Raw genomic sequence first — 70440 nt, 5'->3', positions numbered from 1 at the left:
CCCTCTGCTTTAGTTTTCTGGAAGAGTTTATAGAGAATGGGTATCACTTCTTCCTTATATGTTTGATAGTTTACCAGTGGAACTCTCTGGGCCTGGTGCTTTCTCTTTTGGAGTCATTCAATTTCTCAAGAGAGCTATAGAACAGGCCTATTTTTCAGCCTTGCTGAGATCTAATTGACAAATAAGATGAGGCCTAATTAGATGATATTAATCTCCTTATGTGAATTTTTACAGATGTGTCTTTCAAGGAATTGGTCCATTTCATCTAATTTAATAAATTTATAAGCCTATTTTTAAAAAATCATGAATGAGTACTGGACTTTGCCAAATGCTCTTCACAGTATTTTCATAGCATTACTTTATTATCGTATCCTTTTAATGTTTGTGGGATCAGTTATGATCAACTCTCTTTCATTTCTGATGTTAGTAGTTTGTGTCTTATCCTTTTCTTGGTTAGCTTTGCTAGAGTTTATCAGTTTCTTTTTATTGTTTAAGTATGAGGTTTATCAGTTTTATTGATCTTTCCAAAGAACAAACTTTTGGTTTCACCACTTTTAAAAAAATCCTCACTCCATGATATGTTTTTACTGAGGAGAGGGAGAGAGAGAAACATTGATGGGAGAGAGAAACACTAATTGGTTGCCTCCCATATGTGTCCTAACCAGGGATCGAACCCGCCACCTTTCAGTGTACAGGACAATGCTCCAACCAAGCCACCCAGCCAGGATTGTTTTGCCGATTTTCTATACTGTTTTCCTGTTTTTGATTCCACTGATTTCTGCTCTAATCTCTTATTTTCTTGTGCTTTCTTAAAGCTTAAGTTACTCTTCTTTCTCAGGTTTCCTAAGATGGATGCTTAGATGATTGAATTTTAGATATTCTTTCTAATACCTTTACTTAATGCTATACATTTCCCTCTAAACACTGCTTTCACTGCATACCACAAATGTTGAGAGTTGTATTTTTCTTTGAATGTATTTAAAAATGTTTTTGAAACTTACTTGTCCCATGTGTTATTTAGACAGGTGTTGTTTAATCTCCAACTATTCTTTGATCTTTCTGTTTTTGACTTCTTATTTAATTCCATTATGGCCTGAGACGAGAATTAGTATGGCTCCTTTCAAAGGTTGTTTAAGTGTGTTTTATAGTCCACATTGTGGTCTGTCTTGGTGAATGTGACCTTGAGGAAAGTCTGAATTCTGCTGTTGTTGGATGGAATCTTATAAAAATGTCAATTAGATGAAGTTGATCGATAGTGCTGCGCGGGTCAACTGTGTCCTTACTGATTTTCTGCCTACTTCCTCTGTCAATTACTGAGAGAGGGGTGTTGACGTTTCCAACTATAATCATGGATTTGTCTGTTTCTCCGTGTGGTTTCATCAGTTTCTGCTTCGTGTATTTTGAAGCCCTGTTGTTAGGTGCACACACAGGAAGGATTATTATGTCTTCTTGAAGAATTGATCCCTTTATAATTGCGTAACGTCCCTCTCTATGCCTGATAATTTTCCTTGCTCTGAAGTCGGCCTTGTTTGAAACGAATAAAGTGACTTCCACTTTCTTGTGATTTGTGTTAGCATTGTATGTGTCATATTTAAAGTGAGTTTCTTGTTGCTGCCATATAGTTGGGTTGTTTCCTTAACCTACTCTTCACTGGAGTATTTAGAGCACTTGCATTTAGAGTGATTATTGCTCTAATCGGTTTGGCTCAGTGGATAGAGCGTTGGCCTGCAGACCAAAGGATCCCGGGTTCGATTCCAGTCAAGGGCACATACATCGGTTGCAGGCTCTTCCCCGGCCAAAGCCCTGGTCAAGGCGCCTGCAGGAGGCAACCAATTGATGAGTTTCTCTCACATTGATATTTCTCTCTTTCTCTCTCTATTCCACTCTCTCTAAAAAAATCAATGGAAAAATATCTTCAGGTGAGGATTAAAAAACACACACACACACAAATAAAAATAAAGTGATTATTGACAGAGTTGGGTTGAGAAAATTTTTTCTATGTATTGCACTTGTTCTTTGTTTCTCGTTTCCTCCCTCATTTTTATGCCTTTTCTGGTTTTAATTGAGCATTTTTTTTTTTATGATTTCATCTCCTCTACTCTCCTAGGCCTATCAACTATACTTAAAAAATTTTTAGTGGTTGACCTGGAGTTTGCAATATACATTTATAACTAATTTACATCCACCTTCAAATGACACCATAGTGTCTCACATGCAGTGCAAGTACGTTATAACACAATCTTCCCCTCGTCTTTATCCATATCTTAAGTTGCTGTCATTAATTTCCCTTATCCACTTCCTATCAGCACAAAATACATTATTACTAGTATTAGTTTAAATAAACCTTCATTTAATAGATTAATTAAGAATAGGAAAAAGAAAAGATTTTATTTTACCTTAAGTTTGTTTCCCTGATAAGAAATATCAAGTGTTGGCACGGATGTGGAGAAAAAGGAACCCTCATTCACTGCTGGTGAGAATGTAAACTGGTACAGCCACTATGGAAAACAGCATGGAGACTCCTTAAAAATGGAGCTACCATGTGACCCAGCAATCTTTCTTGTGGGTATCTACCACAAACATTTGAAAACACTTATTTATAAAGATATATGTACCCCTATCTTCATTACAGCATTAGTCACGGTGGCCAAGACATGGAAGCAACCTAAGTGTCCTTTGATGGGTGATTGAAATAGTGCCATTTATGGATCCAACATGGATGGATCTTGAGAGTATCATGCTATGCAATATAAATCAGATGGAAAAAGTCAAGATTATATGATTTTACTCATATGTAGAATATAAAACTGAAAGCAACAAATGAACAAACAAGACAAGCATACAAACAAACAAACAAAAACTCATAGACACAGACAACAGAATGGTAGTCCAGAATGAAGAAGGGTGGGGGAAGCATGAAGAAGGTAAAGGGAGTCAAATATATGGTGGCAGAAGGAGGCTAGACTTTGGTAGTGAGCATACAATACACTATACAGATGGTGTATTATAGAAACATATAATGTTATAAACCAATCTCACCCCAATAGAGTCAATAAAAAATTTCTATGATACTTTTCTTTTCAAAATGTGGTTTGTTTGTTTTTTAATCCTCACACTGAGGACATGCCTAGAGAGAGAGAGGGAGAGAGAAACATCAATCAGTTGCTTCTGTACACACCTGGAACAGGGTTCAAACCCACAATCTGGGTATGTGCCCTGTCCAGAAATCAAACAGGCAACCTTTTGGTACACAGGACAATGCTCAACCAACAGAGCCACTCTGGCTGGGCATCAGGTTTTTGCCCTATATGTATTTTTCCTTCTCCCTGAAGAACTTCTTTTTGACATTTCTTGCAAGGCAGGTCTAATGGTGATGAATTCCTTCAATTTTTATTTTTCTGAGAAAGCTTTTATTTCTCATTCATCTTTTTTTTTGGATCCTATATGAGCATTTATTCTGTTAATCCTCACATTTCAATTGATTTCAGAGAGGAAGGGAGAGGGAGAGAGGAGAGAGAGAGAGAGAGATAGAAACATCAATAATGAGAGAGAATCATTGACCAATTTCCTCCTGCAAGCCCCCTACTGGGGACTGAGCCTGCAACCTGGGCATGTGCCCTGACAGGAAATTGAACTGTGACCTCCTGGTTCATAGGTCAACACTCAACTACTGAACCACACTGGCCAGGCACTCCCTTTCATGTTTTAAAGATAATTTTTCTGGATATGGAATGATAGGTTGGTGGGTTTTTCTATAAACTCTAAATTATTTCTTTTGACTTGCTTTGTGAAGAGAAGTCCAATGTAATTCAAACCCTTTCCCCTCTTTAGGTGTAACGCGTCTTTTTCTTCTTGTTTCTTTCAACATTTCTCTTTTTCTCCAGTTTGAATATGATAAGCCTCGGTAAGGATTTTTTTATCTTTTATTTTCCTGCTTCGTGTTTTCTGAGCTTCCTGTGGTATTACAATTATGTGTATGGTACACCTTTTGAAACCTTTCCACAGTTCTAGTATGTTCCATTCTCTCTCTCATTTTTAATTCTCTTTCCTCTTGCATTTCAATTTGGGAAGTTCTATTGACATATTTTCAAACTAACTCACTAATTCTTTCCTTGGCCACATGTAGTTTATTGATGAGCCCATTGTAGGCATTCTTTTTTAAAATATATTTTATTGATTTTTTACAGAGAGGAAGGGAGAAGGATAGAGAGCCAGAAACATCGATGAGAGAGAAACATCGATCAGCTGCCTCCTGCACACCACCTACTGGGGATGTGCCCGCAACCAAAGTACGTGTCCTTGACCGGTATCGAACCTGGGACCTTTCAGTCCGCAGGCCAACGCTCTATCCACTGAGCCAAACCGGTTTCGGCAGGCATTCTTTTTTAACCCTCACCTGAGGATTTTTTCCATTGATTTTTAGTGACAGTAGAAGGGAGAGGGAGAGACAGAGAGAAACATCTATGTAAGAGAGACACCTCTGTTGGTTGCCTCCTGCAGGCACCCTGACTAGGCCCGGGTAACCTTAATGTACGTGCCCTTGACCGGAATCCAACCTGGGACCCTTCAATCCTCAGGCCGAAGCTCTATCTGCTGAGCAAAACTGGCTAGGGCACATTATAGGCATTCTTCATTTCTGCGACAGTGCTTTCCATTTCTAGCATTTCTATCTCTCTGCTTACATTTTAAAAATCTATTCTTGAATGTTGTCTACTTTTTCCATTAGAACTCTTAGCTATGGATCATCGTTATTTTAAATTTCTGACCTGATAATTTCAAAATCTGTCACAGGCAATGTAACAGGATGTGACTGAAAGATGAAGACAGGACACTTGCACCATCTAAAACTCACCGGGTATTCATGTCTTGAATATACAAAAAGCTACAAGAGAAACCCTGGAAACCCACTGGGAAAATTAGTGACCAGTCACAGCTACCATTTATATAGTGGTCACTATGTTGTATGCACTTACCCACATGTCAGACCAGAATGCAGTGAGATGTGTGAGGATCTTCGGGAGGGAGGCACCACATCCAAGTTTAGGTGGCTCGAGAAAGGCTGTCAGAACGTGATGGGTTCTGAGGGATCAATAGGAGTTCCCTGAGGAAGGGGTGGTGGTAAAGCCATTCTCAGCTGTGGGAACAACCTGAGCCAATGTGGGGAGAGAGTAATGTGCAAGTCAAGTTTGCTGGAAAGACGTGAGAGGCAGAAGCAAGAGAGATACAGGAGCCACAGAGAGACCTTCGCTGGGAGTGATTTTAAGTACGGTTTTGGCAGCTGCACCACTGAAGAATTTCTGGTAGAGATCAACGAGGGAGGTTGGAAAGGTTAGAAATGGTTACACCTTCAGGGACAGGCTGATCCGACATGTTCTCTGTGGCCCCTGGGGACAGAGACAGGGCTGGAGTGAGGGTGGAGAGCTGTGGAACACATCCAGGTTAGCCAAAGGAAAACTATGTGCCTGTGAAGAATGAGTCAGAAGGTCATGTGCCTCCAGGCCCGTGGAGTTCTGAGGAGTGAATGGTGGGATGGCCTCCCTTACACCTCAGGTGGGTGTGGTGGGCAGCAGGGCCCCCGCAGCTGCAACTTGTGATTTGCAGTTCCCATAGGCTGGCCCCAGGGCCTTGGATCTCAGAGTCTGGGGACGGGGCCTCCTGGGAGGATCATGGTACTGCCCCTGATCTACCAGCACTCCTCCCCACAGCAAATCAAGAGTCCCAAACATCCTTCATCACAGTGTTTTCCCTCCCCCTTGACCTCCCAAAAGAAATCCTAGCTGGAAGCCCGTAGTGCAGGTAAGGCATGGTGCTTCCTGGTGGCTGGGAGAGAGGGATTTCTTACATTGCTTTTTCACAGACCGCCACCTCCTGTCTGGGCCCCGTGGCTAAAGAGCTCTTCTGTCCCCAGCCTCCCCTATGCCCAGCCTTATCCCCCAGCCGGACCAAACACGCCCTTGCTTTTCTCTCACACTTTTCTACTTCAAATGTCCCATCCCATTCTGCCAACCGGGTGAACTCCTACACATCCTCCGAGGCCCAGGCTGGTCTCTCCCTCTCTGGGGAGCCGATCCTGGCTCCTATGCATTGTTTTTGGGTCTTTCTCTGAGGCCCCCCTACACTGGACACACAGCTCTCCTACAGCAGGCATAGCCCTGTGTTACCTCAATCTGCCAATGTGGCAAAGGACCATGGGAATCCTTTCCTGTGTGTCCCCGGTGCCCTGAAGCTGCCGGGGGCAGGAGGATCTGGCCAGAGCAGGTGCTTAGAGAATGTTATTGATTCAACACATGGATGATGGATGGATAAATGGATGGATGGATGGATGGATGGATGGATAATGAATGGCTGATCTCAGGCAGTGGGCCCAGAATGGTGAGTTCTAAGAGCGCAGATTTCTGCCCCCTGCCACCCCAGGGGCATGGCCAGGTAGAGGGCACTGCTGAAACTCACCTCAGCAACCTGGGGTTGGGGTCTGGGGATATGTCAGGGGGCGGGGCACTCACCAGGCCCCGAATCACCCACTCTGGTTAATAGGGAACCTCCTGCGCTCTAGGAGTGAAGAGAAGGGGCAAGGCCTTTCCAGAGAGTAGTTAAAAGCTGCCCAGCACCCAGGCGAGCCCCCTCGTCCAGGGAAGGGAGGACCCAGGAAGCTCTGGGTGTGAGGACAAAGCTCACAGAGTTTTGGGGGGTCTCTCCAGGGCAGGTCCCAGGGGCGAGGGTCTGCTCTGGGCCTAGCCCTCTGGCTGCTCTCTAAGGGCCCTCGGATTGGGATGGGCTCGCAACTCCCACCCATCCTCTCCTCTTCCTCTCTCTTCTGCCTCCTCCCGCCCCTCTTCCTCCACCCTCCTCCCCCTTCTTCCTCTGTCCCTCATACTCTCTCTGCCAGGGGCCCTTCCATGAGGTCAGCTGCCTGGTGTTCAGTCTGAGCCTGCAGACCGCAGACCAGGCTGGAGGATCCCCTGCCGGAGCATCAGCCCCAAGGCAGGTCACAGGCGGTGGGAGGGCTGCACAGCCGCTCTCAAATGGCCTCGGTTCCCTCTCAGGGCTCACAGTCCATTCCATGTGGCAAGGAGGCCGCGGGTGGACACCTGTGCTGGAAGATCCATAGTCACCTGGTCCTTGGGTGGCCCTGCTGGGCCAACGGCCTGAGTAAGGGGAAGAGCCCCTCTCTCCCGCCTCTCCCTGCTCCACTCCCTCTCAGGCCCTGCGTCTGGCACCTGGGATTGAGCCCCAGGGCTGCTCTGCTGAGGCCTACAGACCCCACGCATGGTCCTGAGGGATGGCTGGGGGGGTGACAGCCCCACTGCACAGAGGAGGAAGGGCCTCCTGGGAGCGCATCCCTCAAACAAGCTGCAGAACTGGGATTCCATCCCCAGCGGGGAGGGGAAGGGCCCACTGCTCCCATGTTACAGCTGGGAAAACTGAGGTCCTGCGGGGTAGGGGCTCCAGGTCTCTGAGCCCTGGGGAGCTGCTGGGAGGTGGTAGGGTCTGGGCCTCCTCCCCAGGCAGAGGCCCTTTGCATAGGCCCTCCTGTCTAGGCCTTTCTGCCACCTCCTGCCCACACTTGCTCCCAGGACTCACAGGGGTGCGGGTACCCAGAGCTCCTGGCCAGGAGGGCGAGGAGGGCATGCCCATTGTGTTTGAGCATAACGCCCTGGGGCCACTGCAAGTCCGAGCAGGAGCCCTGCCCAGAGAGGGGCATTTTCGGGGTTAGAGGCTTTGTGGGGAGCGCTTGATGCTGGGTGGGAGCTGCCAGGCCCCGCAGGGCCTTTGCACACGGAGAACCTCCTCCTCCAGAGGCGGGAGTCGGGGAAAGAGCGGAACAGGAGAGGCTGCATGCGCTCTGCAGGCCCTGCCCAGGCAGGTGCCTTCCACCTCCTTGGACCTCACAGCGATTGCGGGACAGGTGGGGAAACGCAGGCTCCGGGGCAGCCGACAGGACTCACCCAGGTTTCTGCTGGAGGAGGGGTCGGCCTGAGCTTGTCACGTGCAGACCCACAGGAGGCTGGGCTCAGGCCACTGCTGAATAAACCAAGGGCAGAGGCAAAAGCGGCCCAGCACGGTATCCTGGCTCCTCACGTCCACCCTCCTGGGTGCTCCCCAGCTGTGCACCTCACCGCTCTGAGTCCTCTGCGCCCTGTAATGTGACTGAAGTGCTCCCACCTCCCTGCCCACCACACAAGTGGCTGCAGTCCCTGAGGACAGGGGTCCTGCTCAGGCCTTGCTGCCTCCCGAGTCAGATAACATGGGAAGTGAATAGATGCGAAAGATGAACAGCCAGGATTCAAGTCCCAGCTCAAGGGACCTCTGACTGGGGTCCCATGTTGAGTCACCTAATCACGGGAACCTGTCTTCTCCCAGTAAAATGGGGGTGGCAGCCCCACCCCCAGTGGTGTTCGGCCCTTGGTGTCTGGCATGAGGCCCAGCACAGGGCTAAACTCATGGTGGGAAGTGGGGGTCAGGGTAGCTGTGGGTGGGCGGGTCTGCACCAGGCCACGGGGGGGCCTTAAACCTCGTGGTGAGGTGTTTGCCTTTGCCCTCAGGCAATGGGGAGCCAGGGCAGGCTCAAGCAGGGTTGTGATGCCCCCAGATTGCCCTTGAATGTCACTCTGCCCAAGGTGTGCAAGCTGCATTGCTGGTGTGGGGGTTCAGAACAAGTCACCTCAAGATGCCTCTGTGGTAGGTGCATTATTTCTCTGAGGTTCATGCAAGTGGGGTTCCTGTGTGTACAAACTGAAATTTGATTTTCTCTTGCTAGTCTGAGTATTCAATCAGCCAAAAGAACCAGAGGAGGGAAGGGGAATTGCCCCCTTTGCCCACGCTGGGATGGGAGAGGAGGCCGTGCGAGGGGAGGGGCCCATGGTGGGCAGGCTCAGTGGTGGCTGGGGAATGGAGAAGAGGGAGTAGCTTTGAGGGCCATGCAGAAGGGGTGACAGTCTGGTGATCTCTGAATGGCGGCTTTGTCAGCCATTAGCTATGTGAGCTCAGCAAGCTGCTTAATCTCTGAGTCTTAGCTTTTCTCAACTCTAAGTCTGGAGTCATGATGCCTTTTTTGTGGGTTGTCATAAGATGTCCATGAAGAAACATATGCATAGACCTCAGTGTGTGCAACAAACACCCAGAAATTGGCAGGTATGGGTATTTTTAACAGATGGGGCTTAACTATGGAGATCTCCCAGATTTCTGACCTGGGAGATGAGGGGACAGAGTGGCCATTAATTGAGATGGTTTCTTAGTTGGGACATACCGTAAGTTGCATGCAACAAACTCAAAATAACTGTTGCTGAAACGGGGGAGACATTGATTTCCCTCCCACAGAAGCCCAGTGCAGGGCCAGCTGAGCTCCATGAGGCTGTCATGGCCCCTGACATCCTTGGTATCTCGTCCTCATTTGCATGGTCCAAGGTGGCTCCCACCAGGTCTGCATTCCCAGGAGTCAGGAATGATGGGAGGAGGAGAGAAAAGGAGCAGACTCACTGCCCGTTTAAGAACATGACCCGGAAGAGGAACATGGAGTTCACTCTACTCACATCCTATTGGCCAGAATTTAGTCACATGGCCACACTTGGCTGCAAAGGAACACTGGGAAATGTAGTCTTTCTTGTGGGTGGCCATGTGTCCAGCAAAACCAGGGGTTCTATTAGGTAGGAAAAAAGAGAACTGGAAGTCTGTGCCAGAGATGGGGACTGTGGAAAGAGGAACATATTGGGGCGGAAAGGTCAGGGCTGGGATCAGTTTGGGGAGGACAGTCTTTACTCCCGAAGTCTCTGGGGCTGCACATTGTGCCCCCAGCCCCGTGTTGCCCTCGCCTCTTGACTTTCTCCCACATAGAAACTCCTAAATCACAGAGCACATGTCAAGTTCGTGGCTGCATAGCACATCCCTGTGGCCACGGTCATCTGCTCCAGCAAGGACACCACCTCTGCGCAGCCACGGCTACTCCTGGGGGAGCTCTGGGGGTTTCCATGTCCTCCAGGATCCCGTAGGTTTCTGGTGAACTAACCAGAGACAAGATGCAGACCGACACCTGCACCTTCTGTCTCCTCAGAGGTGCCTCTGTCCTCCCTTTCCGGGGATGTGATATTGTTTCTGGCTTGTTGGTCAAGGAAGGGCTGGTTTTGAAGGCTTCCCTTTGCCCCCTTTCCCCTCCCCTCCCCCGCCTCCTGACAGCTCTTACCCACAGGCCAACGTGGGAAGGACACCAATTGCTAAGTATGGAAATTCCAACTATCCATTTGGGGATCCGATAATCACTTGCAGGTGGGTCTGTGGGCCCCAAGGCTTCAGGCTAACGTGGACCTTGGATAGGACTCTGCTTATTACCTGGCGTCCCCTCCCCCAGTGCATTAACAGCCGAGTAAGTGGCCGTGGGTCCCTTTGGAGGAAAAATCAGGGGAAAGATGACCACGTGTACTTGCTATGATATTGTGGGGAGCCCCTCTGCCTCGGGACTCAGTCACCTCTCCAGGCAATGAGTTCTGCATCCAAAGGCTGACTCAGGAATGGAAACGGGGCAAGGGACTGTGCCCATTATTGCTGGGAACTCCCTCAGCCTCTGGGTCACCTGTACTTGACTTCTATTGGCACAAACTAAGGAATGTCCTTGTCTGTTCCGTCCAGTCCTTGGGTCATAGCTCTCTGTGGGCAGGGCTTCAGAGGTTGCCCTCCAACCTGGCCAGCCATTGCCGCCCCGCTCCCATCGCCTGGTGGGTGAATGCTGTCACCTGGCTTTATTGCTTGGTTCCTCCCTCCCACTGCATCAGCAGCTGGGCTCGGACACAGTCTTTCCTGCCACGGGCCCTGGCTTCCTTTCAGAAGACAGCCACCACCGGCTGGCTCAGTGACGCTACTACCCCTCCGGTCTCGGAGATGACGTGTCCTCCAGGCCTGTCCCTGGAACACAATCACAGGGTCCCTCTGGCCGGACACAGGGCGTCCCCACCAGGTGCCCACGTCCCCGAGCCTGAGTCCCTTCCGCCCTGTCTGCCTTGGCAGTCCTGGCATTTCAGCCCCAATCAGAGTGGCCAGCACTGGCTCAGGCTCTGGGAGCCCATAGTGCACCCCTCTGCTCCAGCTCCTGGGGGAGGGAGGGGCGGTCTTTTGGAATCCATCCAATCTCAGGCGAGTGCTGCTGAGTTAACATGCGCCCCTGACACAGGGGGCTCCAGTCTCTGCTCAGGCCTTCGGGGTACAGTCCCGCTCCTCCCTTGTCAGGCCCGGCATGTCACTAACCCTAGTCAGTGGCCTCGCGGTGCAGGAGGGAGCCGATCCCAAGGGTGCAGGTGTTGCCTGGAGGGGGACAGCCCTCTGCATGTCCCCTCCTGCGTTGTTGTGGCTGCTAGGCCGCCAGGGGCAGTGGCTACCTCCTCAAGCTCTGAGGGTCCCACGGAGCTGCTCCATCCCCCAAGCCAGGGGAGAACCGCTGGCCTTGGCTGGTGTCTAGCCTTCCTTGAACTTCAGCCTCTCACTGGCGGGTCCTGGGCTGGGTCTGCACTTTCTCAGTCTCGCTCTTGCAAGAGACAAATGCCTCGGCGAGGCCCTTTGGGTAACTCACCAGCAGCTGTTCTCACCTTTCCACGGAGCACCCTGGTGCTTAGCAACAGCCACCATTCCTGGTGTCCTCATGTGTTCTGTGTCCTCCACGCGGCTCAGCGGCGTGATCCAGGACACACTCAGAGCTCCCCTCACGCCGCTGCCCCTCCCGAAGATTCTGCCCCTCCCTCGTCCTTGGGTGTCGCCCCTCCCGGACAGCTTAGCACCTGGACCGTCATGGCCCGGCCACTGGCCCTGAGGCCTCGGTGCTGGCTGGTGCCCAAGGGGCCCAGCTCCCTGTCCTCTGGGCCAGGCCTGGTGCCACCTGTCCCAGGTGGGCTGATCTGGAAGTAGATGTTAGGGTCCGTGGGGTGCAGGGTGGTGTCAGGGCTGACCCCCATGAGGAGGAGGGGGGACAGAGGAAGAATGAAGCTGGGAGCCGCCCGACAGCCTCCACCATGTCCTCGAGCTGCCCCTGGGCTGGGCTGGGGGACAGTGCGGCCTGGCCAGGGGGGCAGAGGAGCAGCAGCTGGGGGCTCCGGCTGACCGAGCTACCTACAGGAGGGTGTCCTTCCCAGAAAGGCCTGGGGACAGCGCGTCCCAGAGGTCCTGCCTGGGGCCCGGGACCCAGCACCACGGAGCTCCCCCTCAGCCTCCCCGTGACCTTTCTGCCTCCCTGTGACATATTTCAATACCAGCCTCTTCTCTCCTGCCCCTGGCCCTGGTCACACTCTCCCCTCTGCACACATCTGGCCCCCACGTCAGCTGGCCAACACTTCACCTTCCAGTCTCACCCTCCTGGCCCCACGCAGCCGACGGCTCTGGCTCCTCGTGGGCGTGCAGTCTGGGACAGCCATTCTGCAGAGACATGGGGCGGGGACCCCTGTGCCCACTCTGCGGGCAGGGAGCCACCCCCAGAAATATCCCAACAGTGATTCAAGCTACCCTGACAGGGGCAGGCCAGGGCACCCATCTCAGAGGTGTTGGTGGCAGTGGGGTGGGTGGGTAAGATGTGCCCCGTGGACGCTGAGCAACAGCTCAGACCAAATAGACAGCAACCCAGATGGATCTTAAAGACACGAGCCAAGAGGAAAAAGTAGGAGAAAGCACGTGAGCCACCACACAGCGCTGTTTATGTAAATCGAACCGGATGCAGACCAAACACAGGGAGCCAGTCTGCGGAGAGCCTGCAGCCAGACTGGGCCCAGCAAACTGGGCTGGTGGGCGGGAGAGGGACTTAGAACACAGCCGAGGCTGGGCACCCGCCAGCTGGGCACCCACCAGCCACGACCTGAACTGGGACAGAGGATGAACCCAACCTTCTGCACCCGAGCTTTCCCTTCATGGCCCGTCTCTGGGGACAGGGACTTTTATTGGGAAGGCTGCTCCCATTTTACAGAAGAGGAAGCTGAGGCAGGGTGGGGGAGGGGGGCGGCGGTGACCTAAGGTTACCCATCACTGAAGTAGGAGGGGAAGGAGCCCTCACCCAGCACTGAGTCAGAAACGAAGGGCTGGCCCTGGCCGCAGAGCTGGCAAGACCTGAACTCTCAGCTCCGCCTGCCTCTCAGCTCCGCTGCCTCCACATGCTGCCCGGCCCCTGGGAGCCCTGAGCGTTTGTAGAATCTAAGCAACCAGCACGCCCAACAAAACCCCACAATCCACGCATGGTTTTCTCGGCAGCTCACTACACAGGTACATGGGTACTTAACAGCTCCCTGAGCCCAGCGAGCCCCAAGGCCTTTGCATGAGCTGAGCTCCGCAGGGAGAAAGTTTCAGCAGCCAGAGCAATTACCTTACTAGGTTACCTTACTAGCGTTCTTGGAAATGGCAAATCCCCGTCACCCACAGCAGCCCCACTCGGGCCCAGCAACCCGGCTGCAAATTGGATAATTCCCGTGGTTCTTCTGAACTCCACCAGTGCCCCCGGCTCGGCCTCCAACCCCTCCGGGCCTGTTTTTGAATCCCTTGTTGCCTGTAAGAGAACGTCCAAGGTCTTCTATGGAAGTCCCTGTAAGAGTCTCCCCTCGAGACAGGAAAAGGGTGGCGATTGTTTAGATGGGACAAAGTGGGTCTCACTCATCGCCCTGTCACAGTGCCCGGCATGGGCTGTGGCATACAGCAGGCTACAATGTGTCACGCGATTGCAAACAGCAGAAACACCATTCAGTCTAGTTTAAACAAAAAATGGCTTCCACACCTGGGAAGCCCTTGTGCGGCTGCAGGTACAGCTGAATCCAGGAGCTCAACCTGTGCCATCGCACTCACTCTGTCCCTCTTCCTTCTGACTGCGTGCCTCTGTCTTGGCTCTCTGTCCAGAGGGACAAGAACGCCTTGACACTGTATTTTTATTATAGTTTCTGATCATAGCCAAGATCAGAGACCTCTCAATGGCCCATGCAGCAAATCTCCAGGGAGTGTGAACGCCAGGTCCTGTGGGCAGCTAGGGCCAGCCTGGTGAGCCTCGCTGGATGCTTTTCCTACAGGAAAGGGGGTTCATCATGAAGCGGGGAGAAGGATGCTGGGCAAAACGAAGAACATGCCCATTTCCTATGCCGTCAATGGAAATGTGGACACATTACTGGGAAGGGGCAGCAATGGTTTTCTCTGAGGCATCTATAACAGTGACCCCCAAATTCATCCTTCCCTCCAGGGTGTGAGTCATCACCACCCAGCATCCTGCCAGCAGGTGATGGGTTCTGGAAAGTCACGTGACTCAGTTCTTCTGGGGGCTTCTGGGAAATTTTCGCCCCCCTGAGAGTATCTGGGGAAGAGATGCCTCCTCTTCGTGGGTTTCTAGCTTGGGTGTTGCCAGGGCTGGGTGTGACACCTGGTCACCAGCTCTGAGGGTGAGAGTGCAGGGAGAGGGAAAGCACCTGGGTCCTCGGGGACCCCCGCGCTGGGGGTGCTCCCATGGTGCCTGGAGTCCCCCTGCTCCTGGCTAACTGTCAGGAAACCCTTTTGAATCGGAGTCAGCCATGACTCGAGGCAGAAACAACCCTAATTGATAACAGCTGTCATGTTTTCTGTGGCACCGAGCGGAGCTGAGACTTTTGTTTCACAATTTACTAGCTGAGTTCATAATCTTTTGACAGCTCTCTCTCTCATTTCCGGAACTTATAAAAATGTTCCTCATCTGGGAATGGGGGCTGCGCACGAGCTCCACCCCACAACCTGTGTGAAGAAGGGGTTTTGCTGCACAGATGGGGTCCCCGGGACGTGTGAATAATATTTATGCGAAAGGGATCCTGTTTCCTTGTCGAATCTTTTAGAATTTCGCAGATGCTGAAATCAGCAGACCTGACAGAATGGCAGTCCCCACCTTCTCCAGGAGAGACCAAGAGGCCCAGTGGCATCTGGAGGCTTGAATAAGGGCAGTTACCACGTTGGTCTTGTTAATTATTGGAGCCCCGGAGCCCAGCCCAGAGCAAGAGGGTCCTTGAAATATTTATTGAGTTGATGGTCTTCCCCATTGCACCCAACTGGATAGTTGAACTGGGTGGATGGTTGGATGAATGGATAGACGAGTGGATGGATGGATGGAGGAGTAGATAGGTGGGTGGATGAGTGGATGGGTGGATGGATGAATGGATGAATGAGGGGATGGGTGAATGAATGGATGGGTGGGTGGATGGATGGATGAGTAGATTGGTGGATGGATGGGGAGATGGGTGAGTGGGTGGATAGATGGATAGATGGGTGAGTGTGTTGGTGAATGGACGAGTGGTTGAATGGTAGATTTTGGATGGGTGGGTAGATGGGTGTAACTTCCTTAGTCAAGCCATCTGATTTGGGAAGCAGGTATCCAGACCTGGGCTCTGACTCTTCTAGGGAAGTCCAACATTTCTCTCTCTAGGCAAAAAAGGCATGTCCTCTCACCCACACCCCAAGCTCTGGCAACTCTCAGAGAGGGGCAGGTGAGTATTCAGTTTGCTAGTTCAGGGCCCGATAACTTTGCCCAGATACTCCCCAGGCTCTGTACTGGAAGGCTGGGGAGGAGGGAGAGAAGACGAGGGGAGGGTGAGGGACAGGGATGCAATGTCGGGGCAGATTCCCCCAGCCCATTCAGGCCCATTCAGGCCCCTTCAGGCCCAAGCTTGCAACCCCAGCAGTACGTTCCAGGATAGGGGACAGAAATCGGAGTTGTTCATGAGGCTAGGATTAAAAATCAGAGGTAGACTTGGACACAGCAGGGAAAAACCCTGGGCAGGACATTTGGAGTGAGAAATCGGCCTCCGTGTGGCTATGACATCAGGAAATCCAGGGGTCCCAGGATCTCAGCATCACACAACTCGTGGGAGCGCCCTTCATAGATTGTCCAGCACATCACCTGGTGGTACCTGTTGGAGGGGACCTTCCAGGCCTGTCACCCTTGGAGGACACTGCGCGTGAGAGTCTGCAGCTGGCCTGTGGGTAGGTGCCTGTGTGTGCACCAGCGTGTATGTGTGCACGCATGTGTCTGGGTCTCTGTGTCGATTCTCCCGTTCACGCTCTTCAGCAGGGTCTGCTCTATACTGAACGGAAACTCTCTTTAGGGCTTTGAACTCCATATGTCTCAGATCCACTTACATCTAAATAACCATGGTTCTCTGCATGCCGCAGGCAGCCTGGAGCTGTTTCTGAACTTCTTGAAAACAAGAAGCCACGCTGTACACAGCCAGAAGCCTCCCAGGCCACAGATGGGGGCTGTTTGGGGATAGAGGGTGGGGGTGGGGCTGAGGAGTCCAGGTTTGTGGAGGGGGTGGTAGCCTTTGCCATTGGCTGCAGCACTGTCAGCTCCGGCAGAGCCCAGGTCTCCTACCCCGCTGAGGGGTCAGTCCAGGGCTTCTGACTGGTCCCCCACTTTGGTCCGGGGGATCTATGTCTTCATGGACCCTGTAAATCTCTCCCTATTTCCCATGGTTCTATTGGAGTCCTGGCACTCCCTGACTCAGTCTCCCCTAGACTCTGGCCATGGCTAAGCACCTCTGCAACTGCCCCCACCCTTCACCTGCCTTCACCTGCCCCCACCCTCCACCTGCCTCCACCTGCCCCCACCTGCACCCAGCATGAATCTCCTCACAGGTTTTGCTAAAAACCCATTTAGATGCCTGGAGACCAAGCTAAGAGGCCAAGGCAGGCCCTCCACCAGGGCAGGGCAGGTTACACTTAATGAGCATCTGCTGGGTCCTGCCATTCTCTCTCATCAAACACTCACAACCGCCTTAGCAGCCTGGTGCCTCTTTCAACCCCATTTCCCAGGGAAGAAATCAAAACACAGAGAGGTTCCGTTACTTGCTGAAGGCCACACAGCTACAAGTAGGAGAGCATAGCTTTGCACTGATCTCCAGGGTCTTGGCTCTGAACAACCCAACTATGCCCTCCTGCCCCAGTCTTCTGCCCCGCCAAAAATGCCCACCTTCACCGCCATCCTATTTTCCACATGGCTGAGACATGCTCCCTGAGTATCTATCCCGTGGGGTGACGCCGGCCTGCACTGGCCCACCTCTCTGTGGGTCCCCATCTCAGGGATCCTTCCAGACCTGCTCCTCCAGCCCAACTCAGCAGGTGGCCAACACCAGCCCCGGGCCCGGCACAGGCACCCAGGAAACCCGGGCAGGACGAAGCTGACCCCGAGGGGTTGCAAATGAAAGGAGTCAGACAGGGAAATGCTTCCCGGCCCCCACCTTCCCACCCTTGACCTCATGAGCTCTGCAGCCGTTAGCCTAATCCGCTGGCGCCCCTCCTGCCCCGTGACACAGGGTCTAGGAGCTGCGGAAGCTCCCAGGCTTATCCGTTTATTGGCGAGAGAAAGATTCCTCCACGAGGACAAATTCTGGCCGTGGAAACGCCTTTGCCTCTCCACGAGGCGGGGAGAGAACCGGCAGCGATGCCTCCTCCTAGAAGCCCACCAGCATTTGGAGAATGCCATCTCCACTCCCATGGCATCGGCCACCCTGAGCTTCTGGAGGGACGCAGCCCCGGAGTGACTTCCCGGGCCGTCCCACTCCCACTTATTTATGCCTTTTCTCTGATGAGTGACGCTGCCCGCCTCTTGCCAGCTGGGGCTGCAGGGGCCCTGAGGGGGGTGTGGAGCCGGGTTGCAGCCGCCCTGACCCCCGGCGGGTGGGCGACCCTGTCCCTCTGCTCTCCCAGGAGGAGGGCCGCCCCTTGTAAGACGAGGGGGGTTTGGATAGATTTCTCTCCAAGCCCCTTTCTGCTCAGGCATCCGAAGACTATTTATAACTCTAGGAATTATTTGCTGACACCCGCCGTATGCTTTTCCTTCTCGAGTGGCCTGTGCAATATCTGAGAGAATGAAAGGCGGTAAAAAAAAAAAAAAAAAAAAAAAGAAAGAAGGAAAAGAAAAGAAAAGAAAAAAAAAAGATTCCTTCTGTAAATGATTTATTTTCTAGATGTGTCATGGCAATTGCAAACGCTTCTGACATCTGGAAGCTTTTAGACCTGGGCATATGGTTCAAATTGGGTCTCACTGAGGAGCCGGGGGACTGACTTGGCATGGGGGAGGGGTCGGCGTGGGTGACGATCTGATGGCACAGGGACAGCCACCTCTCTCTGTCCCTCGCTTCCCCCTGCGCAGGCCCCGCCGCACGCACCTTCCCGTATCCACCCTCCAGCCCTCACAGGAACCCCGCGATGGAGGTGTTACTATGATTGTCATTTTTTACGAATAAGATCTTTCATTTTTTTTAACAAATAGAAAATGTCCTTTGACAGATAAGGCTACTGAGACACAGGGAGACAATGGCGCACCCTGGGTCCCCCGGTTCCTAAGTGGTAGGGCCAGGGGTGGGCTGGCCAGTCTGGGCCAGAGACTGGGTGGCCGAGACTGTTTTCTCTCCCTCGGAAGGGGAGAGGGCTGGGCTCGGGCTCACAGCCCCGAGTTCAAATCCCACCTCCGCCGCTTCCTGGAAGCGTGAGCCGTGCTCACAGGAACCCCAGCTGCCCATGCCCCCTGCCCGGCGGGAGCTGCAGGCCAGGGAGGGAAGGAGCTCGCCACCCCGACTTTAGCGGCAGCAAAGGGTCAGGGGCCCGGCCCAGGCCTCACGTGCTCAGTATCGGTGACGTCTGGATCTATGGCCACCAACCACCCTTCACTGGGCTGCCGGGCCGTTCACCACCCTTCACTGGGCTGCCGGGCCGTTCACAGACACCCGCTCGCTCAATCCTTGCACACCCAGAGGGGCAGGGGAGGCGCCCAAGGTCAAGGGGGGAGGGGTTGTAACTACTGTGCCCTGCACTTGGCATTCAGAGCTCATGCAGATGTGCGTGGGGGCCGCCCACGGCTCAGGGTCCTCTCCTTTGTCCCCCACCCGCTGCTCCTCCCAGCCCAGCACCCAGCTGGGGTCCTGAGCCCAGAATGCTTCCCCTTTGGGCAGATCCCAGCCGCGCCATTCGGAATACTACTCGGCAATGAAAAAGAAAGCACTCTTACCATTCGAAGCAGCATGGAGGGACCTGGGGAGCATTATGCTGAGTGAAATAAGCCAGTCAGAGAAGGATAAGTATCACATGATCTCGCTTATATGTGGAATCTAATGAACCAAATAAACTGATGATCAAAAATAGACCCAGAGACATAGAAGCATGAACAGACTATTGAACCTCAGAGGGAAGGCAGGGGACGGGAGGTGGGAAGAGATCAACCAATGACCTTGTATGCATTTATTCGTCACCCGGGGACACAGGCCATGGGGTGGTGAGGGCCTGGGGGTAGGGAGGGAAGCGGGCTGGGGGAGGTGAATGGGGGGAAGAGGAGGACCTATGTAACACTTTCAACAACAAAGATTAAAAACAAACAAACAAACAAAACCACACAGGCGGCCGAGGCTGAAGGGGCAGAAGCTCACAGCTTGGACCCCGCCCCTGACCCTCCACCCGGGTTCGAGAAGTGGTTTGAAGCTCCTCCTTACACGTCTGCGTGTGACATCCCCCGAGTGCAGGGCACAGGGGTCACCGTGTGGTGCTGCCTGGACGAGGGTCCAGGGTGGCCGTGGAGCCAACCACAGGACCCTACCTGGGCCGGGACGGTGAGGGAGTCACCGGCTTCTGCGCGTCCTTTGGCTCAGGGGGTGCTGGCCGCCGGCAGACACGGGTGTGGGCCGTGGAAATGGGACGGTGGCACCCGTTCTGGGAAGGAAGTGTGGCCTCGGTTCCGGTGCCGCCCAGCACAGAACCACTGGGGCTTGACGGGTCCGCCAGGCAGAGCAGCAAATGCAGGTTACCCACCCCCGGGAGCCTGACTGCCTAGGGGGGTCCCCGGTTCTGCCTCTAGGGCGCTGGGTACGGAACCTCCCACGCCTCGGTTTCCCCACCTGCAAAGTGGCGATTGTAACCGGGTCTTCTTCTGAGCGTTGCTGTGAGGATTCGGTGAGGGAGCCGAATTGCCAGCGATTGCGGGGTGAGCTGGACCCCGGCCCCAAGGCCGGCTGGATCCCGAGAGTCCCCGGATCACACGTGTGACCGATGTGTCCACGTCAGAGCCAGGAGGGGTCCCTGAGAACCGAGGGCTTTTTCCTCCTGTGTTGGGAGGTGAAGTGGGGTCGGGCAGAGGGAGTGGACTCTGTTTTTCATGTTAAATTACGAAACATTTCACACCTACCGAAGAGCAAAGAGAAAACTGTAACCGTGACCGTGGCCACCACCCAGATTCAACGCACTGCAAGCTTTGATTGTTCCACATGAACTCCACATTAGCTACGGCTGGACCCCCTCATCTCCCTTCAGAACACGCTCCCCCGGCCCTCCCGGAGGAGGAGACCGGCTTTCGAGGTCGCACCTGATGTTGTGTTTGCTTTGTCTGTGTGCGCATGCCCGTAAGTACATCTGCGATAACGTGTGCCCTTTCCGCTTCGTACCCATCTTTCTGCACCCCGCTTCTCCGCGCCCCGCAGTTCTCCGTGATGGAGGTAAGCTGCACAGAACGCGGAATTCACCGTGAGGAAGGGTGCGCTTGACCGCCGCCACCTCTATCTGCTTCCGAAGCATCTCCCTCGTCCTCACGAAGCAGCCGCTCCCGTTCTGTCTCGGTGGAGCCCGCTCACCTGCGAGATTCCTGCACACACACACACACACACACACACACACACACACACACACACCTGTTCCCGAGGCCGCCCCTGGGGGGACGCGTGGATCCCGCCATTCATTCCAGCAGCAGAAGGAGGTCCATTGCTCTATAGTTCACCCACCTCCACCCCTGCCACGGGGCCTTACAGAGCATCACCATTGGGGGGCCTCCCTGTGCTCCTGGGGGGCCCCCATCCAGTGTTCTCCTTCCCAAATGCTGCACAAAGGGTGCCCCGACGGGGGCGCTTCAACGTTTCATTATTTCTCTGCTTCTGGGCTTGACCGGCTCAGTGGGGCTCGCTGGTCTCGCTTAGACTCTCTCCTGTAGTCAGAGGGCGGCTCCAGGGGCGCTGGGGTGGCGGGTCCCCTTGTTTCTCAGCTGAGGAGCCTGGCCCTTACATGGTGGCTCCAGACCCCCAAAAGCATGAAAGCAGAAGCTGCCAGGCCTTCCTCAGGCCTGGACCCTGGTGCCCAGACGGTCCCTTCTGCGGGTGAAAGCCAGTGAAGAGTGGGGGGCACAGCAGGAATGCTCACCGGGGGCCGTCTCTGAGGAGCCACACTGGAAACGAGCAGCTGTCCAACGTGGAAGGGAGGATGGCAGGCCACCCGCCTCCCAAAGGTGTCCACATCCGGATCCCCAGGCCCTGCACACACGCTAGTGTGTCTCCAGACGTGGCAAAGGGACGTTACAATGGGATGAAGTTGAGGACCCTGAGAAGAGAGAGGAGCCGGGGCGTGGGGCTGGGAGCGGCTCCCGAGTCCTGGGTGTGAGCACGTCGAGTTCCCCAGAACTCCTCTCCTGTCCAGCCCTCTCAACAGGGGGAGGGCGATCCTGTCCCCTGTCTCCCTGGGGGCCCCCTGACCTGTTGCCCACCTAGGAGGGTAGAGGTGTGACATCACTGTTTCGGTTTGCATTCCCCTGACTCCTAGTGAAGGTGTAATGGATTCCTATTTCCGCTGTGACAAATTACCACAGTTTAGTGGTTTAAATGACAGAAATTTGTTCTCTCACAGGCAGAGGGTCAGGAGTCTGACAGGGTGCTCACTGGGCTGCAGCCAAGGTGTGGCCGGGCTGCACCCCTTCTGGGGGCTCCAGGGGGAATCCTTTCCTTTCTCCCCATTTTTAGCTTCTAGAGTCACCTGCATTCCTTGGCTTGTGGCCCCTTCCTCCTCCTTCAAACCCAGCAGTAGAGCATCATCCGGTCTCTCTTTCCTCTGACCCTCCTGCCTCCGTCTCAGGACGACCTTGTGATGACACTGGGAAAGTCCAGGCTCATCCCTCGTCTCAGGGTCCTCAACTTCATCACATCTGCAAAGCCCCTTTGTCACGTCTGGGGACATATATGCACAGGGTCTGAGGATTAAGACGTGGACATCTCTGTGGGGGTAGGTGGCCTCACGTGCTCCCTGCTGTCCTCCCTTCCACTTTGGACAGTTGCTGGTTCCCATTCTTTGTCCACCCCTCTCCTGCGTGTAAAAGTTCACTGTTTGTATGAGCTACAGATCTGCTCCCACCGTCTCTGCTTAGCTCTTGTTGAACAGCAGGAATCAACGGACACGCTCAGGTATTGAGGAGGCTTAGTAAAGGGACTATTTGCCAAGGCTCAGGAATCAGCGAGGGGCAGTGCAGTGCCTGGCTGCTGACGGAGGGGCCAGCACCACCTCCAGGCCCTCGGGGGAGAGGGGAGGGAGAGTGGACGGGACCCCGAGGACTGTGGGCTCTGAAGAGGGTCTGTGGTTGGAGACCGAGGCAGGCCAGCGGGTGGTCAGAGTCTGGAGGGACAGGCAAACACACCAGCCGAGGGCCAAGCGCGCTGACAGCATCTTCGGTTACAGAAGAGACAATAGTTTTGTCGTCCAGCAGTATTTCCTTTATGTTTGTCTTTTCTTCTTTAAATAGGGAAATTTCCCCCAGCCTAAGAACAATAGAGACACTCCTTTTTAAAAAAAATATATTTCTTTATTGAATTCAGAGAGGAAGGAAGAGGGAGAGAGAGAGAAACATCAATGATGAGAGAGAATCATTGACCGGCTGCCTCCTGCACACCCCCCACTGAGGATCGAGCCGGCAACCCAGGCATGTGCCCCTGGCCAGAATCGAACCTGGAACCTTTCAGTCCACAGGTTGATGCTCTATCCACTGAGCCAAATCGGCCAGGGCGAGACACTCTTTAAAACACGTGTGTGCGTATGTATTTTAAAGTTGGGATAAAACACATATAACAAAGTTTACCCTTTTCACCATTTTTAAGTGTACAGTTCAGTGGCATTGGGTAAATTGACACTGATGTGTAACCACCACCACCATCCATCCCCAGAATGCTTTTCACCCTGAAAAACTGAGTCCCCATTAAACACCACCTCCCCATTCTCTTCCCACAGCCCCTGGCACCCACCATCTACTCTCTGTCTCTATGTGTGATTGCTCTAGGGCCGTGGTCGGCAAACTGCGGCTCGCGAGCCACATGTGGCTCTTTGGCCCCTTGAGTGTGGCTCTTCCACAAAATACCACGGCCTGGGCGAGTCTATTTTGAAGAAGTGGCATTAGAAGAAGTTTAAGTTTAAAAAATTTGCCTCTCAAAAGAAATTTCAATCGTTGTACTGTTGATATTTGGCTCTGTTGACTAATGAGTTTGCCGACCTCTGCTCTAGGGCCTCATAGAAGTGGAATTGTACAGTACTTGTCCTTGTGTGACAGGCTTATTTCACTTAGCACAATGCCCTCAAGGCCCATCCATGCTGTAGCAGGTGTCAGAATGTCCTTCCTTCTTAAGGCTGAATAATATTCCATTTTAGTGCCATCACCTCTGGCTCAGCCGTTCATCTGCCCAGGGGCGCCCGGGTTGCTTCCACCTTTCTCCTATTGTGAATAATGCTGCTGTGGACACAGGTGCACACCTATCTCCTTCAGATCCTGCTTCCGGTTCTTTTGGGTTTAAGCCCAGAAGAGGAACTGCTGGATCAGACGGTAATTTTAGGGTCACTTTTTGGAGGAGGTACCATACTGCTTTCCTTAGCATCCGGACCATTTTGCATCCCCATCAGCAGAACCCAGGCTTCCAATTTCCCCACATCCTCGCCAACGTTTTCTGCTGTTTGCTTTTTTCTAGTCGCCATCCCAGTGGGTGGGAGGTGGGATCTCACCGTGGCCTCGACCTGTACCCCTGTGTATCCTCCCAAAAGTTCTGGCAGTTCTCTTTCCGTATCCGGGCCTTCTCCCCCCCGGCAGGTTATTTCTGTGTGTTGTGTGGCCAGGGAACCATGGTGGTTTCCTCCTCATTGGCCCCTGCAATGTTACCAACCAGCCCTCCATCCTCGGTGATTGCTGACGGCCCGTGTCATCCCCAGGGTTCCCGCAGGGCACGAGCCTGTCTCTGGCCTGTGGTCTGTCTGCCTCTCCTGGGCCGCTGCCTCGCTGGTCTATGACCCCTGACCCTGGCGTTTTTTCCAAAGATAGCAGCCCCAGAGCAGCCTGCTGCCCCAGGCTGGCCTTGACGTGCCTCTCCTCCGGCGGTGGGGCCTATGTCCGCTCCCCTCCAGCAGGCAGACTTCTGTGGCCTCCTGGACAGAGTTTGCAGGAGCGATGCCACGTGACTCCCTACGTCATGGAAAGGCCTCACAGCTCTGTCTCGTTCTCTTGGGACCCTTGCTTTTGGAGCCGAGCTGACATACTGGGATGAAGCTCAGGTCACACACAGGGACCCCCCCACACATATTGTGGCCACAGGCCCAGGAAGTTCCCAGCTGGCAGCTGGCCATAGCCACCAGAAATGTGAGTACGGAAGCTCTCAAGGTGACACCGGTCCCAGGTCCCATCTGACTGCCATACCTGCCACCCAGGTACATGCCCTTGACCGGAAATCGAACCCGAGACCCTTCGGTGTGTGGGCCGATGGTCCAACCAGTGAGCAACAGCAGCCAGGACAGAACATAGGCCAGTTTTAAGCCACTACGTTGTGGGGTGATCCACTCCACAGCAATGGGTAGCTGCCACGCTGACCTTATTTTTCTTCACAGCTATGGTGACTACTCAACATTGACTTGTTGGTTGTTACCATCCAGAGCGTCTCTGTATGTAATCACTGCTCTCCCCACCTGACGGTGAGCTCCGAGCTGCTCTGTCCTGTGGAGCAGGCATGTGGCCAGCTCACGTCAGGCCTGGAATGGATATCTGTCGCAGGAAGGAATGGATGCATGGGGTCTCCCCAACTCTTTCTCCTCCAAAATTCCCATGGTCCCACTCTTCCCCTGAGCGCCGGGTGGGCCCGAGCACAGCCTCTGCGGCTCTGTGTGAGCTGCTCGGGGTGCATAGCCTCTGCGGCCCTTGGGAAGACAGCAGGGTTCGTATCCCTGCCACCAGCAGGCTTCCCTTCCAGGGGCTCCGCCCTGGAGCCCTGCCCAGACCACGGAGCCGGTGCTTTGTGCTTCCTGATTCTGTGTTGTCTCCTGAGGTGAGGGTGCAAAAAAATGGGGGGTAGGGGAGCTCCAGCACGGGCTGTTCTACCCCTGAGCTTGGCAGCCCTGGGCTCTGTGCAGAGCAGTGTGGCTGGTCCTGCCTTCCCACAGGGTGTGGCTGGGCACCAGGGGGAGGAAGCTCAGGCCAGAGAGGGCAGGGCTGTGGCCTGGACTGGCTGGAGCCCAGCATCCTCATTTGGGTGGTCAGGCCGCCATTAGGGACGGCCACCCTGAACGGAGCCACCTCCTCCACTCACCGCAGGGCACTCTCCTGCCTCCCTCAGAGCCTTCAAGGTACAGCAACAACTCCACAAGGGGCCTTCCCGCCTCTTCTTCCCTGCCTGCCCCTCCCGGGCCTCACGGACTTTACTGCCGCTGCCCAGCCCGGCCAGCACGTTGTTCCCACCGCCAAGGCTCCACACCTGCTGTTCTTTGCATCCTTGAGGCCCCTTCCCACCTGGCTCACAATCCTTCATGGTACACCTCCTCCAGGAAGCCCTCCCTGACCTCCTGCCTTGGGTTCCCCACCTCCTGGGCTTTCTGCCTGGTTGGTTTCTGTCTCTCCAATTAGTCGGACTGCTCTGTGAGGACGGGACCAGGCCTCCGGTGTCCGGCACTCGCCTGGTGGGAACTGGGGTCTGCAGAGGGGTCGTGTGGTATACCCTCACCCAGGCTCGCACACCTGCTCTCACACCCTCACGCACGCACCTGCACGGCCTCTCTGGCGCAGTGACGGGCTGCGTGCCATTTCTTGGCCTTTGCGGCTTCCTCTGCCACGCACCCCCCTGCCTCCCCGCCCCTGGCAGCAGAGGCTCCTGCACCGTGATGGCGAGTGTCCACCTGCTACCTTCACGGCACGCGGCTGGGACAAGCAAAGGGCCAGTAAGGGGTTGTCCCCTGAGAGGCAGCCAAGTGCAGCGGGAAGAGACAAGGGAGTGGCTTTGGAGGCCACAAGCCTGTGTCCTGGGCCGTTAGCTAATATCTCTGAGCTCCTCTCCGCCCGGGAGAGCTGGGAGCAGCCCTCACTCGGCCCACTGTGCCGACCCGAGGAGCCAGCCGGGACGCACAGGCGTGTGTCTGAGTGAGTGCATGTGATACGTGTGTGCCCCAGCATGTGAGTGCATGGGTGTGTGCCGGCCTGGACGGGGTGTGAGGGGGACCGCGTTGGGCCTGGCAGTCAGGGCGGGCTTCGTGGGTGCACCGGGCAGCGGTGCAGGGCCTCTTGTTCCTCAGGCCCTGGGCCTGCGTTAATGCCCCGCTGTCACCGTCTAGGCTTTCTTACTAATTTTTGTCTTTGCACTTGTGCTTGTGAGTGAAGCCGGAATGGGACCCTGGAGCATGTGTAGGACAGCTCAGCTTGTTCCCTGCCACCTCGCTCACACGTAGCATCGGTGACGTCCCGTGTGCAGAACCCGTCAGCGGGCCCACGACACGCAGGAGTTCAGTGAGACTCAGGGTGAGCGCGAGGTCGGTGGGTGTGCGGAAGCCGGCACCCCGGGCCCTGGAAATGCTGGCGCAGGAAAGAAGGGAGCGCTGCCCCCCCCCCCCACCCCTGCAGTCCCTTTTCTTGCAGCGCTTCCACGCTCAGCAGCAAACCGAAGGCCGAGAGTGTTGCCGAATGCGTGTGTCCCGGGAAGTGAAATATTACTAAGAACAGATGAGTCCACTTTGTGTGGCATTTCCACTGTTCTGGTGAGAATAAAATCCACGTGCAGGTACGAGCCACGAAATATGAATGTGACATTTCAATGATTCCACATATGGAGTAAAGGATCTTATACGGCATTTGAAAGAGGAAAGAGGAATGGTATAATGCATGCTAATAATGTGTGATGGTTAATTGTGTCAAGTCCGCCGGGCTGTGTGGTGCCAAGGCATTTAGTGGAACGTTATTCTGGGCGTGTCTGTGAGGGTATTTCTGGATGAGGTTAACATTTGTTGTTTTTTAAAAAAATATATTTTTATTGATTTTAGAGAGGAAGGGAGAGGGAGAGAGTGATAGAAACACCAATGATGAGAGAGAATCATGGATCAGTTGCCTCCTGCACACTGGGGATCGGGCCCGCAACCCAGGCATGTGCCCTGACCGGGAATCAAACTGTGACCTCCTGGTTCATGGGTCGACGCTCAACCACTGAGCCACGCCGGCCGGGCTGAGGTTAACATTGGAATTCGTGGGCTGAGGGATGCAGATTGCGCTCCCAATGTGGGTGGGCCTTGTCTAACCCGTTGAAGGCCCGAGTAGCAGGAAAGGCTGCGTGAGGAAGGGCACAATTGTTCTCTCTGCCTGACTGCCTTCAGGCTCAGAGCCCCACCTCAGTCCCACCGCTGGCTCTCCGGGGTCTCAGCCTTTGGCCAGGGATCGGAGCTTACTCGTACATCCATCAGTGCCAACTGCAAATCTTGGACTTCTCTGCCTCCGTTGTCACGTGAGCCCATTCTTGACAGGAAACCTCTCTGCGTGTAACCTGTTGGCTCTGTTTCTCTGGAGAACCCAGACCAATACATCATTTAAAATGCTAGTTTTTGATTTATTTATGATATGAAATAGCAAACAAGTCCCACAGCACGTTGAGGTACCACAGGAGGAAGAACAAAGCTTTGCATGGGACACCTTACTGGCACTTTGTCCCCTGCTTTTTGGACAAGGGGTCTTGTGTTTGCATCTTGCACCGGGCCCTGCAAACTGTGCGGCTGGTTGAGCCGCTGGTCATTTCTTCCTCGGCTCTCGGTCACCAAACGCAGGCTCCGGAGAGTCTGGGGGCCTCTGCCTGGCCACGGGGGCCCAGCTGTCCTGGGAAGATGGAAGCGAAGACCTTAGAGGCTGTGGGCCCACCTTCCCAGCCGTGGTCTTCGAGCTCTGAGGCTGCCTCTCCCTGGGCCTCAGACAGACTGCATACTGTCTGCCCCCACCCCCACGTGGGATTGTCAAATTTGGTAAAACAAGCAACCCACCCAGGATGTCCAGTTAACTGTGAGTTGCAGATAAACAGCAGATACATTTTTTAGTGTAAGTATATCCATGCAGTATCTGGACATTCTTAATGCTGAAAGATTACCTGTTGCTTATCTGAAATTCACATGTAACTGGTGCCCTGTATTTTATTAGGCAGCCCTATCCCCTCTTTCCCTCCCTCCCAATGTCTCTCCTCTCAGCACCGCCAGCCAATACCTCTCACCTCCACCGCTGGGCCTGGTCCAGGACTCACTGCCTCCAGCCAGAACCTCGGTGTGCCCTGGCCTCTCTGCCTCCAGGCTGCTACTTGCCACAGCCTTTGTTCTCGCTGTTTTTAGTTTGATTTTTCTGTCATAAGAGCCATCCATGCTCACTACAGAAAAATCACAGGCTACCGACGAGGAGAAAGTAAGAAAACACGCTAATCCACCCACACAGAGACAGCTACTGTGAACTTCCCCGGGGAGATTTTTCTAGAGCTGCGTGTGTGTGTGTGTGTGTGTGTGTGTGTGTGTGTGCAGATATTAGAGAAGAGCGCACGCCCTCACCTCCCAGTTCAGACTCACTGGCCTGGGCTGTCCTTGCGTGCCCCTGCCGAGGGTGGGAAGTCTAGGGGCCCTGACTCACGTGGGAGGAACGCTGTGTAGCCCACGTCAAACCCCAGCACTGGGGTTGGAGAGGCCCGTGTTCAAAGCCGTCTTCCAGACTCTAGAATCTAGAGCACGACCTTGTGTCTCAGTTTGCTCGGGCTGCCCTAGCAAAGGACCACAGAGCGGGTGTAGGCGGGCTGAGACATCGATGACTTCCTGACAGTTCTGGAGGCTGGGTCTCCTGAGGCCTCGGTCTCCGGCTTGCGGGTGGCTGCCACCTCACTGTCTTCCCTCGCTGGTCCCTCTGTGCGTGCCTGTCCTAATCTCTTCTTGTAAGGACATCAGTCCTTTTGGATTAGGGCCCAGTCCACTGACCTCATCCTAACTTCATTACCTCTTTAGAGATCGATAGGAGGGGGTTACGACTTCCACATAAGGATTTTGGAGGAGGACACAGTTCAGCCCATCACACCGAGGCCCGGCTGACTCCAGCCATGCCAAGCCTCAGTTTCTTCATCAGTGGAATGGGGCTAATGATCGTCTTCCTCTCAGAGGGCTGTGAGAGTGACCAAATCAAACACTCCCGATAGAACACGTTGCCCAGTGCCTGGCCCCAGAGCAAGCACACAGATGTCGCTCTTTACTCCTCCACCTGTGGGGGAAGGTTAGGGACATTATTTTCCTACAGGTGGGGGTCTGGATCCTACAAAGGGGAGGCCAGGAACCTCTTGGTATCTACCTACCCCTTTGGCCAATCGTTGGATGATTTCCTTCCGGTAAGTACCTCAGGACAGCTGCTGGGTGCAAGGCAGAGATGCTAGCCTGTCTCCTGAAAGCGCAGCTGCACCTTCTGTCCGCGGAGGCTGGGTGGATGCGCTCACCCACCCCATCCCCAGGCATCCATGCTCCTTCCCCTCTCCCTCTCCCTTCCCCTCTTTGCAGTCTGAGGCTCCCACCCCTGAGGCTCAGCAGGGATTCTGGGCTGGTGCCCAAGGCTCCTCTCTGCCTGTCCTCCTCCTCCTCCTCACCCTCCTGTTTTGCAGCCACCTGGCTGAGGTGGGGCGGGAGGGGAGGGGTTCCCTGCTTTCTGAACACAACTCTTACTTTCAGGCCTCTACTTGGCACCAGCAGAACCCTCCACTCAGGGTGCCCTTCCCTCCATGTCTTCCTGGAGGAGGCACTGGTGCCTTCCAGGGACAAATATGATCTCGTCTACCAACTTGCTTAATGCCCCACCTCCCTCTCCCTGCTTGAGGCTAAACCATGGGCTAAGCTGATGGTGGACCTTGAAAGTGCTAATGACTGAGGGTGAGGGCAGAGCTGCGTTCCTCCTGGGTGGGGTGGGGTGGGGTCCCAGACAGCCGGATGGTGCTGCCGCGAGGTATATCCTGCAGCACAGACCTGCTCCCTCTAGGTGTGTGGACAGGGAAAGGGTGCCAGGAGGAGGGATGGCAGGAGAAAGGTGTGTGGGGTGGGTGGGGCGATCATCACTGTGCAGTGTGGTCTTGATTACGGAACCCGTATCTGAGCATGTCAGTAGGTGACGCAGAGCTTGGAAGGAAACACTCCACAGGTCACGGGCTGTCCAGGACCAGGGAGGAATGGGAACTTCAGGGTGGTGGCTTTCCACCATTTCCAAGCCTGTTGGATCCCTCAGGAGAAATGCATTTCACATCAGCCACCTGTACACGCACACACACACACCTGAAACATATCAACCACCTGTACACACACACACACACCCCTGAAACATATCAACCACCTGTACACACACACACACCCCTGAAACACATCAGCCACTTGTACACACACACACACACACACACACCCCTGAAACATATCAACCACCTGTACACACACACACACCCCTGAAACACATCAGCCACTTGTACACACACACACACACCCCTGAAACACATCAGCCACCTGTACACACACACACACACACACACACACACACACACCTGAAACATATCAACCACCTGTACACGCACACACACCCCTGAAACATATCAACCACCTGTACACACACACACACCCCTGAAACACACCAGCCACTTGTACACACACACACACACACACACACACACCCCTGAAACATATCAACCACCTGTACACACACACACACCCCTGAAACACATCAGCCACCTGTACACACACACACACACCCCAGAAACACATCAGCCACCTGTACACACACACACACACACACACACCTGAAACATATCAACCACCTGTACACGCACACACACCCCTGAAACATATCAACCACCTGTACACACACACACACCCCTGAAACACATCAGCCACTTGTACACACACACACACACCCCTGAAACACATCAGCCACCTGTACACACACACACACACACACACACACACACCTGAAACATATCAACCACCTGTACACACACACACCCCTGAAACACATCAGCCACCTGTATATATACACACACACACCTGAAACAAATCAGCCACCTGCGTGCGCGCGCACACACACACCTGAAACATATCAACCACCTGTACACGCACACACACCCCTGAAACACATCAGCCACCTGTACATACACACACACACCCCTGAAACATCTCAACCACCTGTACACACACACACACACCCCTGAAACACATCAGCCACCTGCACACACACACATACACACACACACCCCTGAAACACATCAGCCACCTGTACACACACACACACACACACACACCTGAAACACATCAGCCACCTGTACACACACACACACACCTGAAACATCTCAACCACCTGTACACACACACACCCCTGAAACACATCAGCCACCTGCACACACACACACACACACACACACACCCCTGAAACACATCAGCCACCTGCACACACACACACACACACACACCCCTGAAACACATCAGCCACCTGTACACACACACACACACACACACACACACCCCTGAAACACATCAGCCACCTGCACACACACACACACACACACACACACCCCTGAAACAAACGTTTCCCCAAACCGTGGTCACCCTAGGTGAAAGGTACGTGATGTTTATAGCGCACGTTCTGTTTCAGTTCTTCAGTCCTCTGAGAAGCTGGTTTCATGGCCCACCGCTGGGTCCCCACTTGCAGTCTGAGAAATCCTGCTCTAAGTGAGGCTTGTGTTTTCTGCTCTATGTTCTCCTGTTTTTAAAATTTAATATCGAAGATGGATTTATGTATTATCTGCACATTTTCATGTACAGATACATAAGAGAGAGAGAGAGAGAGAGAGCGCACTGGGGAAACATTAAAAAATAATAAAATCAAACAGACTTTCTGGAAGGTAGTTGAGCAAACTATGGCAAAGCAAACATCTTTAAGGACGTGCACATGCCTTGACCGAGCAATTTCACTTAAACCAGCGTGAGCTGCCCTAAGGAAACCTCCCTACACCGGAGCCGCACACACACCTGGCCCGTGTAACACTCACTGACAGGAAAGAGGGGTCCGCAGGAGTCCAAAGTGACTGTCAGGCTACGAAGCCTAATCCCGCTCTGTTTTTAAAAAAAATCTCTTTACAGGTGTGAGGGCCAGGAAGAGGCACATTGGAAAGTGCCCACCCAGAGGCTTGGTTCCTGCGATTTTGGCAATGAGCTCGCATTGTTTTTACAAGAAGGAGAGATTTTAAAGGACAAGAGAGAAAAAGAAAGGAAAGGAAGGATCAAGAAAAGAAGGAGGGAAAAGGAAGAAAGAAACAGAAGATGAAGGGTGGGGAAGAGGGAGAGAGAAAGGAAGGGGAAGAGAGAGAGGAAAAGGTGGTGGTGATGAGGAGCCAGAACGCTCCGGGGCGTCCAGTCTGGGCAGTGGCAGGGGCCACGGGCCCCAGCGCCGAGCGCTCCAAGTTTCCGTCCCAGCGCCAAGGGTGAAACTTCTTGGGGAGGAGAGGTCTCTCAGCGGGTCTAACTGGACCCCAAGAGGCCGGCAGGTCCGGGGATCCCCGGAGCGCGCAGTGAGCCCCCCCCCCCCCCTCACCCCGGTGGCCCCTGGCGGCCGTCCGCTTCCTCCCGGCCGCCAAACTCCCACCGGGGCCAGCGCGGGCTGGAGCTCGGGACCGGCCTCCCCACCTCCCGGTCGGGTCCCCGCCGCTTTCTCTCTCCGCATTCCTCCCGGGGGTTTCGGGGTGAGAAGCAGCGCGCAGGAGGAGGGGGAGGGGAGGAGATGCAGAACTACCATCAGTGCCAATTTTCTTAGAAGTTATTTTTCATAAATACTTTTAAAGCAAAACCCTCCTTCTCTCTCCCTCCCCCTGCCCCCCCCCCCCCCACCCCCAGCCCAGGGTGTCAGTTTCAAAAAGTTTTCAAGGAGTCGCCGCGCTGGGCTGGGCGCAGAGTTGGAGGCAGCCTGGGTGGTGCGGGGCCTCTCTCTTCCCTCTCGCCCGCTGCGCCCCCATTCCCCCGGCGCGGACCCCTCCAGAGTGCGCGCTTGCTTGCTCGTACCCGGACGCTCACCGACACTGCACCCCCTTCCTCACCTGGACGGTCCTGGTACCCCCGCCGGGGAAGCCCGGCTGTCCCCCTCCCCCCACTCAGGGCCGGGACCCCCGCCTCCCTCCGCGCTCTTTCCTCCCGCCCATTCTCCCGCTCCAGGTGTCGCTAGCAGAGGGCGGTGGGGTCCCGGGATCACCCCCACCCAGGGAGCAGCAGGGGAGGGAGCGAAGCGGGGTTGGGAGCGCCTGGCCTTGACTGAGGGCGGGGGTTTGTGCTAAACGTCGCGACCCCCTCCTCCCTAGCCCCCCGTCCCTGCACTCGGCTGTCTCTCTCTTTCTGGCCTCATTCCCCCTCATCCTCCTCCGCTTCCCATTCCTTTGGCGGGGGGTTGGTGGGGGGGCGTTGGCTCGAACTTGGGGAAGCTGAGGAGGGTCAGGAGGAGGGAGTTTCTGGGAGGGGGGCGCACGCCGCGCCACCCCAGCTCTGCCGTAGGTGCTGCTGCTGGTGTGATGGCGGTGCGCTGCGCGCTCCCTCTCCCATCCCTTCTCCTTCCACCGCCCGGAGCCCCGCCAGGACGACCCCCCGCGGACCTCAGCGGCCCGGTGGGGGTGGGGTGGGTGGGGAGACAATGTTGCAGGTGCGGAAAGCGGGTAAGGGAGACGCCAGATGCTGGAAGGGGGCTGGGGAGGAGCCAGGTGTGCAGAGGCGCCCGAGGTGGCCAGAGCCCAGCCCTACCTGATGCTTGGCCCCCACACACCCGCCTCCCCGCAGGTCGGACCCTGGGAGAAGTTAGCTTCACTCCTGCGGGGGCAGGTGTGTGCGTGTGTGTGTGTGTGTGTGTGTGTGCACACGCGGCAAGTGAGGACCCCCAGGTTTCCCTAGCCTCCCTCCCGGACCCGAACTCCTCCACCCGGTACCGTGCACGTGCGCGCGCCCTGGTACGGCCACAGAACCTTCCCTGTAGGTTCCCCCGCCCCCTCCCCCTGCGCCCCTGCCCGCGACCCCACCCTTTCTTCCAGGGTCACGATGGGAGCCCGAGGGAGAGGTTTTGGTGGAAGTCCCGCCGCTGTTCAGGGGGAAGGAAAAACAAAGGGACCGAAGGCAACACCAAAGCAGTTTACATCAGCCTTTATTATGGTCACGTAACACAAGTTCGCACACAGGGAATGCTCCCAGCAAAACACCACATGTCCTCCAAGCCCCCCGCCCCCCACCTCCCGACCCTGCAATGGCAGCTCTGCAGAGGCCGCCTCTCACTCAGGCCCACCCGCAGCCCCGTCAGCCCCCCGGACCCCATTTCTGGGAGCCTGAGCCTCTCCCTTCTCCTTGGGCCTCTGCGAACCTCTTGAACCTCCTTCTCTGGTCCCAAGACAGTTCCCACCCCCCCCCCCCGTCCCCACCCCCTTTATGGTGGTTTCCTCTCGGAAGCCCAGGGCTCTTCCCCCCGCTGGTTTTAGGCGCTGCTGGGAGCCCCCCTGCAATTCAGAAGCAGCTCGTGGTCAAGACCAGTTAGAGGCAGCTCATCATCAGCAGCGGGGCTCCAGAGCACCGCAACTAAGGGGGGGAAACAACCCTGCCCACCCCCCTCCCCCACCCCCACCTCACGGACACGAAACAAGACACAAAACAGCCGGCATCCCCGCCCCAGGCGGCAGGTGTGGTGCGGGGCGGCCAGGGTGGGCTGCGCGCCCAGCTGAGCACAGCTGCGCGCAGGTGCCAGGGCGCGGCCAGCGTCTCTCTGCAGAGGCCGCTGACCCTGGCAAAGGCTGGGCCCTTTTCTCTGGGGAGGGGGCGCGAGAGAACACTGCAGGGGTCTCTGTGGGACAAGTCCAGGGGCACGCGGCAAAGGGTAGCACCACATCCACAACGCAGAAGGGGATTTAGAACGAGCCAGGCAGGGGCAGTCACAGAAGCAGAGGACGGGGTGCGGGGGGTGGGGGGGTGGGCCTTCAGATGGCGTGGCTGAGGGTGCAGACCCAGCCTGCGACCTGTGGCTCAGCACAGCTGGTCACCGGGCCCTCGCCAAACCTGGCCTGGTTTGGGACCTTGTTTGCACGTGGGCTTCGAAGGCGCGAAGGCGGGGCCCTCCAAGTTCAGCCCACGGTCCCTCGGTTGCCTACACGGGACGGGGCAGGGCGCCGTGCAGCTGGTCGTCATAGCGCTCCAGCCAGGTGCGCAGCTCCGAGACCTGGTAGCCGTCAGGGCCGCGGCCGCCCTGGTACATGATGATGCCACTCTGGATGACGTAGAGCCGCTCGAAGTAGGCACCGTAGGCTGAGCTGCTGGAGTTGGTCATGGTGTCGAGGACCAGGGCACAGCCGGGCACACCCTGCTGCAGAACCCGGGCGGCGCTGACCCGGTCGTCCAGGCTTCGGTGCTGTGGGATGATGTAGGGGGTGTCGGTGGTGACCCAGCCGTCGGAGGGGTGCGCCTCCTCGATGTAGATGATGAGAAAGTCCACGTGGCGCTGGTACTTGGTGACCAGGCGCCGGAAGGCGCTCATCCGCGCCATGAACGGTGGTCAGGTGCAGCTGCCGAAATTGAGCACCAGCGGACGGTCCCCTCGCGCGTAGTCGAGGATGTGCTGGTACTGGAAGCCGTCGGGGAGCACCACCTGGGAATTGGGCGCCGGGCCGCCCTCGTGCGCCTGCTTGAAGAGATCCAGCTTCTGGCCGTGCCACACCGCCTTCAGCGACGCCATGGTGCACAGGCGGTTGTCGTCGGACACGCAGATGGGCGGGTCGTCGGGGGGCACCTCCTCCTCCTCACTGTTGAGCTCTACCGCGGGTTCGGGCCGACCCCGGCGCCTCCGGCCCAGAAAATGCTTGCGGATGCACAGGAAGTCGAGCAGCCAGAGCATGAAGGCCGTGCAGAGGAAGCGCGGGAAGAGCGTGAGGCACGAGGCGGTCTGGGCGCAGAGCCTCAGGGCGTGAAGCAAGAGGGAGCGGAGCATGGTAGCCACGGCCCCCCAAGCCCCCTGGGACCCCCCACCCTCTCCCCCCAACAACGGCGGGGCGGCCTGGCCCGGCATCTGGCTGGAGCTGTGCAGGGAGCTCGATTTATAGCCGAGGCTTCACTTGGCGGGAGACTCCACCTCCGGCCGGGCCCGCCCCCTTGCAACTTGAGCCCGGAGGGATGCCCCAGCCGCGGGGGCCAAAGCCTTAGAAATCAGCAATCCTGGGCCCGGGGCGGGCGCCGGCGGCCGGAGGGCGGGGCGGCCGGGGCGGTCGTGCCTGGGGCCGGGCTGCCTAGCCAGCTCTCAGGGGCGGGGGACCCCGGCCGGGGCTGCCTCCCAGGACGGCGAGCTGGACCTGGGACCCAGGCGTCTGCTGTGGAGATCCTCCAGTGAGTGCGAGCGCTGGCGCGGCTACGGTCCCAGCAGCCCGGCCCCGGCCCGCGCCCCTCTCGCCGCGCACCTGAGTGGAGCTCTCCAGCGCTCGCCGAGCCGCGCCGGAGCTTCGGTTCGCTTCCCGCGCGCCGCCGCCGCCGCCAACGCCGCCCCCGCCGCTGCTGCTCGTGCGGGTCCGCTGCCCAGGTGCCGCCGGGGCGCGGGTCCCCGGCCGCCGCTTTGCTGGCCCCGGCTCCCGCCCCACGGGGGACGCGGGCCCGCGAGGAGGCAACTTTGGGTCCCCGCCGCCTTCCCTGTTCGCCCGCGGGCTCCGCTTGCCTCCCGGAGCCCGCTCGCCCGCTCGTCTCCCGCGCGCGCTCACATTCGCGCCTCGCACACGGCCACCCCCCGCACGGCCCCGCCACGCACACCGCGCTCGGCGCTCCCCGCCGTTGCCCGAGGCTGCTGCGCGCCGCCCCGGCCGCGCCCGCCCCGTCCCATCGCGTCCCTGCCCCGCGCCTTAGCTCTCGGGTCAGCGGCCGGGGGCCCAGCGGGAGGTGCGGAGGGCAGGGCCCGCGGGCCGAGGAGCGCCGGGCGCCGCGGACGGGAAGGCTGGAGAAAGAAGCGCCGTCCCTGCGCCCAGCCGACCCCGGAGCGCTTCGGACGCGGGGCTCGGCGGGCGCGGGGCGCGGGGCAAGGGCGCGGGGCGGCGGCGGCCCCGGCGGCTCTCCCACTAGGGGTAGCTGTTGCCTGAATCCCGGAGCGCTCCCCTCTCGCCGCTTGCCTCGCCCGGCGCAGCCCCGGCCGCCGGGCGCACCCGTCCCGTGCGTCCCCGGACGTTGCTCTCTGCCCCGGGAACGTCGGGACTGGAGCGCCCGAGCTGAGCCACCTTCGCCGACCGCGAGCGCTGCGGCTCCACTAGTCGCGGAGGCGCACGGACGCGGAAAGTGCGTACTCTCCACCGGGAATGAGGCTTTCGGGGTGAGGGGCGACTCCCCAACTCCGCGGGGGCCTGGATTGGCGCTGCCGCCGCCGCGTCCTTCTGATTTGCTCGGGCGCGGGACCGGCGACTAGGTCTCAGGGGCGGCCGGGAGGGGAAGTGCCTTGACCCACGGTCCCTGAAGCTGGGAACAAGTCCCCCTCCGACTCTGCCTGGCTTGCGCCCGGTCCCGAGCGGTTTGTACCCCGTCTGTGGAGTCGAGCTGTCCGGGACGCCCGCACAGTCGTGGGGACTTGTCTGGGTGGCGGTGGCTGAGCCCGAGTCCGAGGGCGCTGCCGCCTGCGCCCCGTGCGCCGCCCGACCCGGGACTGGCCGCCCAACTTCTTCCCGGGACGGAGACCTCGCTCGCGCCCCGGCCGAGGGGGGAGCTCGCTGGGCAGAAAGGGCGAGGGTAAATCGCTCGCGGCGGCGGCGGCGGCGGCGAGGGAGCCAGTCCGGAGACGTCCACCTCAGGGCTTGGAGCCTGCAGCCGGGACCCAGCGGGACCAGGGCGCGCGGGATAGACGACTAGGACTCAGGTGCGGAGGTCCCCCCTCCGGTTTTCCGGGCCTCGGAGGGACTCTGCCCCGTGAGCTTCCTGTTGGCCCCGTGGCTTCGGCAGGACAGGACCGCGAGGGGCAGGCGGTGGGCGTGGGAGTGCAGCCCCTCTCCTCTTCCTCCCACTCAGGCCATTGCTGTGCCGCCTGGGGCCCCGGGGTGGGGGCTGCACAGCCCAGGAACTTCTCCCCCAGAAGGAAGCCAGCCTCTTCCCCTACTTCTCCGAGCCTGTCCGGGCCCCTAACCACCCTGGCAGGGGTCTCTCAGGTAGGTTAGTGAATTCTCTCTGAGCCAAACCTGGCTGGGGCTGTGGCAAGGGGTGGTGGTGGTGGGGGGGCGGGAAGTGGGGGACTTGGGGGGTGGGTGGAGTGGAGATGGAGGTGGTGTCCCATTTGTCTTCCCCAAGAGCACCTCTGCATTAGCAAAGTTGTTTCCTTTCCTTTTTGTGTTTGGGGTGGGGGTGAGAGTATAGGGAGAGAAGGCCACTTGGCAAGTCTCTTGAGAGGGTTGGGGGCTTGGGGTTGCTGCCTCCTGGGCTGGGGCAAGAGGAGTCCCAACTTTTGTTGGACAAACTCTTAAGCCCCGATTCTTTGATTTCTGAGGGCGCCCTTCAAGGACCTGTTCTGACGCCAGAACTGGGCAGGGCCATGGCCCCCCCCCCCCACCCCCCAAACTTCCACATTTAGTCTCCGAAAATGCAAAGCCACCTTGGGCTGGGGGAGCCTTTTGTGCTGCCTGGGATATGTGGTGATGGTCATGGCGTGTGTGGTCTGGGGCAGATGTAAGACTGGCCTGTCTGGTCTCCTTTGTGGGTGCGTCCAGTCCTGCCCAGCCAGCAGCCTCCGAGGACACACACACACCCTCCAGCCCCACCGAGGCTCAGGGGAGCCGCATCTTAGGGCCGTCAGCTGCTCTGGGGGACCTGCTCTGCTCCTTGTGCTGACAGGCTACACCCACACCTTGGGGTTCCAGAACCCTGGACAAGGTGCTCTGTCCCACCTGGCTCCCCGCACCTGGCGCAGGTGAGGACAGATCCAGGTGGTACTGGCCTTTGGCCTATGGGACCCAGATCTCAGCTTGGGGCTTACTCCAGGGCTAACCCTGCCCCCTTCCCCCACTGCTCCTTCCTCCCTCTCCTCTCCCTCTCAAACCCTCTTTCCTCCCCAAGCAGCCCCTGCCCCACCCTGCCCCCAGCCCAGGGCAGCACCCCAGCTCACCCTAGGCCTGGCCCGTTCTACCAGCTGCCCACCCTGTCCGAGGGGTCAGCAGTGAGAACCTTGGCCCAAGGCCAAGACCCACCCGGGATTTGGGGGAGCACCAGGCCTCTCGCAGAGGCCTGGCCCCAGTGGCCTTGCAGGCTTTGCCCTGGGGGGACCGGTGTTGGAGCTGGGGCTGTGCCCCAGGCCTCTGGGCCTGGCTAGGCTGCCCCATTCTGCCTGCCCTCTCACAGCTCCAGCAGGGGGCGGGCAGGGGAAAGACAAGGAGGGACAAGTGGAACTGGATCCTTGTGATGTCCAGGAGCAACTTGGCAAGGGGGTGGGACCAGGGGAGTGCTGGGCTTTTGGGGGGGGGGCAGGCTCCCTGTTTCCCAGACTATCCTCCTGGCGGCTGTCTCCTGTGAAAGGGAGGGCTTGGAGGTGTGCCTGGGCCCTGACCTCTCCCCCGCATTGCCCCATGTGGGTGGGTGGGTGGGTGGGTGTGCGGTGGTGCAGCCACCGGCTCCCTCCTGGCAGAGTAACTCCCAGTGCCCAGAGAGGCTGATGCTGAGACTTCCTTGGGGCGGGAGGGCCTCCTGAGGCAGCTGGGAGGAGATGGACCAGCCTCAGCTACAGGTGTGTGCTGGCTGTGCCCTTGTCCCCCTCATAGTGGCCTGGCTGCCTGGGCTTCAGCCCTTCTTGGTCATTGTCCCTATCTTGGCCCCCGACCCCCTCCATTAGCTTCCTGATGCTCTGGGCATTGCCAGGCACTGTCCTGCCTCTGAGCCCCCGCACATGCTGTTCCCTCAATTCTTCTCCCTCCTCTGGCGACTCTCGTTCCTCCTCCTCCACTACCTTCACCTCCACCTGGGTCCAGCCTGCCTGGTCTCCCAGAAGAACCTGAGCCTTCCTCCGTGCCCCCCTCCCCGGTGCCCTCCTGCCTTCAGCCTTCCTCCGCATCCCGCATCCGCAGCCTCAGCAGGGGCGGGTTTCACCACCGGGTTAAGAGCCTGCTGCCCTGGCCCAGCTTCCCCCAGGCTGGCCGCTGGGTCCTCTGCAGTGACGACCCTGAACCTGGCACCCAGGAGAAGCTCAATAAACTTTTGTAGAATGCATCAATGAGTGCAGTGTGGACTTACTGAAAACTCGTTTCAGGAGAATTTCAAGGTATTTCATTCAGCCCATTTGCACACCAGCAGCAGTGAGCAAGGCAGGACGAGTTGGCAGCCAGGGCGCAGCGAGCTCCTGCAGGGAGTCCCCTCTGGGCCAACCTGGGTCCCTTCTGGGTAAGCAGGCCCCCCCCCCCCCCCCGCGGTGCCTGGCCCTCCCATGCATGCGCTCACACTTCCCACGGGCTTCAAGAAGGATTTCTCTCCAAACGTCCTCCCACCTCTCCTGACTCCAGTGTGGCCAGACGGCACAGGTGGACACCCTGCAGGGGGAGGGGGAGGTGCTCTATGCTCAGTGGTCTGGTCTCAGCCGTATCCTCAAGATGGCAGGTCGCAGTCCCTCTTCAGCCCCAGCCGGGCACCCTCCGGGAGTGTGAGGCAGGCATGGGGCAGACGGGGGGGGGGGGGGGGGGCTCCCAGTGGTTGGGCAGCCTGGGAGCCAGGCCAGAAGAGCTTGTTGGGGCCGCAGGGCCTGGATGGAGTGGAGTGTCTGGGCAGCATTTGGGGCCTGGGCTCTTGGCCAAGGGGAGGAGCAGGCCCAGGGGGCGATGCCCTGGGAACCTGCTGTGTGACCCGGGCATGTCCTGTGCCTTCCTCCGGCCTCGTCTGCACTGGGCTTCCCAGTGCCTTCCCTGTGCTGCCTCTAAACTCCAGGAGGTCCCAGGAAGTCCTATCGGCCCTGTCCTGCCCCTGCCAGCTGCTGCGGGCCTGGGACACCCCTACTTGAGGATGGAAGGCGCCTGGCCTCATTACTTACTCTCAGCACCATCATTCACCTGCCCCATTTCCGGCTTAGCTCTGAGGTCCTCACTACATGGCCTGTCCCCACTCATCAGACCCAGCGTGGGCTCTGACATGTTCCTGCCCTGAACGCTGACACAGGAGTGCCCACAGGGCTCCCAGGTGCCCAGGCAGGCCCCTCTGGAGGTGGGCCGATGCCTGCCCGAGGTCCCACATGAGAAGCTGCCTGGGCGTTGGGGTGTGAGCCACATGTGTGAAGGACAGACCCTGCTCTGAACCCCGAGGCTGGCTGCAGGGCCACCTTCAGGTCATTCTGTCCTGTCCATCTCTTACCCTCTCTGGAAAAAGGTGGGGTACAACCAGCCAGCAGACGGGCCTCTCTGAGTCCCTTTGATTCTCTGAGCCTCAGATTCCTCAGCTGAGAGGTGAACCTGGGGTCACGAACATATGTTCCCTACGCCACGCAGGGCAATGCCAGATGCGCACGTGGGTGCATCTATGTCTTTATACCCAGTCTCCTTCCCCAGTGCCTTTCGGGTCCCTGGAGGACACCAGGGACCACCAAGAGGCACCACAGTGAGAAGAAAAAGTGAAAACGCGGTAGGACCCACTTCCCACTGGGGACACGGTGCAGCTGCTGTGTCCTCCCCATGGGCCACAGACCCGTGACAGATGTTGTCCATGTGGCGAAACGTGTTTGGTTGATTCCCAGTGTCCGAAAGATAAAAAATGACCGTCCTGCTGAGCCTCGTGCATGGCTGTGCGTGTGGCTGTGCTTGCCTCAGTTTCCATCTGAATCTCAGCATCATCAGGGGACAGCCCCCAGGCCGTGGCCAGCAGGGGAGCTCAGGTTGCAGCGGGACCCACAGAGGGCTGACCTGGGAAGCGGTGACAGGACCTGCTCCCTCATGAGGCTTCCCTGCTGCCCTGGGCTGGTTTAGGGTGGAAGTGTCCTCCTGAGCCTTCTGTCCTTTTGCCACGGACCCGTTGCCCAACCCTGGTCCATGCGAGGCTCCCAGAGGGAGTCAGCCAGGTCTCCGGCCAGGGCGCTGGGAGGGTAGGCGTGCTCGAGGAGGATGCGCTCCAGCCTTCCTCGTGGCTTCTCTACAAAGGCCCCTGGTCTTCCTCGGGACCTTCTGCAGCAGGTGGGGGACACGGAGGGCAGGGAAGGCGATGGCTCTGTGTGTCCCGGCAGGAGCGCGGCACTGCCTTCCCACTCACTCGACCACGGCCAAGCTGTGTGATCTCGGGCAAGTTACACAAACTCTCCGCGCCTCCATCTGAGAAAGGAGCATAGCAATCACCTGACAGGGAGGTTATTGTAAGAAAAAGTTCAGTCACACACCCACCGCCCCTGGATAGAGTCCAGGGCACGGACGTGCAGTGTAACTAGTAGTGACAGCTGGCATGAGCCCCCACCACATGCCAGGCACCGTGAGCAAGTGTAACTCGGCTCTCGGGCACTTCGGGAGCTTGTGTCCGGGTGCCCACCAGCTCGGTCCACTCCTTGCCCACAAAAGGTCCTGCTAGGTCCCCAAGCTGCGGGCTTCCCCGTGCCAGTGGCCCATCTCAGCGAAGCCTTGTGGTCCCCAGGCACCTCCCTGAGCCCAGTAATTGCGTTTGGTTCAGGTTTGCACAAGGCAGAAACTCAATCCAAAGTAACTTTAACTAAGACGGGATTTGCTGGCCGTAGTCAGCGCGAAGTCCAGGAGGAGCCATGCCATCAGGCACGGCTGTATCCAGGTGCTCAAAGGATGCTTGCCAAGGCCCCGCCTCTCCGGCCTCTGCCCAGCTTGGTTCTCGGGTGGCTCTCTCTCCGCACGTGGGCGAGGTGGCCCCAGGAGCCCTTGCTTTGGGGTCCTGGCCACCCAGACAGCAGAGAGCACAGTCACTCAAGGCAGAAACTTTGTGGAGGCCTAGGGGGGATCAGCTGCCTTGGTCAGATCTGGGTGTTGTGCCCATCTTTCTCAGAGAGGGGTCCCGACTCACGTGAACTGTGCGGATCCTCCCAGATAGGGGCGCGGGAGCTGCTGGAGACACCTATATGTCGAACTACCAAGGAGCGTGATAACAATAGCGGCTGCCTTTCCTGAGCAGTTACCTGTGCCACATAGTTAACGGGGTACAGACGTTTATTGTCCCCATTTCCCAGATGAGAAACTGAGACGCAGAGAGGTGATTTGCCTGAGGACACATAGCCGATGTCTGACTCCAAAACCCATACTCTCCAGTTAACAGGTGTCAGCCAGGGTGCTCAGGGGGCAGATGGCCCCATCTGCGGGGGAAGCGGGCATGGGGGGCCGGAGGGGTGAGATGACCTGCCCCTCACTGGCCCAGTGGAGCCCCGGGGAGGAGAAGGTCTGTGGCGGAGGTTGCTGAGTTTATGGGGATACACCGAGTTGGGGGTGCTCCCGGGCCTCGGGAGGCGATGTCCAGGTGGGCAGAGGTCCGAGCCTCACATTGTGATCGGGCCGGTTTGCTTTGCTTTCGGGATTCACAGTGTCAGGGGAGAGATGGCTGCTGACAATGCGGAGGGGGAGTGGCGGGAGGGGGAATGCACAGCACCCACCCCCATGTCGGTGCAGGACCAGCTCAAACCAGCCCCGCGGCAGCCCCCACAGCCTGGCCACAGGGTCAGAGGCTTGGCAGCGCCGTTCAGGGCAAAGACTTCTCTAAACATGGCATTTCCAGGGGCCACAGGCTGAACCGGGTGGGAATGCCGGTCAGCTGAAGCCATCGACCTATAAGGACCAGGCCTTTCCATCTGAGGGGACCTTTGACCTTTGGAATCTCACCGACTTGATGCAAATCCTGGCCCTGCTTCCTGTGGGCATGTTCCCGAACCTCTCTGGGCTGCAGCTGCTCATCTACGAGGAGGGTGCTGGTACCCTCTGCTTAGGGGTTTGTGGAGAGCCTGGCACCCAAGGGTTGGAGGAGCAGCCCTGTGTGTATATGACCGCCTTTTCCCAGCCAGTGTCTGATGGGTCTGATGGGTCTGAGGGGGGGAGGGGGGTGGCAGCCTGGCTCTGCAAGGGGAGAAATGTGCCCATATTCTTGGCATCGTGGGGTGTCATGGGCAGTGGGTGGGCGATGGTGGTGATGGCCATTTGGCCAGAGTGGACTAAGAGAGTCCTTCCTCGCTCCTGCTGGTCCTGCCACCGAGAAGGCTCTCCCCACTTCCTCACTCTCAGCTCCAGAAGTCGGTCTTCTTCAGGGCTTGGCACAACGCCACTCCTTGCATTCCGGGATCCTTGCATCAGCCGGGGTGCTCTGCCTACCTGTGTCCCCGCCACCGACCGTGGCCCCCCGGGCAGGCTGGGGCTGACTCACCTGTCTGCCAGGCTAGCAGATGGTGGACGCCGGAGCCGGGAGAGCTTCTGGATTTGCACCCCCTCCCCGTGTGACCCTGAACAAGCCCTTGGCCTTTTGAGCCTCAGATGCTTGAGGGGTGTGCGGTGTGTCTGGTGAGTGAGGAACCCGGTCCGCCATCTATTGGCACGACAACGAGGGCTTGTTTCTCTGTGCTGCGAGGTTCAGCTGCTCTGGGGTCTTGGCGGGCTCCTTGGCCTGCCTGGAGGCGGGTGGGCTGGTGTCAGCTGCCTTAGGGTGGCCCCGGCTGAGATGGTGGCTCTGCTCTGCTCCACGCATCCCTGGTCCTCTGGCAGCTCGCCTGGGCCTGATCTCATGGGGAAGTGGAGGCACGGAAAGAAAGCCCGGTGCACAAACTCTTTGAAAGCCCTGCTCATTCTGTGTCTGCTCACATCCCATCCCATTGGCTCAGGGTCGTGGGTGAGCACCCATGTGGGGGTGAGGGTGCTGCAAAGCTGTGCAGACTTACCTGCTCCAGGTCTGGAGCCAGAACTGGAACCCGGGGCTTCCCTGCCACATCCCTCCGACCTGTCCCTCCCTTCTCCCCCTTCTCCCTCACTCTCCGGCCGCCCCCTGTGCCTAGGTTTGAGCTCCCCGGGTGGCACTGTGCGTTAGAGGATGCTCACAGCGATGCCTATGGCCTTTAAGGCAAAAGGCTTCTGTGACCATCACGGGCCCAGCTGTCACTCAGAGGAGGACAGTCTGGTGGAGACAGCATGGATCTGCCCTGGGCACTCCTGGCAGGTGGGCTCGGTCACCTGCTGCCAGCAGCCAGGCAGGACAGCCAATGAGAATCTTCTGAGGTTGAGGCTGGAGGTCCGGACATGTCCTGAGCGCTCACGGTCCTAGGATGGAGAGTCACCTCCCTGAGACCACCGTGTGGGGACCACGGCTGGGGCCATGGCCTCCCATGGGGGCAGCCCTGGCTTCTGGTCTGGCCTGCAGTGGCCTTAGAGGGATTCTGGGGGCACCTCTGTCCTCAAGAAGGGCTCCTTTGGAGAGGAAAAAAAGAACACATTTTAACACCTCCAGATTCTGAAAATGGATTTCTCCCAGGGAAACAGAGACTCAGAGCATGTTCTCTTTGCTGAGAGCACGCCAGGAACGAGGGGGGAGGGAGGAGAGGCCGCAGTGAGGAGGAGGAGGAGGAGGAGGAGCAGGAGCAGGAGGAGGAGGATGAGAAGAGGAAGAAGAGGAACTTGGGAACCAGGACTGGAGTCATAGAGACCTGGATGCAAACCCTGTCCGGCCAGGGACCGGCTGTGTGACCCGGGCAGGAGACCTCACCTCTGTGACCTCAGGTTGTCTTTCGGTTCAGTGGGATCACGCTCCCTGCCTCCTAAGGGATGGATGCCTTGGGGTGTGATGGAGGTAGAGCGGTTCTGGAGTTTTATCCCTTGTTCAGGAGGAAAGGCCTTTCCGAGCCCAGAGCAGTGATGGCAGGCGTTCCTGAAGGACATCCCGAGGCCCAGGATGGTGCAGCAGCGCCCGGCGCGCTGGTCTGGCTGCCGGGCCAGAGCCTTGCTGTGCAGCCTCCATGAAGTGATCAGCCCTCTCTGCTCCAGCTTCCTCTTCTGTGAATTGGGAGCAAGAATCTGCACCTGACCAGGTCACTGGGGGTCAGCTGGGATGTGCGTGCAGGCCAGGCACAGCGCCTGCTCTCAGCTGGGGGGCGGGCCCTGAGTGTTCAGCTGGGAGCACTGCTAGGCCCTGATCATGGGTCCTCCTTCACTGGTCCCCTCCAGGGCAAGTCCCCACCCCCCCTCCTGCTTTGGCTGACAGCTTCGGGGCTGCCTCCTCCTGGCAGTCTTCCCAAATGCCTGGTCAGGATTGAAGGGTTCCCAGGTTTCAGCAGGCCCATGTCATGCGTCTCTCTCCAGGGACTTTGCTCTGTGTTTCCACACCTGCAATTGCATTTCCGCTCCATGTTCCAGTCGTGTGGAGAGAGCTGCTCTCTGCTCAGGATGCTGCCCAGCCACGCAAGTGCCTGTGGCTCCTGAGCAACATCCAAGCCGCTTGGCCTGGCCTTTGAGGCCGCCTGGTGGGGGGTGTCCCCCACTTCCCTTTTTAACTTCACCTTCTGCCCCGCCCCACACTGACCCAGGGCTCCAGCCATGAAATGTGGCCACCATGACCAACAAGTTCCAGGCCTGTGGGGAGGTGTGCTGGAGACCATCAGCCTCCCAACGAGGGAGCCCACCAAGGCTCAGGGAGACTGGGTGCCTCCGCTGACTCCGTCAGGACCCAAACGTAGGTCTTCTGGCCCCAAGTTCACGCTCTTCTCATGGAGCCAGTTTCTCCACACAAGCTCCATCAGCCAGCTCTACCACCTTCTCCCTCTGGAACTCCTTTCCGTCTCCTCTTCCCAAACTCTAGCTGTCCTTCAAGGCTTGGCCCAGATGTGGCCTCCCCCAGGAAGCCTCCTCAGATTTCTCATCAGATCATCTCTTCCCTCCCCTGGCAATCTGCCGCTGTCTTTTCCCCATGACGTTGGTTCACCCTGGTCCTGGGAGGAAGGGAAGGTTGTATTCTAGTGGCAAAGATTGCGAATTCCTCCCCCTACAATATCCATTTCTCCTCTCTTCCTAAAGTAAAATAAACCCCAAATGTGAGCTGGGCGCATGGTGGCCCGTTCCAGTTCTCAGCCTCTCTTTCAGCTACATGCAGCTATTTGACTAAAACCTTGCCAATGACATGACAGAAGTGACGTGTGGAACCTCGGGGTCCTGCTAAAGGGAAGAGAGGTGGCTTCCCCTTCTCCTCCTCCTCCCTATCACACTGCTGGACGACAGACATGATGGCAGGAGCTGGAGCAGCCATGTGGACTATGGGATAGAAGTTGGGGGTTGAGGATTACAGAGCAACAAGGTAGAAGGAACCTGGGTCACCACCACATTAGCCTAGACTGCGGAAACTCAGACCGTGACAACGCTTCTGTCCTGTTTAATCCAGTGTACTTTCGGCGTTGGTCACAGTAGCCAAAATGTATCCTAATTAGTACGAGTCCAGGTAGAGAAGTCCATCACCTCTTTGCAGGATGACTAAGTGATCAGTGACTAGAGGTCAGCCAGCCACAGGTTGGAGACTGCTTTTTAGAGCACGTGGCTGGCGCTCTGGGGTCATGGGAGGGATGTGTCCATGGGTCTGAGTGCTGGCTCTGCCACGTTGTAACTGTGGCTCCAGTGGCTCAGGTGCCTCTAGTATCAACACGTGGGTGACAGTCCACGTGCAGAGTGAGGCTGAGATGAGAGCCTGGCTTAAAGGCACTGGTGTGTGTGGTTCCTCTCCTGGGCTGAACCCGCTGTAGTGAGAAGGGCCACTTCTCCTCTCCCCTGCGCCTGCACTGTCCCCTCACCTTCCCATTCAAAGGGGCTACCCTTCCTCTTCCTTGCTCTCCCGACTCCCCCTCCCCCCCCGCCCTCCCCAGGGCTGGGGGAATGTAATAACCCACATGGAAACATTCAGCTCGTAACAATGAATGTTTTCCACCAGGACTTTTCTTGCACTTAAATTAATGATCTCGGAACCTCTGGAAATGGCTGCAGAGTAGGAAAGGGAGTTTCCTTTCCAGAAGCCGATTTTAATATTGCAGAACTGTAGGTCCCCAAGGTTGCCCACGTGCCCCGTTAGCCCCTGCTGCCCTACAGGAAGCAGCCCTGACTTGACTCCTCCGGAGGAGGCCCACCCTCCGCAGGCACACCTCATCCCTCAGGGACCTCAGGTGGGGTGCAGGGCCCCTGGAGCTCTGGCCGGCGAGGGCAGGAGGAGCTTCTCTCACCGGGGCCCCACTTTTGGAGCCCTGGATTCTGAGACCCACCAGCCTGGGAGGGGCCAGAGAGGCACTGGGCTGGGAGTGTCAGGCTGGGGAGTCACCCCAGTGGTGGTGTGGAGGGTGGGGGCTGAGAAAGTGGGCCTGGGGTCCCACCCCCTACATCAACTTGCTCTCTCCTGCTTTATTTAGGAGCTGGGGTTCCCTTTCAACTGCAACATGATACAAAGGGCTTCACGACTATAAAAAATCACACTGAGCACCCCGTTTTAAATATTCTTAATGGTGGTAAAATGCATGTAACATGAAATTTACCATCTTTAATAAAATATATTTTCATTGATTTCAGAGAGGAAGAGAGAGAGGAGGAGGAGGAGGAGGAGGAGGAGGAGGAGGAGGAGGAGAGAGAAACATCAACGATGAGAGAGAAACATCAGTCAGCTGCCTCCTGCACGTCCCCTACTGGGCATGTGCCCTGACTGGGAATCCAATCATGACCTCCTGGTTCATAGATCGACTCTCAAAAATCTCTAAATTGATTTTTAGAGAGATGGTAAGGGGCCGGGGCGGGGAGAGGGAGGGAGAGAGAAATATTAATGGGAGAGAAACATTGACCAGTTGCCTCCCATATGCACCCTGACCGGGGATTTAACCTGCAACTTAGGTATGTGTCCTGGCTGGGAATCAAACCCACAACCGTTTGGTGCACAGGACGATGCCCCAACCAACTGAGCCACCCAGCCAGGGCCATCTTTAACCATCTTTTAGAATACAGCTTAGTGGCACCAAGTACATTCACGTTGTTGTGTAACCATCACCACCATCCATCTCCAGAACTGTCTTCATCTCGCAAAACTGAAACTCTGTTCAACACCAACTCCCCCTTCCCCTCCCCCAACCCCTGGCACCCACCGTGTTTCTATGAGTCTGACTGCTCTAGGGAGTTCAGACAAGTGGAATCATAAAATACTTGTCCTTCCGTGACTGGCTTATTTCGTTTAACACAATGTCCTCAAGGTTCATCCACGTTGTAGCAGGTGCAGAGGTTCCTTCCTTCTTAAGGCGGAGTGACCTTCCACTATATGGATGGACCACACTTGGTGTATCCGCTTATCTGTCGAAGGGCACCTGGGCGGCCTCCACCTTTTGGCCTCCGTGAATAATGCTGCTGTGGACACGGGTGGACAGACATCTCTTTGAGATCCTGCTTTCAATTCGTTTGAGGACATACCCAGCAATGGAATTGCCGGATCATGTGGTAACTCTAGGTTTAATTTGTTTGGAGGAACTTGCACCGTTTTGCATTCCACCAACAGTGCGTAGGGTTCCTATGTCTCCACTCCTCACCACAATTGTTCTTTTCTCTTAAATTCTACTTTATAGTAGCCACTCCAACAGGTGTGAGGTGTTGATCCGGGAACCAGAGAGGGAGGGACTGGTCTCTAGGCCATGTGTAGGTCTGTGGTGTGGATGCTCTTCTGTCCTCCTGTGGGGAGACCCGTGCCCTCCCCCTGAGCTCTGAGCCTCTGAGCTCCCGCAGCGGCCCCCACCCCCCCACCCCCTCCTCACAGCACCTGGCACCTGACAGGGCCATAAATGCTCATTGAATGAGCAGCGGTTCCTGGAGGGCCTCCTCCTCCAGCTCGACCTCTGGATGCTTCCCCGGAGGCTGCTCAGAGGTGCAGGGCTCTCTGCTCAGTAAGGGTCCCAAGCAGGGTGAGTGCTCAGCTGCCGACCCTTGAGGGCACATGGCTGGGTGGGGGCTGCAGGGGGCCAGTGTAGGACATACTGGGATGGGGCTGACGGAGCCCTGGGAGGTGGGCCAGGAGGGGCAGGGGACACCTGTTGATTCTCCATTCCTGACATTCCAGCCCTTCCTGTGACCTCAGGTCAGGACCACCTGTTGAGGTGCCCACCCTACCTTGACCCTGGGTAGGCGCCCAGCCCACGAGAAGCCAGCACTTGGGTCTGAAGTGGTGGGGTCCAAGGCCAGGCATTGGTCACTGCAAGCCACCTGCTGGCGGGGCCTTTGGAAACTCCGCCCCGCCTCTTCCAAGATCTGGAGGCCATGGACTCCCCCATCACCTCCCACGAATTCCCCACGTGCTCAAGGTAGAGACTTCTGAGGATCTAGAGAGCTCCCGAGGAAGGGACAGTGAGGGCTGGGTGAGAGGAGCCGCTGGCCTGGCCCGTGGAAGGAGGGCTGTATCAGCAGCAGGGGCAGCCGAGTGAAGGCCAAGGGGCTGGGAGCTGAGGGTGGAGGGGGGGAGGGAGAGGCTCCCTGAGGCTGGAGGTGGCAGGCCTTGGGCACCCGGAGGGGCTGGGGCTGTATTAGTTTCCCACTGCTGCTGTAACAGCTTAAAACCAACTCATTTATTACCTCACAGGTCAGAGTCCAGCACGGGCGGCAGGGCTGGTCCTTCGGAGGCTCCAGGGGAGGCGCCCGCATCCCCTGGTCCCTTCAGCCTCAGGTCACACTCCGCTGACTCTCCTACCCCATCTCCACATTTAAAGGAGCTTCCTGAGCCCCCCACCCCCACCTCCAGATCCCTGACTGAATCACTGCTGCAAAGTCCCTTCTGCGCTGAAGGTAGCACCTCCACAGGTTCCCAGCACGGGGACGTGGCCATCTTTGGGACCATTATTTTGTCAACTGCAGGGTCTAGCCTTTTCTGGAGGGTGGTGGGAACCACGGCAGGTGTTAAAGGGAGGGAGGCCACGGTCAGACATGGGCTGGGGGGGCACCCCCTGGCCAGGCTGCTGCAGCCAGGGCCACGGGACCAGGGGATGGCTGTGTCTCCCTCACAGCTGAAACCCTAGCCCCGCCCCCCCCCCCCCCTCCTCCTCACAGCACCTGGCACCTGACAGGGCCATAAATGCTCATTGAATGAATGAAGAAACCGAATTGAGCTGCGCAGAAGTGTCTGGAACGGGGAGGGGCTGGGATGGACAGGAGGGGAGGGGCTGGCCAGGGAGGAGTCAAGGGCCGACTCGGGGTTAGACTCGGGGTTGTGCTCGCTGACATCTAAGGAATGCTCTGCACTGAGCAGAAGAATTGAGAGGTGCCCAAAGCCACTGCCAGTCCAGCTCACATGCTGAGAATGCCCGTCACGAGGTCCTCCATGCCCTCACCTGACCTGCACCCTGCCCTTCCCCTGGGCGCAGGTCTAGGGTTAAGCCAAGAACTAGAGAGGCCTCTGATTGGATAAGGGTGGGCATCTGCCCAGAGAGCTGCACAGCCATAGGCTGGATCTGGGCACAGGGAGCGGGCCCATAGGTGCTCTGTCCAATAGGGCGGCAGACAGAGCTAATGGGTCTGAGGGCTCTGAGTGATTGGGAGTGGGGACAGGTGTGTTGGCTGCTGGTGAGGAGCCTGTGGAGGGGAGCAGAGAGGCCAGGCGGGTGCTGGACCCCAGGGGAGGAAGGTGCGCTCGGACAGCCTGGTGCCCACCCTCTGCATAAGGAGAGCCTGGGCACCCGCAGCCTTCAGGAGCCGGTGTGCCGCCAGCGCCCTCCCAGGAACTTCCTACCACGTGGAGTACGCCTCCCAGGTTGCTTTCCCCCTCCCCCACTTACCAGGAAATTAACACTCCCCCTTTAAGGCCCACTTAGGGCTCCACCCTCTGCACCCACCCGGCCTAGCACCTGCAATGCAGTGTGCTTTTAAGCACGAGGCTCTGTCCCCAGTATGTGAGTTCTTGGGAGCAGGGTCTGTCCTTCCGTAGCCCTGAGAATCTGTCGATGGCTTGGGGTTGTCAGAGTGGCAGAGGCAGGGGCAGGGGCGGGGATGGGGTGGGAGACAGCCACACAGTGGGCGGGCCCCAGAGGCCCCAGTCACAGGTCTGGACTTGAATCCTTTGGGGATGGGAGGCCCAGGTGGCCCCCTGCGGCCTGGGCATGGCCATTGGCTCCGGGTCAATAGGAGAAAGTGTGGCCGGGGTGGGGCAGTGGGTCCCCTGAGGAGAGCTGGGGCCCAGGCTTCCCAGCTGCGAGGGAGGCTGCTCTGTTCGTGCCCAGCTGTGGAATTTGCCCAGAGCTGAACCAGCCTGTGCCCCAGAGGCCCTGGCAGCTGAGGAGGGACCCGCAGTGAAACCTTACGGGGGCCCAGCCAAAGGCTGGCGGCTCCTCCTGCTGGGGCGATAAAGGGCACACCTTTGCCCCCACTCTCACCCTGGGCCCCTCCCCTCACTTCCTCCTTTTCCTGTCCACACCCCTGTGTGCTGACCTCAGCTTCCCAGTCCTGCCCCATGGCAGCCCTGCTCCTCCATCTCTAAGGGCAGACAGCCTCTGGTGCCCTCTGAACATGGCTGCCCATCTGCCCACTGGGTGGCTGGATGCAGAGGTCACAGGTCCCCAAGCTCCTTCTTTGTTTATTTAGCTATACCCATTAAGACCTCTCTTCTGCCAGGTAGGGGTCCGCAGAATCTCACAACATGATTTATGTCATATCCTTGTATCATCAGTTTTATCATTTCTGTAATGTCTTTATTTAAATCAACATGCTTTTTAAACTTAAGTGCTTATGATCTAAACAACAGAATATACACACTAGAGGCCCGATGCACGAAATTTGTGCATGGGTAGGGTCCCTAGGCCTGGCTGGCAATCAGGGCCAATCTGTGGGTGAGGCAATCGGAGGGGTGGGCCACCTCTCTGGCACCAGCCTTGGTCGGCCTGGTGTCGCCCACTCACCTGACCTGCCCCCCGCCCCCCCTGCTGATCATCTCTTTCTGTGTGGTTATCGGGAGTGGGGGGGGGGCGCTGCTGGCACCCACCTTGGCTGGCCTAGGGCCTGCGGGTTGGGGGCAGCTCCTGCGTAGAGCGTCTGCCCCCTGGTGGTCAGTGTGCATCATAGCAACTGGTTGTTCTGTTTGGTCGATTTGCATATTAGGCTTTTATTATATATATTAGAGGCCCGATGCATGAAGATTCGTGCAAGAATGGGCCTTCCTTCCCCTGGCTGCCAGCACCACATTCGCTCTGGCTGGAGCCACCTTTCCGCCTTCCCATGCTGCCCAGAGGCCCAGAGCTGCTGGGGTGGTGCAGAACGCCTGTGTCCCACCCCGCACCCCGCCACTTTGATGCCTGTGTATGCAAATTAACCCGCCATCTTTGTTGAGTTAATTTGCATACTCACTCCTGATTGGCTGGTGGGCTTTGTGAAGGTACGGTCAATTTGCATCTTTCTCTTTTATTAGTGTGGATATCTATTTATCTATCTATCTATTTATCTATCTATCTATTCTTGATATATATGAACATAGACAATAACTTGAAATGGAAAGAATTTTTTCTGGATACCCTTTAAAATCACTGGTTACCTCCCTTTGAGAAATTCTGAACTAGTGTGTTGGGGAAACTGAGGCTCTGTGAGGGGATATGATATGCCTAAGCCTCTGAGAGCCAGTTGTTCAGCTGACCAGTGGCCCAGTCTGTCAGCTTGCCCTCCAAGTGGTTGTGTCCTTGCCTCCTGGGTGAGCCCTTCAGGGGGAGTGCGATTTGTTGGGAAGTGACTCCATCCAGGGTCACTGTTCTCTGGCCTCCCCTGTACTGGCCATCCTCCTGCGTTCTGGGGCTCTGTGTTCTGTGGTCTCAGGGGGCCACTGGGTCTGGTGTTTTCAGTTGGCCTGCTCTGGACCCCGCAATGACTCTGGCCGCACCTCCTCCCACCTGCACCCTCAGTGCCTTTGGGCCCTGTACCCCACAAGGCTGGGCCTGGAGAAGGAGCTCAGGGATGGAGGAATGATTGAGCAGCAGGCCCCACCCCTGCCTGTCCTGGTCACTGTCCCAGGTCCTGTCTCACATACAGGGATCCCTGGTGGAGCCTTTTTCTTTCCTCCTGAGCAAGCTTCGGTTGGGCACTTGATGTGGGACCCCCTGGCTGCATTCTTGCCGGATTGGGAAGAACCACATTAACTCCAATGGCAGGAGTGGTGGTGTTGGGGCATCAGACCTGGACTTGGAGGACTGGAGGCTCAGTGGAAAAAAAGCATTTAGGGTGGAGATGCAGGCCACTTCATTGGGGTGTCCACTGGAGGGAAGGTGGGATCTAGTGGGGGGATCCTGGAAGGCTGCCTGGTGGAGGAGGTGAGAAGAGCAGGTCTCTCCATTAAGTGCCCTGCACTATGCCGGGTGCTTGAGCTACATCCCTTTATTTACACATGGTGCATGTGTGTGTGTGTGTGTGTGTGTGTGTGTGTGTGTGTGTGTTTTCGGGTGTGTGTGTGTGGGGGGGAGATTAGGTATCCCCAGTTCAGTGATTACAAGGTCACACAGCAGCATAAAGACTGCAAAGCCTGCAATTGACTGCCTCGTCTGATGCTACCTGCATTAGTTACGTATTGTGTGTAAAAAAGTACCCCAGAACCCAGGGCTTAAGGCAACATCATTTATGATCTCACAGTCCCTGCGGGTCAGGATTTGGGGTACAACTTACCTGGGTCCTCTGCTCAGGGTCTCAATCGAGGCAAAGGTTTGGGCTGCATTGATCTCGGAGAATCAGCTTCCAATCCCTCAGGGGGTGGTTGGCTGGACTTCTTGCTGGTTGGCGGCTGGAGGCTGCCCTTAGTTTTTGGCCATGTGGTCGATTTGCATATTAGGCTTTTATTATAAAGGAAGGATGTGTGTGTGTGTATATATATATATATTCTTGATACATATGAACATAGATGTGTATGCTCATGGCAGCTTCCTCCTTGAAAGCAGGTGAGCTTGCGGAGCCCAGGAGATGGAGGCCCAGTCTCCCATCATCTCAGCATGCACATGCCATCTTGTCCCTTCTGAGAAGTGAGTCACAGGGTCCCACTTACACTCCAGGGGCGGGGATTCCATAGGGGTGAACCCAGGATGGGGACTGTCCTTGAAAGCTGCCCTGCAACCCCCTGGGGTAAATGCAAGTAGTTGTCCTGGCTCCTGTCCTGCGAGGCTCGTCTGTGGCTGGGCCGTGACTTGGAGGCATGACAAGCAGAGCTGGAAAGGCTCTGGGACATCTGCTAAGGGGTTCCAGAACCTCACAGTCCAGGAGCTGCCTGCCCCCTCGGAGCTGCCCACCTCCCAAGCACTGGCGGACTCCTCTCTCATCCACCCGCCTCCTCTGGCCATCCCTGCCCCCTCTGGGCTGCCTGGAGACCAGGAGGCCCCCACCCCACAGTTCTTTTAGGAAAATGGGGGAAGGATTACGAGGAATTCATCATTTGTTCTTCGAATGTTTTGCAATTTTCCTGGAAATATGAGTGATCCCGGAGGGGCCCAGGGCTGCTGGGCTGACCTCCACACTGCTGGCGACCCGGACCAGCGAGGCGGCAATTCCCACCCGAGTCTTTCCAGGAACAGGCGGCCAGTTGGTGGCTGAGCCGGGCCCTCAGAGGTTCATGGGCAGCGGTGAGGGGAGGAGAGAGGATGGGCAAGGTGCCCCCTTGCCAGCTCCCAGTTCCTAGATGAGCCCCCTACAGGGTTCCCAGACCAGCTGGCCTCCCCGGGGGCCCTGCTGTCCTGGGTCCCCCCTTCCCATCTTCCTGGTCACGGAGGGGAAGCCATGCAGCACAGGGACAGGGCCCACACTGGACGGAACTGACCTGCTGCCAGGGGACCTGGGGTGAGGCCGGCCCCTCTGAGTCTCTCTTCCCAGTCTGTCAAGGGGGTGGGAACTCTGGCCCCCACTGCCCACCACAGAGGCTCCCCTGCCGCCCAAGGGCCGTGACCTTCACTTCTCTGGGCTCCAGTTTCCTCTTCCGTCGGGTGGAATGTGGCAGGGGTCAAAGAAGGTCACAGAGAGAGCCTTTGGTATAGGATGGTGCTTGGGGTCAGTGCCTCAGACGTGACCCCCTGAGTTGAGATAGAAAAGGCAGCCTGGCGCCCCTGCCCCGCACAGGTGTCCTCTGGGAGCGGCTCAGGGGCGCAGCCTCAGTGACCCAGGTGGGAAGGGGCTCTGCACCCCGCCCTGCCCCGTGAAGGCTGGAGCCTGGCTGTCCTCAGGGCTGGGCTGGGCAGATGGCCCCTGCTCCCGACATGGCACCTCTCACCTCCCCCCGTCTGTCTCACTCTCACGGTCTCTGCTCAGTCCTCAGCCCCCTCCCGTCTGACGGCCACCCCTTCCTCCCCCCTCACCCCCACAACACGGTCGGCAGGGAGACCTGGAGGGCATCTCAGCCCCTGACCTTGGCAGCAGCCTCTCCCTCAGGTGTGTCTTCTCTTCTTCGGGGCTGTTCTTGTCCTTGGCGCATTCCTGCCTTCTTCCCAGCTGCACTGCCCGCCCCCCCCCGCCCCCATCAGTCCTTCTGAACTCCCCTCCTCTTCCCCTTTCCTCCACCTCGCACTCCCCTGGCCCAGTCACCACCCAGCACCGCCCTGTCCCTGCAGGTGTGTCCCACACCATGGTGGCCCCTGACTTTCTCTATGAGGATGTTCCCCAGGCAGGTCACACTCAACACAGCCAAACATATCTCCACATCTCCCTCTGCCCAAATCCACACCAACCGCGCTCCTCTGCACCCTTATCTCATGAGAAACCCCCCCACACCCCATCCTCCCCAGCTCCTTCCAGCGGTCCTTCATCCCACGGCCGCCCATCAGCCAGGCTTTGGCACAGCCCACTGCCTCTTCCCCAGTAGCCATTCTCAGCCAGCACCTGGCTGCCCAGAAGACTGCATTTCCCAGCTTCCCTTGCAGCTAAGGGTGGCCATGTGACTGCATCTGGCAATGGGCTCCGTGCCGATTCACGTGTGCCACTTTAGGGTTGTGTCCAGCAAGGGAAGGCAACAAGGTACCCAGGAAGTCGGAGCTTGCAAGAGGGGTCAGACCCCATTGACCCTGGAGAATCTGCTAGCTGAGGGGCGACTGTGTGCCTGGCCCTGAGGCAGAAGTAAATAGACAACAGTCCCCGTTTAGTGGAAATGATGAATGTATCAATATTTTTGTGTGCTGGGAGCATCAAGGAGGCTCGAAGCAGGACCCGCAGGCTCTGGGATCCGAGGAGGAAGGATGCTCAGGCGTGGGGAAAGGCTTCAGAGAGGAAGGGCACTGAGGGATGGGTAGGAATTCGCTGTGTGGCAAACTGGAGGCAATCTTTTCCGGGGGGGGGGGGGGGGGAGAAGGGGACGGAGGAGGGGAGAGACAGCGTGTGCGAGGGTATGGAGTAATTATGGATTCACAGGCTGTTTAGTGTTGTCGGACAAGGGAGTGATGGGTGGGGAGACAGATGGGCCCAGCCCAGACCTATGCCCCCCACCCCCAGGTACGTGAAGATTGGGGAACACGGGCCAGCCAGGGAGGGTCTCTGCAGGGGAGTGGTGAGCCCCATCTAGATGGTAGGAGGGGCGGCAGCAGGGGAGGGGCCGAAGAAGAGCCCACACGGAGGTTGACTCCTGGGTTTCTGCTTGGACGGTGGGGGGAGGGGGGCATTCTCTGAGGAGGGTCGGTCCCCGGAAAGGCCTGGCGTGGCACGGGGAGGGGTCACCCACGTGTTGGTCCCGCGGCCCTAGCCCTTCCTCGAGGGCTCCCGCTCCGTCCTCGGAGCTCCCTGGCCGGGGCCTGGCCAAGCCCGGGCGGGCGGTTTAATAGCCACCGGGAGCCTGTGGCTTCTGCAGCGCCAACCAACCACACTCCGACCTTCTGCTGTTTACCATTGGCAAAGTGAACTTCCTGTTTTTAAGAGAAAAGGATTAGAAACACTTATTAAAAAGCCTTTGAAAGACATCAAAAGACTTCCTAAATGTCAGATGGCTCTTACAAAAGAGCCGTTTAATGATTTAAGCGGCATGAATGGGAACCATATCTCCTGAAATGCTCACAAATTCTCACAGGACCCCGGAGGGACTTGGTAGCCACGGGGGACGGGACTGAGGATACCTGGAGAAGCTTAAAAATAGTCCCAAGGGCGGGGGAACGCTTCTGTGGGACACAGGGGCGGAGGGGTGGAGGGCGACACCAAGCTCGGGAGTGGCCAGACAGCTCCTCAGGAGAATCTAACCTCGTGCCCCCAAACTCTCTCTGGACTCCATCGTCCTGGACCCCCCTTGTCCCCCAACACACCTCAGGTTTCCACCAAATTCCCCCTAGATTGACAGCACCTAGCACCCAGTCTCTGTTCCACCCCAGCCGCCCACTGCCGGCCTCAAACCTGGGCTGCACGGGTGTGTCATCTGACCTGTCTGTCCTGTCCCCCGGCCCCAGCCCAGGCCTCCCGGGTGGTGGCCCCCTTGCTTCTGTCTGCTCACCCTGGCCCTCCCCCGCTGCCCAGGTCCTGGTGCTGGACCCAGAGGAGATGCTGACCCGTCTAGCTCTTGGGGGATCCCTTGGGTGCAAGGCGACCTCTCGTTTGGCCACTAAGCAGATGTGGTACAGGCCCGATGATCCTAGTCCTTGCTGGGGTGGCCAGTGGACCACAAACCCCAGCTTAATGGGGAGATGGCTGCAGACACAGACATCCCCCCCCCACACCCGCCGCCACTTCCCTGGATCCCCGTGTCCCAGCAGAGCACGAGGCCCTGAGGGAGCCAAGTCCCTTGGCTTTGGCGACCCTTCACCTTCAGCATCCCAGGTCCAACACGTCTGCCTGATGTTGTCCCCATCGACCCAGACACCCCGCCTTTTAGAAGGGTCACCCCACCCGGAGAGCCTGGGGCCCCCAAGCCAGCCCGGGTGCAGTCCCAGCTGGGCCCGCTGACCTCACATGCCCTCCCAGCCTCTGACTACTCGCTCCTGGGTTCCGCTCCGAGCAGGGTATTGTAGGTACTTAGGCAGCTATAAAACACTTCAGTGTTTCCCAGAAAATGCCAAGGAATTCTTGGAATAAAAATAACAATGAATAAAGTTGCCTGGAAATGAGGCGACGGGGCTGAATTTGATTATGTCCCATTTAGAGGAGAAAATGAGCTCCCTGCAGCTGAGGTGAGGCGAGGTTTTCTCTTTTCTTCAGTAAAAAAGATGCTTTTCACACTCCCCTCCCCCCGAAGGCTCGAGGAGCTGGGATCATTCCCACAGGGCGTGCAATCCCAGGGTACGGCAGCGCCCAGGCAGCCAGGACAGCCCTGCCCCTCCCCTGGTAGAACACCCAGCGATGGTGTCTGTGAAGATGTGGGGCAGAGGTGGCAAGCACCGTGACACCCCGGTCACCCCTTGCTAAGCAGAGCCTGAGATTCCACTGCCATCTGCCCAGGTCTGCACCAGGAGCCTGCACGTCCCCTCCACTTGCTGTCCTTCACCCCACCACCTGCTCACTTCCCTCCTAAATATACCTCACTCCTCTCCATCCCCGCAGCCATGCTCTGTGCCTCCTCCTCTGTCTCCCCTTCCAGTCACAGCATAAGATCTTCCCGATGTACAATTGGACCTTCATGCTTCCCTGCTCAATAGTCTTCTATGGCTCCCCATTGCCCTCGGGACAAAGACGGAGCTCCTTACCCTGACACGCCAGGCCTCTGTGAGCTTTCTATGGCTGCTGTGATGGTTAATTTACGTGTCAATGTGACTGGACCTTGAGGTGCCCAGATATTTAGTCAAACATATTCTGGGTGTGTCTGTAAGGGTGTGTTTTGAGGAGGTTAACATTTATATCAGTAGACTAAGTAAAGCAGATTGCCCTTCGGATGATGGGTGGGCCTCATCTAATCAGGTGAAGGCCAGGAGAGAACAGAAAGGCTGACAATCCTCTAGGTAAGGGAATTCTTCTCACATGACTGCCTTTGAACAGGAACATTCCAAAGGCTCTTCCCTGCTTTTGGACTTGAACAGAAACATCAGCTCTTCCTGGGCCTTGGGGCTCCCAGCCTTTGAGCCCATCCACTCTCCTGGGTCTCAGGCCTTCAGACCTGGACAGTGCTATGGTTTGAATGTGCATCTCTAAAATCCACATTGTGAAACCTAACCCCTGAGGTGATGGTATTAGGAGGTGGGGTCGTGGGGAGGTGATCATGTCCTGAAGGTGGGGCCCTTACGAATGCGATTAGTGCCCTTAGGAAAGAGACCAAAGAGCTCCTTTCCCCTTCTGCCATGTGAGGACACAGCAAGAAGTCCTCACTCGACCATGGCACTGTGATTCCAGACTCGCAGCCTTTAGAACTGTGAGAAATCAATGTCTGTTGTTTATAAGCCACCCAGTCTGTGATATTTCGTTATAGCGGCCCGAACGGATTGAGAGAGATGAAAATTACACCCTCCGCTCCCCGGGGCCTCCAGGTGGCTGACTCACCCTGCAGATCCTGGGACTGGCCTGTTCCGTAATCATGTGAGCCAACCTCTTTTTCTCTCTCCATCCTATTGGCTCTGTTTCTCTGAAGAACCCCGACTCTTACGGCCCCTGTACAGATGACCTCAGACTTAATGGCTTAAAATGACAGAAATGTACATTTAAAATGACAGAAAGGTACACTCTCTCAGTCCGGAGGCCAGAGTCCGACAGCAGTCTCGAGGGCATGCCTTACTTTCATCATCAGAAGAAAGTTAATGGTTAGGACTTTCAGATGCCTGTAGCCCCGAGGAGCTGGGCCTGGGCGGAGACCAGCGTCCAGACAACACCTACCCTACCGAAAGCTGCCAGAGCTTCCCTCGGGGTTAGCTCCTGGGCCGGCTGCTGTGGGACCTCACCAATTGTCCTCAGTCTGGAGCACTTTGCAAAAGGACCAGTGCGGCCCATTCTCATCCCTGTCCCGGACAGTTCGCTGCATCAGCTCGGAGCCTCAGACCCGGGAGGCCCTAACCTCTTAGGTCTGTGCCCATTGTCCGACCTGCTCCCTGGCTTGGTTCCCACCCAAAGCCCAACAGTGGCCTTTAAAAAATTATTTATTTATTTATTTATTTAGAGGAAGGGAAAGGGAGAGAGAGATAGAAACATCAGTGAGAGAGAACCATTGATTGGCTGCCTCCTAGATGTCCCCCACTGGGGATGGAGCCCACAACCTGGGCATATACCCCAACCGGGAATTGAACCAGTGACTTCCTGGTGCATGGGTTGATGCTCAACCACTGAGCCACACCAGCCGGGCGCCAGTGGCCTTCTTGCCCCGTCCTGGCCTCTGGGGCGGTCCCATCTCCTCCCACCTTGGTTTTCCTTTCCTGATTTGCTTAAAGGACTGTTTGCCATTCTGGAGGTTGGACTCTCCTATGGCGCTGGTCCTGGGGCTGATGGGCAGCTGCTGAACGCATCACCTCTGAGGGGCCAGGGACCACCCAGAGGCAGAGAGCCCAGTCACTGTGCCAGGCTAGCCCAGGAGTGGGAGACCCAGAAGAGCCTGAGCAGAGTCCCGGGTGGGTGGAGGGGTGGGCTGGGGAGCCGGTTCTGCTTTGGGACACGTGCTAGTGCCAGCCCCCCTGGACTGGGCTGCTGGGAGGGATCTTCCTGGGCTGGGTCAGGAGCCCCGTGGCCCGTGTCCCCCACCTCCAGGGGCCAGGGAAAAGCAGAAGCTTCTTTCCCTCTTCCCAATGGCCCTCTGTGCCCTGACCCCGTTGACAGCACTGGGAGGACCCTGGTCGCACTGCCTGGGTGGCAGCTGGGGGGTTCTGGGGCAGATGGGGAGCCACAGGAAGCCTGAGGGGGGGCTGGTGCGGGCTGAGATGAGGCTGGCAGACATGGGCTCCAGTCCAGGCGCTGCACGGAGACCAGGCTCCAGCTAATTAGCTCCCACCCACCCATAGCCTCCCCTCCTCCCACACACCGGCTCACATGCGCGCTGCCGATGCACCCCATATCACCCTGCACCCCAGGTCCACCAAATTCCCTCAACATCCTCTGCAGACAGCCCCTCGCAGCCCACCCTGTGTCCCCAAGACCCCCCTCTGTGTTGCCCACACTGGAGACACAATTGCATCCTGCCCTCCCCGTGGGCGCCTGTCACGTGGCTGTCATCATTACCTACAGGGTCGGCGGTGAGCAAATCCACTCACCTCCACACAGACACGTCCCAACTGCACACGCCTCCCACGTCCCAGCCCCTTGGGGCCCTGTGGCCTTGCTTTCCATGGGTCGTCGGGGGACCCCCTGCCCCCACAGACTCCATCCGCCACCCCTAAAAGGAGCAGAATGGATCTAGGTGGGGGTACAAAAGTCTCAGAGAGACATTTCGGGATCCTGCAGGTCCAGGCAGTGGGGGTGGGCACCCCACTCTGGGCCTCAGTCTCCCCATCTGTGCAATAGGCTGATGATGCCCGGGGAGCCCGGGGCCCCCTGCCACGCAGCCCCACACCCTCCTCCCCTCCTCTGGCCCCTCCTCTTCCACCCCAGGTATCTGTCTGTACCTCACCGGCCCCTCCACCTCCCAAACCTCCCGGAATCCTTCTTCCCACCCCGCCGCTGGCTGCCACTTAAGTAGTCACATCCCCATGGGTGCCCAGGCACCACCCCGACCCTCAACCCTCGACTTCGTGGCTCCCACGACCCTTCCCAGCATTCATTTCAACCATCCCAGGGCACAGCTGTACCCATCAACTCCCAGCTCCTTCAGCCTCTGAAAACCGGCACCCCAAATATCTACACACAGGCCTAACACCCCTCCCAGACAGGGGTCACCCTGTACCGGTTCGTAGTCCTTCATTCCTCCTCCTGTCCACACATTTCAGCTGTGCCCTCATGCTCATGCTCCACTTCCTCGCCCTCCTCTTCCTCACCCTCCTCTTCCTCACCCTCCTCTTCCTCACCCTCCTCATCCTCACCCTCCTCTTCCTCGCCCTCCTCTTCCTCGCCCTCCTCTTCCTCGCCCTCCTCATCCTCACCCTCCTCTTCCTCGCCCTCCTCTTCCTCGCCCTCCTCATCCTCACCCTCCTCTTCCTCACCCTCCTCATCCTCACCCTCCTCTTCTTCACGGTCCTCATCCTCACCCTCCTCATCCTCACCCTCCTCATCCTCACCCTCCTCATCCTCACCCTCCTCATCCTCACCCTCCTCTTCTTCACCCTCCTCATCCTCACCCTCCTCTTCCTCACCCTCCTCTTCTTCACGGTCCTCATCCTCACCCTCCTCTTCCTCACCCTCCTCTTCTTCACTCTCCTCATCCTCACCCTCCTCTTCCTCGCCCTCCTCTTCCTCGCCCTCCTCTTCTTCACTCTCCTCATCCTCACCCATACTGTATTTCTGCATCCAGGGATTTGCTTGAAGAACTTAGAAAACCAAGCTAACTTTCCCCCAGCATTGGGCCCCCAGCTCCTGCTCGGCTCAGCTCCTTTGTGAAGGAGTTGGAAGAGCTGTCTGCGTTTGTCACGTGCCCCCTGTGGGCTCTTCCCTCTGCTCCTGTGGTTGCCCGGTGCACCAGCTCTGGGCCCGCCTCCCCTGCTCTGTGCCCCGGGAGGCACAGCTGAATGGCCCTGTTGAGGGGGCTGTTCTGTCTCCCACGGGCTTCTACGCGGCTGGCCCTTGGGAAGTCCCAGCAGGAGATGGAGGGCAGGAGGACTGGGTATTGGTTTCTGGCTTCTTCCCAGCCAGGGTGCTGGGGTCTGCCTGTGCCCTGGACCAAGGCCCCCACTGCTTTTGGCATCTTCTCCAACCAACTCCACTTTCTGGCTCTAGGTTCCAGTACCCCCCCCCTTCCCCCCGCCCCCACCGCCCCGCCTTGCTGCCTCAGGCCGGGTGGGGGAGGGGGACGGAAGGTGCATGTTGCACAACTCTGTGCTCTTCCTTCCCCAGAAGACTCTGCAGTCCCTGCCCCCGCCCTGCCCCCGACTCCGTAAGCCGCCTGCACTAGGCTCTCCTGACACCACGGACTCGCCTGGGCAGCGGTCTCCCGCGGGACCCGAGGGGCATGGTCCGCCTCCTGCAGCCCAGGGTCCTCCTCAGTCTCAGGGGCAGTCAGCACCACTGCCCTCACCCTCTCTGCCCTGGGCACCCGGGCACCAGTCGGGTTTCCTTTCTCCCTGTCACACCCTTCACGGCAGACTCCAGGATGCAAACTCAGGTGGCATGGCCCTCTCAGAGCACTTGCCCTGTCATTCTTGGTTGTTGTTTTTTTTAAATCCTCACCTGAGCATATATTTTTAAAAATTCTTTAGAGAGAAGAGAAGGGAGCGGGAGAGAGAGAAACATTGATGGGTTGCCTCCAGTATGCCTCCAGCTCCGACCAGGGATTGAACCTGCAATCTTTCAGTGCACGGGACGATGCTCCAATCACCTGAGCCACCCACCAGGGCGCCCTGTCGTCCCTTTTAAGCCCTTGCTGCTACATGATGAGGAAGGGTGCAGGTCCCCGCCCTCCTCTGCCCTGCAATGCTCTGCCAGGGGCTTCTCTCAGGGGCAGCACCTTCCCCCTCTGCGGTCCCAGGAACGCTCACGCCCCACAGAGTCAGGGGAGGAGCCCCTGGCTTTCCACAGCCTGGGCCTTGCCCGCCCTCACCCCTTGGGCTTCCAGGTTCTCACAGACTCCCCTCGGGGGCTGCTGGCCCTCCTGTGGGTGGCGGGGCTGGAGCCGTGATTCTGGAAGCTGCTCCAGAGAGAAGGCGGCTGCCGAGTACCCTGCGGCCCTTCCCCGCAGCCGGCGGGCTGTTGTTTTCCTGCTTTGCTTGAATGAGCAGGTGATGAGGGGGACACACCAGGGGGATGAGGGGGCTCAGGCCCATGTCTCCGGTGACTGTGGGGCCCCAGGCCTCGCCCCGAAGCGCCCACTCTGATCCAGCCCGCGGGGTCCAGCGTGGGCCAACCACGTGGGACGCGCCCGTGGCCTGAGATAACCCGCGCTGAGCCTCCTGCTAGGAACACTGTGGTGCGGGAAGCGGCGCTTGTTGGCTCAGCGCGTGGAGTGTTTGTCATGTTCTGGGATGTGGCTGTGGACGCCTGCCATCGTTTGTCATTATAATTAAGTACAATTTGGCAGGGGGATGGGTGGGGGCAGCTGTCAGTCCTGCTCGCCGTGCCTGTCTGCCTGTCGGCGAGGCAGAGTGACCCCCAGCAGCCCCGGTGGAAAGGGTCAGGTGCCTTCTGACCTACAGCCACAGGCTGGCCAGAGGTGGCCGGAGAGGGCACCGCCTCCTGCCCCCGCCCTCGCCTGCAGAGCTATAGTCAACCCTCCACCAGGCCACCTGCCAGGCCACCAGTCCAGGCAGCTGGGGCCCGGGGCAGCCTCCAGGGCAGCCAGCTTTCCTCCGTGGCCTCCTGACCCCAACTCCGCTGGAGGCAGAACAGAAGGGCTCCCCTCCAGGGCACTGGGGCAGGAGCTGGGTGGCGGCCTCTCCTTCCTGGCCGGAGCTCTGGGGCAGGCCACTTGCCCTGGGGCGCCGTCCCACCTCTGCAAAGTGGTGCTTGGGAAGGTTCATGAGAGGAGGAGGCAAAGCAGCCCCACCGTCTTTGCCCAGCCAGCCCCTGCCCGTCTCCCAGCGCTCTGCTCACCCATCAGACCCTCAGGGAGACCCGCCTGGGCACCCCGAGGAGCCGCCTGCCAGGCCCCGCCTTACACAGTCTCCTATTTATTGCCTTCTAATTATATGTATAACTGTCTCTCAAATGTCTCTCTTCCTCCCCCAAATGTGAGCTCCAGAGGACAAGGGTGGCGCCTGCTTCTGGCCCCCGGGTCCCGATAAAGGAGCGAGGCACAGGGGATGCACCCTCGGCAGGGGCATTCGCGAGTTCGCTCCGCCTAGGCTCCCTCAGGTCCTCCGGCCTCGGCCCGAGTCAGGGCAGCAGCTCTACAGGCTCAGAAAGTACAGCACAGGGTGTTCGTCGAATGACTAAAGGGGTGCGTGAACCGTGGAGGGGCCCCGGAACCCCTAACGTGCACTGGAGGGGAAGTTCGAGGGGTGCTTCCTGCAGGTGATGCGAGCTGAGCTGAGACTTACAGAGAACCTGGCACCAAACAAGCGCAGAAGTACTCACCAAAGCAACGGATGCTGTGCTTCAGCCCGGCCTGGGTCTTGGGGCTGTCAGTCTGGTGGGGGAGGCGGTCATGGGCACAACATAGTCTGACGCTTCCTTGCCAGCGTGGGCCAGAGATCTCCCTTCAGGGCGGCTGCCCCCGGATAAAAGTATGAGGCTTGTTCCTCAGGGCCTGCTCCTCGCCCAGCTTCTCCTCAGGACAGACGTAGTCAAGAGCTTCAGTCTAATTTGTTAGCTTTGATCAGTGGTCACCGTCTGCACTGGATTGAGAAGGATTCCGATGTGCAACATGAACTCAGTGGGAAAGGTTGATGGGTGATGGATTAGTGATGTCTGCTGTGAGTGCAGAAATCCCCCGTGGGGGGCACATATGCGACAGGCTTAGCATTTCTTTGTAGACCACCGACCAGCAGACAGGAAAGGATCTTGCACATCACTGGGTGGGACCTCTCGTGCTGTGGAAGGGAAAAGCGAGGCTCAGGGAGGATCAGGGGCCTCACAAGTCAGTGGCAGAAAAGGGCTTTAGCCCCAGCGGCTCAGGCTCTTCCTATGCCCACGCTGCCTCTCTTTCCCGCCGGCCGGGAAGCTGCCCAGTCAGGAGAGGGCGCTCAGGCTGGGTCACAGAGAGGCTGTTCTGCGTGCATTTGCCATGTGTGGGGGTGGCCCAGGCGGCCTGGAGCAGGCGGGGCCACAGAGAGAGGAGAGAAGGGCACCCAGTTCGTATCCAGCCCACCACTCCCAGCTGTGAGCCTCGGGCCGGCCGCATCATCTCTCCACCTCCTTATAAGATGGGGTCCGGGGAGTTGTTCTGGGTTGAAAGAGACCATTCGACAGACACTTGCTGAGCGCGGGCTCAGGGGTGTGCTTGGTGCCGGGAGTGAGCGGCTGGGAGACACAGGGCCTGCCCCCACGTTGCTTACCGTGTGGCTGGGGAGACAAACTGCTCACACGGTCACCTCGGAAGAACTAGAACCAAGCACTTGGTTGGCTCTCTAGGGACGATGTCAAGGTCTTCACGCACAGTGAGCACTAAAAACGGCAGCCGCGGTGACCAGCGTTACTCCAGGGGTGGTTGTGCCGAGCAGAAGCCCCGGCGAGGGGCAGGCGTGCTGGGATGCAAGCCCGGACCCCACCTGGGCAGGGGGCACCATATGGGCCCCTGGTTGTTGCCCCTGAGAACTCTCGGGGCAGCAGCCAGGGCTAGATGGCCGCAGGGTGTTGGGGTGTCCCGGTTACCTCCCTCTCCCGGGTCCTCACTCAGCACTTGCCTATTTTCCCCTGAGTTCTCCCAGCCTGGCACACAGTAGGTGGGCAGCAGACAGTCCCCATAACCACCTTTAACCCCGGAAACCTTGATTGAGACCCCAGAGAGCTGGTGGGCAACGGGGTGGGAGCTGGTTGGTGAGGGGGCACCTGCTCCAGGACATACCCCTCACAGGCCTGTGGCTGGGCTGGTTCTGTAGCGTGGCCTGCGTGGGCTCAGGGGATGGCCAGGGCGTCCTGTGGCGGGCGGGCTGCTGGAGGGTGGGCAGAAGGCAGAGGTGGAGGAGGCACGGCGGGGGGGGAGGGGGGATAGGGCGCGGGGCGGGGAATCAGGCCCTTTCCCAGGAATGCAGTGCGTGGCTCCCTCCCTTTCCCTGTGGCTACAAACTGGGGCTCCCGTCCCTCCCAGTTCCTGCAGACTTCCTGCCCACAGTCCTGACCCCGGGACCCAGTGCTGAGAGCTGCCCCAACCATCCCCCAACCTGTCCCACCCCCTCCTCCACTTCTTGATTCTAGGACCCTCCCTGCGAAGGCTCACAGGAGGCCACCGGGGGAATCCCTTTGCAAACTGGGATGTGCCGTGACCACCCTGCTTGTGTTTCCTTCCGTCCGGAGCAGGGCTTGGGCGTCCACGGTGAGGGGCCTGGGTGCCGAGGCCTGAGGCCAGGCCAGGACCCGGGAAGGTGCCCTGGGCTGGGCTGTGCGGGGCTTGGCACCCGCGGCCGGCTCCCCAGGGCCGCGGTGTCGCAATCCTTCTTGGCCGCCCACCCGCTTCCCTGGCAATTGCAGGTTTTCTCGGCTGTGATTTGGACAATGTTTTTTCCCTTCTAAACAACCCCTCTGGAAAACGGGACTGCAACTTTGAACGAGCTGGCTTCAATGGTCCCACTTCTTTCCACACACAGCCCCCTCCCCACCCGCCCCGGGGCCCGGCCAAGAGTTTCCAGGCCCACGGGCAGCCCGGTAGCACGCCCCAGTTGGGCATTGGGCAGGGGCTGGGAGCAGTGACCTCTGACTTCTGGGGCCACATTGTCTAGTCACTTTAGATTCCTCTCTGCTCATGGACAGGCTCATAGGACATTTTCTGAGCACCTACTATGTGCTGACACAGGCCAGGTGCCCCGCTGGTCCCATTGTCACTCCCAACCCCCAGCCTCCCCAACGTCTCAGAGGAGGACACAGTGGGAAAATGGCAGGACTGGGTTTCCAAGCTGGGTCTATCCATCCCCCTAAACCTGCCCTCCTGTGGCTGAGCCCTGGAGAGGGGAGCCCTGCCCATAGGGGTGAAGACTCCTCCTGGGCACACAGTTGTTTACTGTCTCAGTGTCCTCAGAGCTGTCATCACCGGGATGCCCGCCTCAGACTTCTGGAGTCTGATCAGTCCTGACACTCACTGCAGACACAGGCTCAGAGAGGTCGGGAAACTTGCCCGAAGCCACACAGCCACAAGCAGTGGGGCAGGAATGACCCCAGGGCTGAGTGAACACTGGGTGATGAAGACAGAAAGGACCTCATTCTGGTCCATGTGTGTGGACTGGGTTCAGGAGTGACCTCTCTCTATGTGAAGGGCCTGAACCCCAGCTCTGCCCCGTGGTATTGGGTGGTGAGCCCTGGCGGGTCCTCGGGCTCAGTGAGGGGACGTTGGGTCAAACAGGACATCGGCGATGGAGGCAGGGCTGGGGCTGTGATCTCCTGGGCCCGCCCAGCTCGGCCACCCCAAGACCCAGTGACATCGGCCGTGAATGGAGGCTCGCTGAGCTCCCCTGCGAGAGGACGGCACCTGGCGGAGGCCTTCCTCCCCACAACTCGGGCTCTGCCCTCGGCCAGGTGAAGAGTACAAATGGCATCGGCAGCTGGTCCCTGTCATCCCGTGGGGGACCCTACACTGCTGGGCTCCTACCCTCTGTGACTTTCGGGGAAGAAGGACGCGTGGCGACATTGGGTGCACCGGGTCCTCCGTGCGGCACCTCTGGGCGCTGTGTCCCCCTGGAGACCTGAGACCTCCTGGCTGCAGACAGGGCCATGTGCTCCTGGTCCGGAGCCGCCTCTGTCTCTGTGGGTGCACCCCGGCTTCTGCACAGCTGCCGTGGTCCTCACTCAGGGCTCTCCCAGCCCTGGCGGCCCCTCCCTCACCTCCCCCCCCCCCCCCCCCCCCCCGTCACCTTCCCCCTCCTCCGCCCAGTCCCGGTGATGCTCCCTGCATACAGGAACAGATTCTGTAGGATAGGGCTCCCCTGTGCACAAAGTCAGCATTTTAATTTTTTTGTCGACAATGAATGAACTTGCGTTGATTTAAACAACAACAAAAAAACTGGATTACTTATCATTTAAACAAGCAACACCCTTCCCTTGGCCATGCGTAGCCACAGCGTCAGGGGAGCCGTGGGGGCCAGGTTTCCAGTAGTTTCCCAGCCTGCCCCCGTGTGCGGAGGTTTCAGGAGCGGGAGCCGGGCTTGTGAACTGCCGAGGCCTCCCGGCCAGCCACAGGCCCCGGGTCTGCCGCCAGCCGTCCCCGAGATGGACTCAGACTCTGAGAGGGGACAGGGTCTCCGCCAAAGTCCACCCTGGAGAACGCGGGCAGGTCCAGGAGCGCGGGTGCATCTGCCCTTAACCCGATGGAGATGGGCAGGGGAGACCCGGGCACTGGCCCCGCCGTCGGGCAGCTTCCTCAGCCGGCTCTGAGGGTCCCCCAGCCATGCTCCTGTGGGAAGGTCATGCCCTTCAACCCCCGACAGGACCTGCTTTGTGCCAGGCCCACCCTGAGCCCATCCGAGGTCCCCGATCCACCCCGAGGCCCTGCTGCTGTCCCCTGGGACCGTTTGCTCCCACTAACCACTTCCCTGCTGGGAGTTTGGGGGTGATGCCAGAGGAGGCTGAGGAGGCCAGCTTAGCTGTCCCGCCTTCTGTTCTAACCCTTGGAGTAAACAGGAACATTAAATCACTACTTGGGGGTCAGGAAACTGGAAGTAATCAAAACACAGTGTCCTGTCCTCGGCCCGGGCGCTGGGCCTCCTGTCACCGGCCCAGCCTTGCCACCCGGGGCTTTCCCAGCCGCGCCTCCACCCAGGCTGCTGCCCCCACCGCTTGCCTCGAGGGCCTGGGTGTCCACAGTGGCCCACACCCCGAGGTACAATCATGAGACACCCGAGGAGGCTGGCAGCCACGCCACACCCACAGTCGGGCACCACATGGGGCTGGAACCCCGCCAGCCCATGGACCCAAGGGG

At 57.9% G+C, this 70440-nt stretch overlaps 1 protein-coding gene across 1 annotated transcript; it reads right to left on the bottom strand.

Annotated features, from left to right (window-relative positions):
- Nucleotides 1–34656: 34656 nt before the first annotated feature.
- Nucleotides 34657–36088, bottom strand: DIO3 (iodothyronine deiodinase 3). The gene has a single exon (XM_008154793.3). It carries the CDS (start codon nucleotides 36086–36088, stop codon nucleotides 35174–35176), a length of 915 nt encoding a protein of 304 aa, XP_008153015.3. The 3' UTR covers nucleotides 34657–35173.
- Nucleotides 36089–70440: the final 34352 nt, after the last annotated feature.

The sequence above is a fragment of the Eptesicus fuscus genome, chromosome 5 (assembly GCF_027574615.1).
Source record: "Eptesicus fuscus isolate TK198812 chromosome 5, DD_ASM_mEF_20220401, whole genome shotgun sequence".
NCBI classification, from domain to species: Eukaryota; Metazoa; Chordata; class Mammalia; order Chiroptera; family Vespertilionidae; genus Eptesicus; species Eptesicus fuscus.
This window is presented reverse-complemented; position numbering and strand designations above follow the sequence as displayed.